The sequence below is a fragment of the Balaenoptera musculus genome, chromosome 5, assembly GCF_009873245.2.
Source record: "Balaenoptera musculus isolate JJ_BM4_2016_0621 chromosome 5, mBalMus1.pri.v3, whole genome shotgun sequence".
Lineage (NCBI taxonomy): Eukaryota > Metazoa > Chordata > Mammalia > Artiodactyla > Balaenopteridae > Balaenoptera > Balaenoptera musculus.
The window spans coordinates 4,024,531-4,096,619 of record NC_045789.1 but is presented as its reverse complement, the minus strand read 5'-3'; the positions used below and the strand labels follow the sequence as shown (position 1 = coordinate 4,096,619).

The 72,089-nt window shown below is 35.3% G+C and overlaps 1 long non-coding RNA gene across 1 annotated transcript; it reads left to right on the top strand.

Annotated features, from left to right (window-relative positions):
* The first annotated feature begins 16,721 nt into the window (after positions 1 to 16,721).
* LOC118895957 lies at positions 16,722 to 49,476 on the top strand. The gene is made up of 3 exons (XR_005020054.1): positions 16,722 to 16,805; positions 30,205 to 30,284; positions 48,693 to 49,476. It is a non-coding gene; the product is annotated as an uncharacterized LOC118895957 (long non-coding RNA).
* The last annotated feature ends 22,613 nt before the right edge of the window (positions 49,477 to 72,089 follow it).

The window sequence follows — 72,089 nt, the reverse complement described above, 5'->3', positions numbered from 1 at the left end:
CTCCTACAGTACACCCTCAACATAGACGCGAGGGTATGGCATTCCTCTGCTCAAATTCTTCTAACGTTTTCTGGCTCATACAGAGCAAATTCTAACATACTTTTAATTTCCACAAATACCTCATGACCCGGCCTCACTTTATCTCCTAATTATCTCCCCCTTACTCTGAGTTCCTGGTTTCCCTTGAACACACCACCTCAGGGTCTTTGCACATGCTTTCTCTCTACTTACAGAGCTTCCTCCGTACCTACATGGATTTCTCCCTCATTTCCTCAGGCCTTTCTTCAATGCCACCTTATTATTAAGTCTTCTCTGATTACCCTATTAGAAATTGCATCAAAACTAACCAGGGAATTTTACCCTCCTGCTTTGCTATATTTTTCCCCATAATATTGCCACTATCTGCTATTTGTCTGATGAATATTTGTTGAGTTATTCCTATGTATAATTAAAAATCAGTGGAATACCAACACAACATTGTAAATCAACTATAGTTCAATTTTAAAAAAGAAATTAGCTTAAATAAAATAAATAGGAAGGTTAACATGCTGATGTGGGGGAAAGGGGGTGCGCAGGAGTGGAATGGGGTTGGCAGGGAGAGGAGGAAAGATTATTAGCAAAAACCAACCTTTTGGGTTAGGCATTCTCCGTTTCTATTACTGAGATCATTGGAAAGTCTTGAAAAACTAGACATGAATTTCTCCTGGAAAAAAAAAAAAATCAGTGGAATACCAAGGCCCTCTGGAGTGCAACTCAACCTCTAAGCCTCTAAAATATAAGTAGAACTGTTGGAATAGACAGGTGCACATAAGGAAACAATAACCTAAATATGAGTAAACCTACCGGATTATTCTCACCACTGCATCCAAATTCTCCCACAGTGATTCTTTTTTCCAGTGCTAATCCCATCTCAAATGACTCCCTCTAGCTCCATCTTTCACTTTTTTATATGTAACTTTAACAATGAAATGGGAACCTTAACTATTTCCTTTTGTTCTAGTGTGTTACAGGATACAGCCGTACCCACTTTCGTATTATTAGGCAATTACCCCAAACATTAAGAACCAGAAGCACAATCCCTTTACAGGCATGAGAACTTATAAAGAATAGTCATTTCAAACATTTTTTTTTCCTAAAAACATGTAATTAAGATGAAATTCGGTAATATGTAAAAATATTTTACACAAGTGTTTTAAGGATATTCTGAAGCCCATTTTAAGGTAGTGGACTAGAATTAAGCAATAGTCACTAAATTATATAGATATTTATATAAAATAGAGAACCAACAAGGACCTACTGTATAGCACAGGGAACTCTACTCAATATTCTGTAATAACCTACATGGGGAAAAAAATCTGAAAAAGAATGAATATATGTATATGTGTAACTGAATCACCTTGCTATACACCTGAAACTAACACAACATTTTAAGTCAATTATACTCCAATAAAATTTTTAGAAAGGAAAAGAAAAAGAAGTTAGGTATTGTCATTCCAATGTTCAATCTCTTGTCAACTGAGAATCAGAAGAGGGAGGTGACTCAACCTCCACGTTGGCTAGTAAGGCTGCTCTGATGATTCAGAGGGAACACACATAAATCAACCATGTGGCAGAGGTTTCCACACCCACCTTCATCATGTAACTTCCATTTTGACACATCAAACATCATTCAATCAAATGCTGAAGACAACCCTCCCCTAAATCATGACACAGGAGAATTCATGATAATATTGAAGATAATAAAAAAAACTTTTTAGAAACACTACAGGAAGAATCTATTCACTATAGTAATATGAGTAACAATATTAACAACTACCAATTATGGAGAGTCTACTGCCTTAGCTTAGGACCTTTATGTATACCATTTTTAATACTCAAAACAGGTTTCCAAAAAGTCATTCTTACCCTATATTACAGAAGACAAAACTGAGATTCAGAGGTGTTACATACATGCCTTTAATCTAACAACTAATAAATAGTAGAGCTGAAATTATATCCCAGGTCTATCTCATCTCAAAGCCCTTATTGCTTAAATTATGTCAAACTTCTTCTTGCAGCTGTACTTAGTAAAGCCATTAATAATAGTCAGTAAATAAATTTTAAATCTAAAGCAAAGAACTTTTAGTCACAATTATTAATCAAACTGACATATGTACAACTCAAAGAAAAATTGTAAAGGGAACAGATACAGAATTGTTCATATCACAGACTCTATGGGAACCATAAAGTTATTTTTATTTGTATAAATATGGTTCGAAAACTCCAACAAATTAAACCTTATGTCTTTAGTTATTATTAACAAATGGCCAATTACAAACATTCAGAGATACATATAAAGTTAGATAAATGTTTATATGACTTTAATTCTAATTCTTTGTGTCCTGTTACCATTATAATAATATTTCCAAATTTGCTAAACTTAATAAGCATAATAGAAGGAAATAAAATCCAAAGGAAAACATATATATTTCATACATTTTTATGTGCAATATATAGAAAACATTTTTGTTCCTTACTTCATATTGACCTTTTTGTATTCATATTCAGGATTAAAAGAGAAAACTGATTACAGCCAGTTTTTTAAGTGTCAAGGGAGAATACAGCCATGCCTCAAAGCACAAAAAAAATAAAATATATTGTAATAATTTCTACAGTCAGGATGAGTACAAAGAGATTTGGAGCCCTAAAGAAGTAGGAATGGATTCTGTCGAAGGTGGAGGAGTTGGAGTTGGAAGAAGAAAGGCCTTAGAGAGAAGATATAATTTGAGCTATGCCTTGAAGGATAAATTAATTCCACTGGGTTGAAAGGAAGGAAATAATATTTCAGACAGAGAACCGCATGAGCAAAGGCCCAGAGGAACAAAGAGTGTGACCAATTCATTACAGTGTTAGAAATCTTTGGGGTCTAGAATATAGGGTTCTTGGAAGTGGAGTCGGGGAGAAAGCTACAAGAAGCAAGTCTAAAAGAGAGGCTGGAGCTATGAATATTTCCATTAAAATGTTGGAGTTTATTATGTACATAAGGGGAGCAGGGAAGGTTTTAAATAAAAGATAAATTCAAATCTATATTTCCACAGAAATAACTCTACCAGCATCACTGAGGCTGAATTTGAAGATAAAACTATTACCATAGTGTAGTTAAGAAAGGAACAATGATGGTTTGGATTAGGGATAAGAAGTCATGTCAAGGATATTTCTGCAGCAGAACTGAAAGGATTCAAGGACCACTGCCTGCAGAGGGGGAGAAAGCTCAATAAAGACACTTGTGAGGTTTCTAGCTTCGACAGCTGAATGGTTGAGGCATCATTAAATGAGCAGGAAACATAGAGAAACTGTAAGAAATGTTCACATTCAAGAGCAGGAAACATAGAGCAACTGTAAGAAATGTCCACGTTCAAGAGTAGAACTTGATTTCTATGTAAAGCATTTCAAATAGATATACTTAATAGACGGTTGGGATATGGGTCAGGAGAAATCTGAGCACTGGAAAGATACAGTCTAAAATAATTAGAGAGTCATGTAATACAGGGTAATAGACGCTCAGAATCTGGCCTGCAACCTGTATTTGTAACCTGACTCTGACACAATTAACTGCATCACCGTAAGCATGTGATGTAATCTCTCATTTTCCTTATCTGTGATATGGGAACAATATGAGAATCTATGTCATTTGATCTGGTGAAAGAATGCAAATTAAGTTTCTAGAACCTGGAAAGCATGTGATAAAAGTTACTCATTATTATTCTTGTCAGGGAATAGCTAATAATTTAAGTAATGGAAGCAAGTAAGATTGGCCAGGAAAAAACATAGAGAAAGAAAACAAAGCAAGGCAGAAATTAAAAAATTGAGAGTACCCAAACCTAAGATATTTCTGGAGAAACATGAACAAAATTGCCTAGAAAATGATATGGTCAAATCCAGGGGGCAAAAAGTACAAGATTACAGTGTTGTTTAAATTGTCAAATACTGCAGAGAAGTAAAAAGATCACTGAAGAGAACTGAAAAGCAGGCAGTGGAATTAGGCATTAGGAGTGTTATGAGGGATGCAAAAACAGTATTAAACCTGTACCCATCTTTACAAGGTTTATAATCTATTCAGAAGCTGGTACATTCTGAAATATTTCAATTAATTCCATCAATACCTATTTGAAAGCTCACTATGTGCTGGAAAATGTAAAAATATAAGGCCAAGGTTAATAAGGCAGACAAAAATTGTTGCAGTCCTGCAGAGCAAACCTAATGTTTGTCGCAGTAGCCAGAGATAACCCAACGTGAAAGATGTGAGAACCAGGATTAGGGAGAGAGGAGTGGAAAAGACACTCCATGAGGGAGGAATATCAGGTACAAATGCATAAAGTGGAAAGAATAATTGACCTTTTGCCTGTATTTTAATGAAACAATTAATTTAATTGCATTTCTTCCTTTTGATACAAATATCTAGAAAAGCAAAAAGTGGGGAGAAGCCGTATATAAAGAAATAAAATTGAATAAGCTTTACTGATATATTCAGAAACAATCCTCTTAGCTTATCCAATGTGATAATATCAAGGAATCATTCAAAGAACAGCATGGCCACTAATGCAGTTGGAATAGAGTATAGCTTACTTTTAATATTTCAATTTTTTAAATATATTATGGTTTATTGGAAAAAAGCATTTTGTGTCATTTTCAAATTTATTATACAAATATAAATGATTCTATTAGTACAAATAAGGTCCCCAAACACTCATTTTCCAAAAAGAACTTGTTTAGCAGCCCTGTGGATGTGAAGATCACCTTAGTGGTGAATTGTTTGATTTCATTGCCTTGTTAAATGTAATCTGTACCATCATGTAATAAATCATAGTGAATATATCTTATAAGTAATACAGATAATCCTCGAAACTATGAAGTAAAAATGTTCCTGTAATTACATGATACATTTTTCCATATTATCACTGAAGCCATACCATACTTTTCTTTGGATACTAAATTCTAAATAAAATGTTTTCTTCCAAATATTCAATTAATTTTAGGTGGCTGGCTGTCAAATTCTATATTTTATCTTTCCGTACAAGACTTGCAATATATACAACCAGAGAAATATTTGGTGCAAGACAGTCATGTGTCATTCATCCCTTAATGACTTTAAGTTGACAAGGTATCTCACAAATATCCATAATAATTAATATTAAGAATAGATAACTGGAATGTTAATAAGATTTAATGCTGTTTAAAATAAATCAGGGACTAAGTAGCATCTTTAATGTGATTTATATGACTGATGTTTAAATGTCTGAACAATTTATATTTAACGGCACTTCGTGGGAATTAAAATTTTAAAAGTCTATACTAATTAGAGATTTTAATTCATCATTGTGCTAACTAAAACTGAAATAATTGATTGCAATAAGTAGAAAAATTCTCTTGGTATTAAGCACAGAATTTCTTATATCCTTAAGAAAGAATTAAAAGCAATTTCCTTAGCCAGAAATTTAGTGCATGTTTTATAGATTATAGAGATGATTGCATGTGAAATGAAGGCAAATAGTATAGACTAAATGTACTTACAGTTTATGGTTATTCCAACAAGACATTTTTAAGGAAAAAATTTATTGTTTAAAAAATCAAGTCAAACTTCCAGCCCAACAATTACAAAATCTGGACATCACCACTTTGTCCCAACACCAAGTGAAAAACTGAACCGAAAAAGCACCAGTTCTTCTTGGGTCCACAGCAGAAGTAAGGTCCCAGGGCAGAGTGCTTACCTCAGTCCGTTCCGACAGCTATAACAAATGCCATAGACTGAATGGCTCACAAATGACAGAAGCTTATTCCTCACCGTTCTGGAGCCTGGAAGTCCAAGATCAGGGTGCCAGTGTGGTTGGGTTCTGGTGAAGGACCCAGTTACAACTGCTGACTTCTCTCTGTGTCCTAAAAGGTGGAAGGGGACAGAGATCTCTCTTGGGCCTTTTATAAGGGCATCGATCCCATTCTTGAGGGTCCTCATAACCTAATCACCTCCCAAAGTCCTACTTTCTACGTCATTACCCTGGGCATTAGACTTTCAACATATGAATTTGGGGGCACAAACATTCAGACTCTAACACCACACCATGCAAAATTGGAGAGCCCAAGAGGCAAATAATGAGAATTGCAACTTAGCTGAGTAGAAACCCACAAATGGAAACTGCTGAGGGACCCATTGTCAGTGTAAGGAAACCTGAACTGTAATTAACAAATGGCTGAAGGCTCAGTGTGGACAAAACTGAGTCAAAACTCCAGGGAGACCTAGTCATAGGGGGCCCCACACATTTTTTCTTCCAGGAGCTTGACCTTGTTCTCACAGCGAATATAAAAAAAAAGTTCCCTCATGCCTCCTGCAGGAGGGCAGTAAAAACGCATTTTGAAACGTGCTAGAGCATTCTGTTCTTAACAAGCTCTGCCTTCAGAGAAACTAATTGGAGCTTAACCTGTTGGGGTTTTATCAGAGCTTAATTGACCCGGGGAAGGGATATATTCAACTCTAGCCAGTTGTAGCCTTCCACGTGGGAGAAGGAAATACCAGCCCACTTTAGGCATCCTGCCCAATTGAAATGCATAATCCGGGCTGAGACCTATCATAGGACCTAATCATAGACTAATCATAGGATGTTTCCCAGGTCCCCATACCTCACCAACATACTACTAAATGTCTATTTATAGCAGTTTCTTTCACCCAGTACATCATCTCCAGCTATCGAAAAAAATTACAAGGCATAATAAAAGGCAGGAATTTATGCAAATAAATAGATAAATAAATAATTCTAGACACCAATCTTACCTAGTTCACTGAAAATTAACTCAAAATAAATTATAGGCCTAAATGTAAAACATAAAACTGTAAAACTTCAAGACACCATAAGAGAAAATCTAGACGACTGGGCTTGTTGATAACGTTTTAGATACAAACCCAAAGTCAGAATCCATGAAAGACAGAACGGATAAACTGGACTCCAGTAGCATTAAAATTTCTGTCCTGTGAAAGAGACGAATAAGAGAATGAAAAGATAAGTCACAAACTGGGAGAAAATATTTGAAAAAAGATATCTCATAAAGGACTGTTATCCAAAATATATAAAGAACTATTAAAACTCAATAATAAAATAAACAACCACATTTAAAAATGGGAAAAAGACCTTCACAGACTCCTCATCAAAAAAGTTGTACAGATGGCAAGCAAGCATATGAAAATATGTTCCACGTCATATTAACACATATGATGTTAATGTCAGGAAAATAAAAATTAAAACAATGCGATACGACTACACACCTATTAGAATGGCCATCAGCCAGAACACTGACAACACTAAATGCTGACGAGGATGTGGAGCAGCAGGAACTCTCATTCACTGTTGGTGCGAATGCAAAATCGTACAGACATTTTGGAAGACTGTTAAACAAACTCTTACCATACAATCCAACCATAGCACTGGTTGGTACTCACCCCAAGGAGCTGAAAATATGTTCACACAAAATCCTGACCAGGGATGTTTACAGCAGCTTTATCCTTAATTTCAAAAACTTGAAAGTAATCGAGATGTCCTTCAGCAGGTGAATGGATAAAAGAAACTGTTGTACATCCAGACAATGGAATATTATTTGGTGATAAAAAGAAATGAGCATCAACCAAAAAAACAAGAGTCTAGTTCAAGTGTTTATTTGGGATCAACAAACTAAAATTTGGGGTACACAGACTTAGGTAGAAACCTAAACAGTGTCCTGATTACAGGATAGGGGTTCAATGTTTTTATGGGAAAAAGAGAGGAAGAAAAAATCATGGGTGCATGATGAGATAATCGATCAGGTGAGGTGTTCATTGGTAAAAGATGAGGTCAAACTAGATTTGTACTTCATTGATTGATTAGGTGAAGTGGTCCCTAGTTAACAGCTCACTTTTATCAGACCTTTCAGCAAATTATTCTTGTTTCTTTGCTGACTTCTTGGAATGTACCAGTTCACAGGCGCAGAAAACAGAAGGCAGGTCCTCTGGAACAGCTGTTCTGGCTCTATTTTAAATAGTTCCACCCATGTCATCTTTCACAGTTCAGCCATGAGAAAGACATGGAGGATACTTCAATACATACTGCTAAGTGAAAGGAGCCAACTGAAAAACTACATACTGTATGATTCCAACTATATAATGTTCTAGAAAATGTAGAACTATGGAGACAGTTAAAAAAAAAATCAGTTGTTAGGATCCAGTTGACAGTAGATGGGGTGAGGGACAAATGAACTGGAGAAGCACAGAGGATTTTTAGTTTGGTGAAACTACTCTATGACATTGTAATGATGGATACATGCCTTTAAAAATTTGTCCAAACTCATAGAATGTACAACACTTAGAGTGAACCCTAACGTAAACCATGGTCTCTGGATGATAATGATGTGTAAATCTAGGTACATCAGTTATAACAAATGCACCACTCTGGGGGGGCAGGTTGACAATCTAGAATGATATATTTGATACATGTGTGGGGTTAGGGAAATCTCTGTACTTCCTGTTCAATTTTCCTATGAACTTAAACTTCTCTAAAATATAAAGTCTATTTAAAGGACACTCAAGCTATGAAAATTGTTTTATTGAAAATGACAACATAGTAGTCATCAAGTTTTGAATGTGTTTATTTCATAAAACATTATTTTAAATCAGTTGTCAAAAATGTAAAACAATTGTAATTACCTTCTAATAAACAGAGGGCATTAGGGTTTCTTCCCAGCAATTCTTGATGCTGCCCAGAGTTTGACTTGATTCCTGTAAAACGAAACACAAAGTCTGATAAAATACACCCTTATATTTAATGTGCTTTTATCAAGACTCCCAAAATAATTTCCATTATCATGTGAAGAACTTTGTTCTTTATCCCATGTATTCTGCAAAAGTTTTCCACTGTAAAACACAGTACATTGCAACAGGGGAGGACACAAAATACAAGAGATTTTAAATTTATTTTCTTTTTATACCCAAGCATCAAGTACAAAACTATACAACTATACAAATATTACAAGTACCATTTTTTAATGGACTAAGAATAAGTCTAATAAAGTTTTGTTAGTTGCAACCTGTACAGACTTGGAAAATACTGAAAAGAGTATGCATATAAAAAGCCTAATAACAAATGGTGAAGAAAAGTTAATCATAAAAAGAGAAATAATTTATAATTAAGAAAAAGTAACTTGAATTGTTGATGTTAAGGTGCATCAACAGTTTTTAAAAATAAATATGTTTAATCTTTAAATACTTTACTACTTTAATTTGATTCAGGTGATCATATTTTATTTATGCTTATGAACACAATTTTACCTATTAATGAAATACAAAGCAAAAAAAAAAAACACTGAAAGTTGTGCATTTGTAAAAGTAATAATTTTTATTGTAAAGTGAAGTACAAAATTGGCACAAAGTTATGCATATTGGAATTCCTCCACTTTCTCTAATCTCTCTCTCTCCCTATGTATATATAAATATATATATACATAATGTTTATATATATGCAATGTTTATATATATATATAATGTTTATACATATAATATTTGAAGGAGAAAAATGATATACCTTAAAATTTCTCTACACTAACTCAACTTTAACATATGTAACATAAAAATTAATACACAACTTATAATATTTGAATGGGAAACCTATCATTTCTCTCTATACTTTGCAAATTTTAGTAAATAATTTTATTAAGTCCACAAAATTTAGTGACAGTGTACAATATTATCTGAAGTCCGGTTTTATTTATCAGGAATATTCCCCCTGTCACTCATTCATACCTCACTTCTGAACAGTCTTCTTTACCATTGTCTTCTATTATTTTTACCTTCACCCTCCAGAACATGGCGGGCAACCTGCAGCTGCTGCCTGTTTTTGTAAATGTCATTTTATTGGCACAAAATCACACCCCTTTGTTTATGTATTGTCTATGTCTGCTTTCCTGGGGTAAGAGCGGAGCTGGTAGTTACAAGAGAGACTGTCTGGCCCAAAAGGCAGAAAATATTTACTATCTGGCCCTTTGCAGAAAGAGCTTGTCAACCTTTGCTCTATAAGATGTAAAAATTCTAGTGAACAATTTAGATGACTAAAGGATGTCACCAAGAGATAAATAGCCTTTTATCATAAAACCATATAATTCCTTTTTAACAACTCAAGACATTATACTGGAAAGGATGAGGGAGGTCATCCATTAATATAATAGATAATATGTATAAATAATTTATGTTAAGGGTCAAATTAATTGAGGCTCATAGAAAAGTTACACTCTCCCCAATCCCACCACCAAGTGGCAGAGCCAAGATTGGAAATAAAATCTGCACCTCCTAGCACATGTGCCTTTCCTGTTGCCAGCCAAAAAAAAAAAAAAACAGAATATGCAGTTTTCAAGATATGTAACAATTCAAAATGAATGATACAGAGGAAAGTACTTTATAAGTTGTAAAAGACTAAGAATGCTCCTTGTTATTATTATCTTTGCTAATAAGTATCTTAGGCATTTTCTTGACCTCAATTATTATCTTATATAGTAGTTATGCTTAAACACTTAGTGGGTAACTGTTCATTGGATAAATTTGTTGAAGAAGTGTAATTTTTCTTCACTTTTTTTCTTTCTGGTACTGCACTGTCCTTAAAAGTGCAACATTAGCATATTAGCAACATTCAAATTGATAAACTGAAGAGTGGAACAGAGACAAAGATGAAGGAGAGAGATAAAGGAAGGTATACTGAACATCACCCCCATCACTGTGATGTACGGTTGAAGTTCTTGTCACAGGCACTGAGGGTGGGTCAAGTGTCTTTACTTCTTGTAAGATATACCACTCAAAACAAACTGTTAGGTCCACCCCTTTGGCAATATGAGCTAGTGATTAAGGAGGTGGGATATTGAACAGTTCTTTTCAGGGAATGATAAAGTAGCTTTGGAAGTTGCTCTTTCTTTGTTTGCTAGTGTTAACATTTTATTATGTTATATACGACAGCTTTTATCAGTGTTAATCCTACTTTGGAAACTATTTTTTATATACATTGATGATATAAAATAACCATTTAAGTGCAAGTCTATTTTCCACAGTCACAGTATATTCTCATGAAGCAGGTCATTAGTTAATGCATCATTAGGTTAGCTGGAAATTTATGACTTTTTTTCTTTATTTAACAGCGTTTTTATAAACATTTGTACTGTAAATTGTCTTAACTTTGGTTTGCTGCTGATCTTTGTTAGAAATCATTATTGTGTCTCTGCTCTGGGGCTTTATTGCCCATTATCAACTTGACACCCACTTTAGGAATCTCTCACTCCCTGTTCATATTATGCTATCTAATCTGTCCTTCTCGGTGAATAAAGTAAGCCCATGTATTGACTTATTAATTCTATGTAAAATAGAATCTTAGGAAGAAGCATTAAGTAATTCTGGTCACTAGCAAACCAATAGGGCTCTGAATTTACAATGTAAGAGATGTGAGATGATTCATCAGAAAAAAAAAAAGTTTATGTAACTTCTGAAACTCAAACTTTTGGATTATACCCGGCATGTTGCCTGTGATAATGATAAATACGCCCAATGTTCCTTAGGGCTATAGTGGTCCAGGACATATATTCTATGGTTGTCAAGTGCTCTAATTTATTCCAACCAGACCTCTAATGATCTTATCAGATCATGCAGAGAAGATGTTAGATAATTTAAAGGTGAGTTATTACCTAATAACTGAAACTCAGACTTTAAATGAGTACAAAAACTCTTATATTTTTAAAATCAGTTGTTCTCAAATATGAATATGTGTTAGAATAACCTGCGGAACACAGAAAAAGAAAATGGATGAAGCCCACCACAAGAATCATTAATGGTGGAGATTCAAAAAAGTATATTATTTAAAAACCTAACAGGTGATTCTGATGTGCAATTTAAAGTGCAACTTACTGCTTTTCATACAAAGAGTGCTGACAGAAAATATAACATTTTATTTTAATACAGAAAATATAATATTTTATTTTAATATAACATTTTATTTTACTTGATATGTATTTTTGATTTATGTTCTTGCTATAAGAGAGAAAGAAAGAATTATCCCTAATGTCAATTGGAGATTGTGAATAAGTGCAAAAAAACCAGAAAATTTGTAACATATTTCCAGAACTTTTTAAATGTATAAATTAAAATACTACACTAAATATCCAGAATTCCCTATCATAAAATATGAAATATATAAATATATAGAGAGATGTAAAAGTTCATAGGCAAAATATTTTTAATTTCTACTTATATTATAAAATTAGATCTTGACAATCAAAAAGGACATATTAATCTTAGATCTAATCTTTTTTCTTGGAACTTCACCTAGAATTATACTAGTATATTTAAAATGATTTATGTAAAGGGCTATTCGTTGAAGCATTTTTTATAATGAAAAAGAATCTCCATATTTCATCAATAAAAAACTAGTTATATAATTTAAATTACAGAACATATATACAATAAAATATTGTGTAACTAATTAAAAAATGAGGAAGCTACATACTATGGAAAAACCCCCAAATATATTAAATTCAAAAAAAGCAAGGGAAAAATTAGGGTGTATAATATGATATCTTTTATGTAAGAAAAGGGAAAAATATATATTATACAATATGTTATATACAAAATGAAATATGTGTCTAATATAGATAATGCTCAGTGTACCTGTCCTTCATAGTTAGGAAGGCAAACCCCTGTCTTGACTTTTTAATTTTGTGTAAAATACAATCTTAGAAAGTTCTTTAGTTCTGGCATATTAGTTTTTGCTTGCATGGTATGAAAAACTTCAGATGGATACACAGAAAAATGATTAGTTCTCTCTCCAACTGTATTAGTTTCCTACTAGAATTAGTTATATATACATAACTAATTTAAAAGTGCAGGAACACTGATGAAAAGCTGTAGAGATGCTAGAGCCTCCTTGGTCCATTCATTCATCCATTCCTTTGTTTATTCAATAAATATTTGTTAAGTTACACTACTAACAAGGCAACAGACTACACATTGGGCATTCGGCAGTGAGCTTGATGGATGAAATATCTTCCGTCAAGAAACATAAACTGTAGTGATGACAAGAGAGAATAAACATGTAAAGTAACAGATACAGAAGATACAAACTGTGCTAATTACAAGAAAGAAGATAAACAACACGGGAATGGAGTTGGGGAGTTGACCTCATTAAGGAGTAATAATTTGAGCTGTGCCAAAACCGACTCGCAACATTTCCATTCAGAAAAAAACAGAAAGAGGAAAGTTCCTAAAGTAAGAAAGAGCTGTGCACCTTCAAAAATGGAAAGGAAAGTGGTGTAACTGAGCGTAGAAGGATGGTATTGGAAGGAGTGGCCGAGTTAGCCTCTGACCACAGAAGGCCTTGCAGACCAAGGTAAGGGGGTTGATTTTATCTCACCTGCAATAGTGTTTTAATCAGAGGAAGGATGTGATATGATTTATGCTTTTAAAATATAGTTTCTCTGGTTGTGGAGAATGGCTTAGAGAAAGACAGAAATAGAATTTAGAAACCTATTGCAAATAATAATAAATAAAGTTTATTAGCTTAAACTAAGATGGTAGGACATGGAAAGAAGTAAACGAACTGGAAATGTTTAGAGTTAAAATCAACATGTCTCCCTGATTGTGTGCGTGTAGTAGTGGGGAGGCATGAATGAAAGAGAAAAATCAAGTAAGTTGCATAGTGTTTTGGGGGAAGCAGGAGGGATTTTTAGGGGGGTGGGATTTGAGCAACTGGTTCTAGCACTTAATGACATATAGAAGACTAAGGAAGAAACAAGGTTGTAGAGAGGGGGAAGTAAGAGCTATAGACATATTGAGTCAAAATGCCTGTTGATGTACAAGTGGATTGGCTGTAAAGATCTGGATTTCAGAGAAAGAGTCAGGTTTCCAAGTACCATTCAATTAGAAACCAGCGACTAGTCACAATTTTCAGTCATTGAAACCAACGAGATCAGCCTGAGAGAGAGAGAGGAGAAAATGGAGAGAAGAGGGCCCAGGTCTGAGACATTTGATGAAACACAGATGAGGAGAAGCCAGCCAAAGACACTGAGAAAGTGGAACCAGAATAACTGGAGGAAAACAAGGAGAGTCTGTCATCACGAAAACCAAGACAAGAGAGTTTCACAAAGGAATCAGTGAGCTTCTAGATTAGTTGCTTCTGAGAGAGCAAATTAGAACCTAGACGTAGCCTTGAAAATATGTCTTCCAAGTCAGAAGTTCCCATTGTTGACTGGGAGCACATGACCCGTTCTGTTGTGATGAGGAATGAATGAGAGGTGAGGAAAGAAGATAATTCTGAAGAACCTTGGTTTCTAAGTCGATCAGTCAGAAAGGACAACAGACTGAAGCGTTGCAAAATGAAGGGACTTTGTTTCTATCTTACGATGTGAGCGGCATACTGCATTGTCTTCCTCTCCAACGTAGGCATAACCCAAGAGACAGGGAGGCACTTCTAATGCAGGCGAGAGAGAATATGCAGAACTAAAGTCGTTAAGAAATAATGAGAGCAGAAAGGATCCACAGTACATGTTTATATTGCCTGTCCAATAGTTGTAATGGCACTGGTAAGGGTGTAAAAACAAATTTTTAAATATATTTTAGGCAGTTTCATAGAAGAGGATTGACCATGATGTTTTATATAAAGTAGCAAAAATATTTCAGATTTGCACTGTATGAGGAAAAGACTACTATGACTCACAAACTGGTTCTAATTTTGCCTGCTTAAGAAAGAGAGGGAAATTGGTAAGTTTGTCAGAGACTCAACTATCTGATGGTTCCTCACTTCCTTGACGTCCCCCTTTTTTCAGTAATTCCCCCTGACATGAGAGCTCCAGTAAAGAACACAGATGCCAACCCAGCAGCAAAACTGACAGTGATTCCAGTCAAGTCTGAGGGAAGGTAGAGTCATGAAAGAGTGACTCTTCACCCGAAGTCAGCTTCAAAGTCTCCCAGGAGCTTATAAAAACAAAATTGCTGGCTCCAATCCAGAGCTATTGACCCTAGAATGCTGGAGACAGATGTGCAGGAAATGGACTTGGACAACTCTTCTCTTGGTCCTGGTCTGCAAATCAGTGTCCAACAAACACTCTTGAGAGAACCTTAGTTCCTTAGTCCATTCAGGCTGCTATAACAAAATACCATAATCTGGGTGGCTTAATAGCAACAAAACTTCATGTCTCACTGTTGTAGAGGCTGGGAGGTCGAAGATCAAGATGCTAACAGATTCGATGTCTGGTGAGAGCCTACTTTCTGGTTCATAGATGGTTCCTTCAAGCTGGAACTTCACACGGCAGAAGAAGTGAGGGATCTCTTCGGGATCTCTTTTATAAGGGCACTAATCCCATTCAGGTGGGCACTACCCTCATGACCTAATCACCTCCCAAAGGCCCCACCTCCTAATCCCATGACAATGGGGGGTTAAGATTTCAACATATGAATTTTGAGGGGATGTAAACATTTGGTCCATAGCACTTAGGTAGATATAAAGAGGGAGGATAATCTAGATTAACACATTTTAGTAATAAACAACCATGTGGAAGACACGCTGGGGAGCCCTGAACACACGAAGTGAGCACACAGTGAAATCCACCTGTATCCAGCCACTGACAGCCTGGCGACCCCCTCAGAGAAAACTTGCCCCATCAAGCGTAAATGAGAAATAGATGTTTTACTGAAGCTTATGGACAGCAAGTGAAGGCAAGGGCACTTACCACAAAATACGTAGCATATTAAATTAGCACCATGTATCCCTTAATTTCTCTTCTCAATTACTATCCGGGCTGCGAATTCATTCTTTTTTTTTTTAATAATTAATTAGTTTATTTATTTTTGGCTGTGTTGGGTCTTCGTTTCTGTGCAAGGGCTTTCTCTAGTTGCAGCGAGTGGAGACCACTCTTCATCGCGGTGCGTGGGCCTCTCTCTATCGTGGCTTCTCTTGCGGAGCACAGGCTCCAGATGCGCAGGCTCAGTAGTTGTGGCTCACGGGCCTAGTTGCTCCGCAGCATGTGGAATCTTCCCAGACCAGGGCTTGAACCCGTGTCCCCTGCACTGGCAAGCAGATTCTCAACCACTGCACCACCAGGGAAGCCCTGCGAATTTGTTCTTGAATATGGCCTCTCAACTCTGAGGTTCCCGTCTGTTTCATTTTGGCCTTTATTTGTGTCTCTTTTGTATGCAGAGAAATGTAACTCCCTCTGAGTTACACCATGGCGGCATTCTCATAGGTGTCTTTTATTATGGTGTTTACATTTTGGAAGGCTAGGGAAAATGGAATTTATAAACATCCCCTGTACTTTCATGGAGAGCGGCAGATAATTATAAACATTCTTTCTGTCATTTTTTTTTATATGACAAGGATATAGTCATTGATATCTTAAATGTACTGCGTAATAGAAAAAGTTAACTGTAGCTTTTAAAATGAGAAGTTGAGCCAAGAGCACTGCAAAGGGCAAGCTGGCCTCATGGATGCTGGCGCAAAGTCAGAGCAATCAGCCGTTGTTTACCCTCTGCCAAGCAGCCTTGTAACTTCAAGGCCGATTTCCAGGACAGCCCTTTCTGGCTCCCATGTGACACACAGCTGGTGCGCAATGCGTTACTAAGGCACCAGAATCGTAGTAATTGGACCCCAAGGTCATATAGGGCAAAGATGAGTAATGCTGTTTTCTAGCACAGGAGTGCCAATTAAGGAGCAAAAGGCAGGACTTTGGTGAGACCAAAGTGAAGCTCAGAGGTTGATGAGACGAAGATGTCTTTAGAAATGGGTCTTAAGGTACGTTTATCAATTTAAATTAGGAACTGGGCTTTGAGAAGACCATCACTGGCATTTTGACTAATTGAAGGTAGATGCTCAATTAGAGAAAGAGCCATTTTAGAATTAACTTTTGAAGTAGGAAGAAGTTAAATCTTTCTCCATTCGCCACGTGATATTGTTAATGTGTGAATACTTCTGGCAGTATTTCCACATAATTTATGACAATAAAAATAAGTATTATGAAAATCAAGCATATACTTGAGCACAGGGTACTAATTTTAAACATTCTTCGGAAGTAACGTCCTTCAAATCCTTATTTATAGATGGAGGATAGACCCTATACCTGGTATAGGGGCTCTTAGAATTTTCAGGGACTTTTGGATAAAAAGAAAACTTGTTATAGTTTTTTAGCCTTCAGTTCAAGAAAGTATTTCGACCAAGATGTACTAGCCTGAAAATAAGAGAAAGAGAAATGAGGATTGTGTTTATGACTGAGTTTATTGTGCTCTTTCTAGGGTTGTGTTATGTGTTATACAGCCTTGAGGTTATTGATGAAGTAAATGGCTCAGATATAATGTTGCTAGCATCCAGACAAGCCTATGTGTAGGATTACTCCAGCCTTGGAGTTTGGAGGGAGAGATTCATATTCCAGAAGGTCTAAATCTCAGCAGGGATATTGATGACAATCTCAGATTGATAATAATTTTCTTAGCAAGAGTATCCAAAACATTCAACATTATTTTACCAAGTTTTCAGTTTGCTAATAAAAATAACAATGAACAAAAGACAGGGAAGCAATCACCAAAGAGAATAATATGGAGTGTTAGCTCGGTGGAAACTTTTAGAAATCATATTGTCAACTCTTGACATTTTGGTTAAATAATAGAGAAAATATATTCCATTATAATTATCCTGTGAAGCATCCAAACATAAATTTTATTCTTTCCAAAGTTAGAAAGGCAAGAACACAATTTGTAATATTTTCTATATCTGGTCTATCCCCTCATAATATGTCTATATTTAGGGGTAAAAATGTTTTCCAGTCTAACTGAATCCATGGTAGATGTTAGCATATATTTTTTTTACAAACTTTATTAGATATAGTCTGAAATAGGTCTTTTTAAAAAGCTTGTTTATTTCAAAGTGTATATAGGAGATAGTTAACCTACCAATCTTTTCTATTTCTTAGAAGAACACTGAATTTAAAGAGTGTGTCCATAGAATTGTTTGCTATTCACTCAGTTTACTACATTATCTAAAATGCAAGTTTTAACATCATGTCTTAAATTATGTAATAATAATATATTGTGAACCCACATCCTGACATTCTAATGAGGAGAGAGAGATATTAAATAACTACAGAAATAAAAATGAAATGTCAAAGTGTGATAAAAGCCAGAAAGGAAGAGTATAATGTAATTTGTACATATAAAACAGGAACCTGTCCTGACCCTGGTGTACAGGGAAGGTGCATTGGACTTAACTAGGGAAGAGTGTAGAAAATACTCCTGGCAAAGAGAACAACATATAAAGGCTCTGAGGCCAATCAGAAGTCCCCTGGTGATTGCAGTGTAGAAAGCACAAGGCAGAGAGTGGTATGAAGTGAGAATGGAAAGGCAAAGACCAGACCATCCAAGGCCTGTGGTTGAGGACAAGTACTCTGAAATTTATCTCGTCAATGTTGGGAAGTGCTTAAGGATTTCAAGGACATCGAACGGAGGCCGGGAAATTCAGCAGAAAATTAAATACAAGGATTTTTATTTATAAATGATTTTTCTCACTGCAGTGAATGGAAGAATGCAGAGTGGAAACAAGGTCAATCAGTAGGGCTATCACAGGGGTCAAAGGAGTGCCATGTATTACCCTATTGTTGAGAATTACCTCCCACTCATATAACAAAGAATGGAAAAAGTAGACTTTATGCCTCAAACTTCCCCTTTTCATTAAAATCTGTTTCAACCTTTTGTTTTGTTACTCTAAATTCAAGCTGTCATCAAGTTTCTATCTCAAAATGATTAGCTAATGCACATATTTCATCTTGATATTGTACCAGTGTTTACATGATACTCCTGATACTCAATATCTCTGGTTTCGTAAACTAAGTTGAATTGAAATTCTGGATTCTAATTCAATACTGAACTTCCCCAGTTTGAATCAAACATAAACTTTACACTTCACATATTCTTTTCCCCAAAATATTAACTAATTATAATGTCATTAAAATCACTTTTCTCTAAACTCCCCTACTCTTAATTGTAAAGTTATTTAAATTATATAGTTGTTCAATTAAAATCTTTATTCCCCTTAGGGCAGTAAGATTTTAAAAAAGCCCACTCTTCTAAAGCAAACTATTTTTTCAAAATTGACCTTAAAGCTTATCAGTGCTAAGCAACACACATATAGTTAATTAGCTTAATTTATTGGAATCATCATGCCTTATATCTTTACACCAGATGTCAGGAATCTTTCATGTCTCTCTTCCATGTGGAATTCTTGAGTAACTAGAGTTTGAGATCTACAGTATTTATTCAAACTTTTTATAGTTGTTCTTGCTATGTTCTTTCCCAGAGAGAAGGAATCATTGTTACTTGTACATGAATATCTCATTCTGGCTTTTACTCTTCCTCATCCTTAACCATGAAAGAGCTTATCAAAAACTGCCTCGTACTCCTTATGTTAAAATACAAAGAAGCAGCTGGATAGCAAAAGCTAAAAATGTATACTCTGTTTCTTTGGTTTTCTCCTTTGTACCCTAGTCTATCTGCTGCTACAGTGACAATGTCTCATCACTTTAAAAAAAGTATTAAGATTCCTCTACCCACCTGATAAACGGATTGCCTCAGAGGTGGCATGGTGACTCAGTATTCACTACAGAGATTTGCATGATAAGCTTTGACACAGGCTGGAGTTAAAAACAAGTATTCCTTCAGGTAAAAATCTACTTAAAATGTAGCAGAATTCAATTTTGCAATTATCCCAATATGACAAGTAGAGTGACTGCAAACATAAGAAAAGACTGGCTATCCAAGGAAATCCCCACTGAGAGAATGTGAAAACTCAAGAGTGTGGAGACAAGATTCTAATTAAAATTAATTAAGCAATTCTTGTTTCTCCAAACTTTAACATTTCTCCAAATTTTAAGCAAGTGATTAAAATATTCATACAAGTTTTTTAAAAGTCTACCTTTAGAATGCCCTGCTAAGTAATTTTTAGTCACACATGTTTCTCCTTGGATAGTCTTAGGATAAATTTCACACAGCCTTCCCCAAATGAAACTGATCCAGCTTTTCCTGTTACCACGTAATATTCCAGGATTCCCTGCCGCTCTCCTGACCAGTGAGCCTTAAACCCATGAAATAACCATCTTATCTGCAAGGACATATTTTTCTAGGTGCATGTGCAATACGATCAGCTAGCAGCTTCCCTTCCTATAACCCCAGACTACACACTGCAAGAGTACCACCTCCATGGAGAGTCCAGCTCACCTACCTATTTTCCTTAAGCCCAAACCTCAGCAATTCTCAAGGATGCCCTATTATCATTAAGGTACTGTTACGTGAATGGAGGTGGAGGGGAAGTAATAAAACTGCTCTACTCTCTGCTTGCCCCCCTACACTCCAGTCCAGAATCTCTCCATGCCTTCTCTTGATTTCACACTGATTGCCCTGAGTTCCTGCCAAGCTTTCCCCTACTTCATCTCTTGGTAAACTCAACTCCACTTTGCTACCAGCAAGTCATATGATCAAACACCACACTGCAGAATATCCTAACCAATTCCATGAGTGATATCCCTGGTACCTAGATTTTTCTCCTCCAAAATGACATAATAATTTCTATTTAAGAATAAATATTTTTAAAAATGCATGTGGCTATTTAAAGTGCCAGAGTCCTTGTAAAAATCAAGCCTTCAATAAATGAATGTTGTCTTTTTCACTATTATAACAAATCTAAAGGAAAATTGATGAGAAACTCAATCAAAAGGCAGCTTAAATCATCCTTTTTATAACCAGAGAGCTTTGATTACAGTAGTATTAAAATTTACAATCACAATAAAACCGTTTGCTTTTATATCTCCTTTAAAATATTTTTCTTACCTGTAATTGTAATTCTAACTCATTTTTTAAAATTCAGAGCACATGTATTTGGTGGCTGTTCTATGACGATATCTGTAGATATACAAATATATCTAAGAAATTATGCCTGCCTTTAGGATTTTACCTTATTATTTCCATTAATAATTATTATAATTATTATGATGATGAAGTTGCAATATATACAACTATATGTAAGTATATATAATTAGTTCTAATACATAAAATACCTATAAGGAAACAAGAACCGCTTTGTTGCTTTGTTTTCTAAATCTTCTCATGGTCTGATTTAAGAGATTCCATCGAGGTACCCTTAGGAATTCTGAGTAAACAAATAAAATAATAGAGGAAAGGGATGCTAATATCTTAAATCTGGGGAATAGTAGTAGTATAATGTCAATAAATATTTCAGTAAATTGTTTCTGAGAGTTTTCTAAAGAAGGGAATTGATGATCTCTCTATTCTATGATTCTTTTGAGGTCCAGAGAGACTGCAGCCTAATGAATACATTTTTAGTTTAAATGTTAAAAAATAAATGACATATAGTGGGAGGATACTTACAGTACCATCTTTCCTTATTTATCTGAATATTGAAAGGTCAAGAGAGAATTTTCTTATGTCTCTATATAGTTGCAAATAATGTGAAATTGTTTATTTCTGGTGCTGAATCTATTTTTTTCAGTAATATGTGATTTTAGTTAATCTCTTGCTTGTCAATATGTTCTAAATTGTCAATTCAGCTGTAAATACATCATATTTATGGTTCCCAAATAACTATTTTTGGCATATAATTAAAGTTGAAAGACATAACTGTTATAATTGGGTCCTTTTTCAACCTATAGAAACTTGTGCAATGAGACCGGGATTTTTGTTATTTAGGACTCTCCTTAACTTACAACAATTTCCCATATGTACATTACAGAAATAGTAAAAATATTATCAAATTTCACTTTAATAAGAAAATTATGAGTGTAAGTAAACATCAACATGCATTCTTACCTTGCCACTAAAGATCTTTTTTTTTTTTTTTAAACATCTTTATTGAAGTATAATTGCCTTACAATGGTGTGTTAGCTTCTGCTTTATAACAAAGTGAATCAGTTATACATATACAATATGTTCGCATTTCTCTTCCCTCTTGCATCTTCCTCCCTCACACCCTCCCCATCCCACCCCTCTAGGTGGTCACAAAGCACCGAGCTGATCTCCCTGTGCTATGCTGCTGCTTCCCACTAGCTATCTATTTTACATTTGGTAGTGTATATATGTCCATGACACTCTCTTACCCTGTCACATCTCACCCCACCCCCTCCCCATATCCTCAAGTCCATTCGCTAGTAGGTCTGTGTCTTTATTCCCGTCTTGCCACTAGGTTCTTCATGGCCTTTTTTTTTTTCCCTTAGATTCCGTATATATGTGTTAGCATACTGTATTTGTTTTTCTCTTTCTGACTTACTTCACTCTGTATGACAGACTCTAACTCCATCCACCTCATTACAAATACCTCCATTTCATTTCTTTTTATGGCTGAGTAATATTCCATTGTATATATGTGCCACATCTTCTTTATCCATTCATCTGTCAATGGACATTTAGGTTGCTTCCATGTCTTGGCTATTGTAAATAGAGCTGCAATGAACATTTTGGTACATGACTCTTTTTGACCTATGGTTTTCTCAGGGTATATGCCCAGTAGTGGGATTGCTGGGTCGTATGGTAGTTCTATTTGTAGCTTTTTAAGGAACCTCCATACTGTTCTCCATATTGGCTGTATCAATTTACATTCCCACCAACAGTGCAAGAGTGTTCCCTTTCCTCCACACCCTCTCCAGCATTTATTGTTTCTAGATTTTTTGATGATGGCCATTCTGACCGGTGTGAGATGACATCTCATTGTAGTTTTGATTTGCATTTCTCTAATGATTAATGATGTTGAGCATTCTTTCATGTGTCTGTAGGCCATCTGTATATCTTCTTTGGAGAAATGTCTATTTAGGTCTTCTGCCCATTTTTGGATTGGGTTGTTCGTTTTTTGTTATTGAGCTGCATGAGCTGCTTGTAAATCTTGGAGATTAATCCTTTGTCAGTTGCTTCATTTGCAAATATTTTCTCCCATTCTGATGGTTGTCTTTTGGTCTTGTTTATGGTTTCCTTTGCTGTGCAAAAGCTTTTAAGTTTCATTAGGTCCCATTTGTTTATTTGTGTTCTTATTTCCATTTCTCTGGGAGCTGGGTCAAAAAGAATCTTGCTGTGATGTATGTCATAGAGTGTTCTGCCTATGTTTTCCTCTAAGAGTTTGATAGTGTCTGGCCTTACACTTAGGTCTTTAATCCATTTTGAGTTTATTTTTGTGCATGGTGTCAGGGAGTGTTCTAATTTCATACTTTTACATGTACCTGTCCAATTTTCCCAGCACCACTTATTGAAGAGGCTGTCTTTACTCCACTGTATAAGCTTGCCTCCTTTATCAAAGATAAGGTGACCATATGTGTGTGGGTTTATCTCTGGGCTTTCTATCCTGTTCCATTGATCTATATTTCTGTTTTTGTGCCAGTACCAAACTGTCTTGATTACTGAAGCTTTGTAATATAGTCTGAAGTCAGGGAGCCTGATTCCCCCAGCTCCATTTTTCGTTCTTAAGATTGCTTTGGCTATTCGGGGTCTTTTGTGTTTCCATACAAATTGTGAAATTTTTTGTTCTAGTTCTGTGAAAAATGCCAGTGGTAGTTTGATAGGGATTGCATTGAATCTGTAGATTGCTTTGGGTAGTAGAGTCATTTTCACAATGTTGATTCTTCCAATCCAGGAACATGGTATATCTCTCCATCTATTTGTATCATCTTTAATTTCTTTCATCAGTGTCTTATAATTTTCTGCATACAGGTCTTTTGTCTCCTTAGGTAGGTTTATTCCTAGGTATCTTATTCTTTTTGTTGCAATGGTAAACGGGAGTGTTTTCTTAATTTCACTTTCAGATTTTTCGTCATTAGTGTATAGAAATGCAAGTGATTTCTGTGCATTAATTTTGTATCCTGCTACTTTACCAAATTCATTGATTAGCTCTAGGAGTTTTCTGGTAGCATGTTTAGGATTCTCTATGTATAGTATCATGTCATCTGCAAATAGTGACAGCTTTACTTCTTCTTTTCCGATTTGGATTCCTTTTATTTCTTTGTCTTCTCTGATTGCTGTGGCTAACACTTCCAAAACTATGTTGAATAATAGTGGTGAGAGTGGGCAACCTTGTCTTGTTTCTGATCTTAGTGGAAATGGTTTCAGTTTTTCACCATTGAGGACAATGTTGGCTGTGGGTTTGTCATATATGGCCTTTATTATGTTGAGGAAAGTTCCCTCTATGCCTACTTTTTGCAGGGCTTTTATCATAAATGGGTGTTGAATTTTGTCGAAAGCTTTCTCTGCATCTATTGAGATGATCATATGGTTTTTCTCCTTCAATTTGTTAATATGGTGTATCACATTGATTGATTTGCGTATATTGAAGAATCCTTGCATTCCTGGGATAAACCCCACTTGATCATGGTGTATGATCCTTTTAATGTGCTGTTGGATTCTGTTTGCTAGTATTTTGTTGAGGATTTTTGCATCTATGTTCATCAGTGATATTGGCCTGTAGTTTTCTTTCTTTGTGACATCTTTGTCTGGTTTTGGTATCAGGGTGATGGTGGCCTCGTAGAATGAGTTTGGGAGTGTTCCTCCCTCTGCAATATTTTGGAAGAGTTTGAGAAGGATAGGTGTTAGCTCTTCTCTAAATGTTTGATAGAATTCACCTGTGAAGCCATCTGGTCCTGGGCTTTTGTTTAAGATCATCTTTTATGGACCTCTGTTCTGCCTTTTAATCTTGTTTTTTGCTGCCCAAGTATCCAAAATTTCCACTTCATTTTTTTACGTAAGAACTCATTTAACTTCCACATTTTGACATTTTTCTTAGATTCTCTTCTCTCACACAATACATTAAGTTGATACACAGAAAGCATAAGATGAATTTTCTTGATTTGCTTTCTAAAACAATTATTATATTTAAAGACATAAGGAAATAATATTGTGAGTTGAACAATGATTTGCTCTTGTTTCACTACCACCAACAAGCTCCCCATTGTGTCCCATCTTCTTCTCAGGCTTCCTGGAAGTTATTTAGAGACCAATAGATTTGAGTAATAAGAAATTTTTTAATACGGAAAATGCTCTTCAACCACCGTGTACAACTGTTCTGAATATGGTGCTAAGTCAAGAGTTTCTTTGGAACCATGACATGGAAGACAAGGGGAAGCAAGAAAACACAAGTTCAGCACTGCTAGGAAAAGACACTTTGTTATCTAAGAGAATATCGCATTTGTGCCCTGTAAGATGAACTGTGGATGAGTGAATTGGTCATTTCTCTTCCGTAAGCTCCTCAGCTGCTCCAGTCCTCCAACACATGGAAGCATTATCACCTGCCATAGAGACTGGGTCATAATCTGCATCCATCTACACATTCAGACACAGCAATCTTTTTCTTCTAAGGTATAAACTGAGTGTGGAGAAGCATTTCCCTGGGGCTTGAATGGACATTAGTCATGAAAATATATAGGGCTCTCAAATACAGGGCCCAGAGTAAGGACTCTCTTGTCTGGATCTAAGGATGTAGGTACTGTCCTGAGCACCAAAGTATAGAGAGAGCAGGTAGTCCAGAAGAGATCAAAGCACAAAGTATGATGGAGCAAAAACTGTGGCAGAAAGCACACAACAGAAAGAGACATTCTTTTTCAGAATTGCAGGCCAGAGAGGACCCATTTCACATCAGTGGAGTCTGCAAAGGTCACAATCCATTGCCAAACACAAATCTCCAAGGTGCTGTGAACTTTTAAAAATGCCTGAGATCAGGCTCAACCATTCCCTTGCCCACAGAGCCTGATTCAACTTCTCTTGCAGGATATGAGAAGTACTGGTCTAACTAGATACTGTCTCTAGTGACCAAATGATCCTTGAGAGAACATGGGAGTTTTGTTAACCCTTGAGATTAAAGGAAGGAAAGAGGGACAATCCAGGATTTACTGATTCAAACTCATTAAAAATGGGAAGAGCAGAGAGTTTTCTTTTCTTTTTCATTATTATTTTTTTTATTTTCCAAATATTTGTCACCTAGTCGACAACAGGATGATAATGAATGTCCTAAGTTTAATTCACTTTTAAAAAAAATATTACTTCTGCACATTTCTTAAGACCATGTATATTTTAAACAGGCCATATATGTAATTCAACACAAGTTAGGACCATTCTCTGTACAGTATTTTTCCACTTGTTTTTTCACTTAAAGGTGGCTATAGAATTTTATTGTTTGAATTGCTTATGAAAAACATGGAAATTTATCTAATCAGGAAAACACAGACAGTACAGTTAAGATAGAATAGAAAATAAAAACCTTTTAAAAAACACAATTTAAAAGCCATTTTAAAAAACCATTTAAAAACCAGTTTGAGTAATCTTTATAAAAAGGTAATTGGGAAATAAATATTTAAGATTCTGAATAAAAAGTCTGCTCCCTATAGTAAAGATATTTAACTATACTCCACACTAATGAAAACAGAGAATTACATACATATCATATCTATTATCTATTACCTATCTATTGATATCTATCTACGTATGACATTATGTTAGATTGCCCTTGGGAAAATTAAAAACAAAATACTTCAGTAAATTCAGTCTGTTGTGTGTACAAACTAATGTAAATTTTAATTGTGATTAATTAGCATTGAAGTATCCTCATCTAAATGAATACCATAATGTTATAAACAAAATTATCATAAGAAATTTTAGAAGATATATAAATATATAACATATATTTTTAAAGTATGCCATATATACAGTAAAAAGGTATGTAAAGTACAGCAATCTTCAATAAAGTGCCCATGGAATTTTGCACACGAGTATGTGCCCCTATGTAGCACCCACTATAGAAAAATCCTCCATGCTTCTCATCAATCAACACTAATACACACACACACACACACACACACACACACACACACACACACACACAGAAGTAACCACTATTCTAACTTTTATGGCCACCAATTGGATTGCCTATTCTTTACCTTTTTTGAAATAAAATAACACAAAACTTAGCTATTTTTCTCTAACTTCTTTCAATAAAATATATGTGAAATATAAACATATTGTGGTGTCAGTACTTTTTTCTTTTTTATTGCTATATAGTATTCCATTGTATGAGTATACCACAGTTGATGCATCTGTTCTATCACTGATGGTCATTTGAGCTGTTTCCAGTTTGGGGTATTACAATATAGAATATTCTTGTCTTCTGTGAAATTATGCATTTATTTCTATATGAGTTGGATCATTAGGACATAAGATAGGCATACTGTAGCATTAGTAGATACTGCTAGTTTTCCAAACTGGCTTAACCAACTTGTACTCCAGCAAGCATTTTATGAGGGTTCCAATTTCTCCATAGTTACATCAAGCTCTGGTATTGCCAGTCTTTATAATGTTTGCCATTATGGTGGGTCTGTATGATATATTATCATAGATTTAATTTACATTTTCCTTAAGGGTATATTGATATTAACAGCCTTTTCATATTTGGATTGGCTATCCCCTTTTGTGAATGACTAAGTATTTAAGCCAGGATTTGTTATTGAATTATTTTTCTTGCTTTTATTGAAGTGTTGGAGTTCTGTATATATTCAGGATATGAGTCCTTTCTCAACTAAGTGTATGAAAAACACCCTTTCCTTATCTGTCACTTATCTTTTTCTCAAAGATGTATTTTGTTAAGCAAAATGTGTGAAGTGTAATGTATCAAATTTTGAATCTTATGATTAATGTATCCTTAAGAACTCCTCACTTACCCCAGGAATATGAAGCTATTCTTACAAGCTTTCTTCTAGCAGATTTTCTTTTTTAATTTCAACATTTAGGACTACAATCCATCCTTATTATTTTGTGAATGATTTGATGTAAGAGTAATAATTCATTTTTCATATAAATATCCAACTGCTCCAGTATAATTTATTGAAAAGACTGAATTTCTATGACACCTTTGTCTTAAATCAAGTGACCATATTTGTTCAGGTTATGCCTAGGCTCTCTTATTGATTTCATTAATCACTTTGTCAACTTTCACATCAACAAGAATCTCCCTTGATTACCATAAATTTATAGTAAATCTTAAAATATGGTAGGTTAAATCCTTCAATTTTGTCCTTCTCCAAGGTTTCCTTGGCTGTCCTTTGTCTCTGGGGGGATATATGTATATGTATAGCTGATTCACTTTGTTATAAAGCAGAAACTAACACACCATTGTAAAGAAATTATACTCCAATAAAAATGTTAAATAAATAAATAAATAAAAATAAAAATCAGAATAAGCTTGTCAATTTTCAAAACGCAAAAATAAATGCAAAGGTTTTGCTCAGATTACTTCAAATTTATAGATTACATGAGAACTGACATCTAAACAAAGTTTAACCTGCCAATTATTTATGGTTTTAAAAACTTTTCTTAGAAGAGTTTTATATTTCTATTAAGTGTAAGGGTCCTTCATATACTTTATTAGATTTACTTCTAATTTTTAAATAATTTTTATACTATTATAAATTATACATTTTAAAATTTCCATTGATATTTGCCAATATAGAGAAATAAAATTGGTTTATGTATATTTACCATAAATCTTTCAAAATTGCTATATTTGCTTTTAAAATCTATAGCCCTAATCATAGCACTATAAAATGATTCTTATCCCCCCACACACATTACCACCACATTGCTGAAGGTCAATTTACAGTTAATCCATTGCGTAATGTCCAGCTAACAAGAAAAAAATATAAGGTATACTATAAGGAAAAATAAAACAGCTTGAAAAGACATAGGAAGTATCAAAAACCAGACTCAGATATGGCAAGGATGTTGGAATTAACAGGAATTTAAAATATCTATGATAGGTAGGCTAAGCACCGTAATACATAAAGTTACAAGAAGGGATCAGAATTATAAAAAGAGAGATGGAAAATTGAAAAACAAAGAGGAAAAAGACAAAAATAAATAACCCCACAGTATCCAAGAACCATGGGAAAACTGTGAAAGGTATAATATGTACATAATGGGAATACAAGAATGAAAGGAGAGAGCAAAAGAAACAGAAGCAATATTTACAACTATAATGACCAAGAATTTCCCCTAAATAATGTCAGATACCAAGGCACATATCCAGGGAACTCAGAGAACAGCAAGCAAGATAAATGACAAAACACTACACCTACACTGGTAATTTTCAAATTTCAAAAAACAAAGATAAAGAAAAAAATCCTGAGAGAAGCTAGAGGAACAAAAAAAACAAAACAAACAAACAAACAAAAATAACCTGTACCTACAGAGAGGCAAAGATGAGAATTACGTCTGACTTCTCCTTAGAAACCATGCAAGCAAGAGAGAGTGGAGTGAAATATTCAAAGTGTTGAGAGAAAGAAACAAAACAAACAACAAAACTAACGTAGAATTCAGTACCAGAAATATAATCCTTTAACAAGTGAAGTAAAAATGCTTTCTTATACTAATAAATAGAGAAGGGATTTGTTGTCAATAGACCTGCCTTTCAAGAAATGTTAAAAGAAGTTCTTCAAGAGAAGGACAATAATGTAGATCAGAAACTCAGATTTACACAAAGAAAGGAAGAACACTGGAGAAGAAATAAATAAGGTAAAATAAAAACTTGCACTTTTCCTTATTTTAATTGATTTAAAATAATGGCTTGACCAAAATTATTATAATAGTAACAATGTATTTGAAAATATATGCACATAAATATACATATACATACATATATAGGCTTCTGTATAAGTAAAATAAATGACAGCAGGTAGATTAAAAATAAGACAAACTTTGAGTATAAAGACCCTTATAGATTAAAAGTAAAGAGATAGAGAAAGATATGCCATGTTAACACTAATCAAAGGAAGGTGATTTCACTTATATCACCTATTTAGAGAAGTCAAAATCATAGAAACAGCAAGGTGTTTGCCAAGGGCTGGAGGGCAGAGGAATGGGGAGTTTAACAAATTCAGAGCTTCAGTTTTACAAGATGAAAAGAGTTATGGAGTTGATGGTTGTGATGGTTACACATGACTCTGAATCTATTTATTACCATAAATTTTAAAATGATTGAGATGATACATTTTGTTACATGTATTTTACCACAACAAAATATTGGGAAAGAAGTAAATAAACACTAGATAAATTTCTTTTTGCCATCGTTGCTTATGTTAGAATAAGTTCTAAGTGGATACATTTTCTTCTTCATTTAGATCCATGGAGGACTAAAATTGATTAATTAATCTGAGTTATAGTAGGAGTTTTGTCATCAGCAGTTCTCCGAAGACTACAGGTAATGCTCAAAATACCTCATTGAAAATACAGAATATTATTAGAGACTGAAACAATATTAGTAGATATTTCTTAATGTAACTAATCATACTAGAGTTAGAATACATGCATACACAAGCTATAAAATTTGATCTAAGAATATTGATTTCTCTTTATTTTCTCTTTCTTTTCAAAGTCAGTTCTTTCATTTTCTTTGTATTGAGATAAAGAATTCCCAAATTTAGTGTAGTCCCAAATCTAGTATGGCATTTAATGAAAGCATATATAGAAGGAAATTCTCACTTTATTTCAATTCAACTTTTTCGCTAGAAAAGTAAAATCATTTCTTTGTCCAAATGTGTGGAGGGAAGAAGTTAAATCTGAAAAGGGTGACCAAATATTTGCCTTCAAATATTTCTCCAACTTCTCTGCATTTAAATATCTGATTTAAATATCTCAAAAGTGGTATAGAATAGGGGTACATGGTACTAGTTCACAATTAAGAGAGTATTTAAGAGTGTTGTGCATAGTATTTTATATGCCAAGCAATGGGCCACTTGAATATTTAAATGCAATACACTTTCCATTCATACTCAATAGAGCAATCATATCCCCTTTATTCAATTCAACTGCATCAGCAAAAGTTTAATATTATTAGTAGTATTAGAAAAATAATGCTTAATTGCTTCAATAGTGAATGCATGAAAAAGTATAACAAAATCACAAAGATATGATATAGCCACATCTTCAGTGAACATATAATATTCCGGGAGAGGAGAGTTTAATACATAAAAACAGTTGTGGAAAGATTAATATTAAATTCCAAATTATGTGGTCTAAGAATTCTGTTTGATGGGAGGTAAGATTTCATAGTTAAAGGACTTTAGATTTTCTTGGAAAAGAATGATTATAATAGTCTCTTTTTATAAGAACATATGAGAATTGAATGAAGAAGTACTGGGAATAAGGTTTTCAAAGCAGAATGGCACAGCTAATGAGAACTTCAAGACTCTATACCACTACAATGCTGGAGTTGTTGCCAATGAGTCTGATACCCATTATTCTTCCATCAGCTAACAATAAATCATGAATCTTGGCTTTTTCCTTCATTCCCCAGAGCAGAATGATCTATTTTAAAAGGATCTTATTAAAACCAAGAGCTAGCAAAATAGGAGATAAAACATAGTATTAAAAATGTCATTTACAAAGTAGAGTTTTTGGTTTGACTTGACTAGAAAACATAATGAGAAATATAATATTTCTTTTAGATTTTTTCAATAAATAAAGGCAAAAAACCTAATTCATTTGCATCTTTTTTTTTTTAAACATCTTTATTGAAGTATAATTGCCTCACAATGGTGTGCTAGTCTCTGCCTTATAACAAAGTGAATCAGCTACACATACACACACGCTCCCACATCTCCTCCCTCCCGCATCTCCCTCCCTCCCACCCTCCCCATCCCACCCCCCCAGGCGGCCACAAAGCACCGAGCTGATCCCCCCGCGCCACGCATTTTCATCTTAATATCTTTAAGTAACACATCATTTAAAAAGTGTGTAACTTTTTAGTAAAGACCAACTAAGATAATGTGAATCTTTTAGAAGCAGTGTAATTTTTAAAATTATGATACAGTTTATAGAAAATTATTATTCATTAGTGTGTAGCCTACACTTCTCAAGAACTTGTAAAAGATTAGCCCATATTTTATCATTTAACACTGTCTAGGAAACTGTAGGAATTTCTAAAAAGTTTATACTTATATATTCACTAAATCTAATCTATTAAATAAATCTATGCTAAGAAAATAATTAAAACAAATTATATATGTGTTAAATATTTATTTAAGTTTTATGAATATTAATGAACAATAAAGTCCATTATTTATATAATTATCTCTCTAATCAGGGACCTAAGGAGTCTTTCAGCTGTCTATGTGCCAGGCACATAATTGGTTTTGAGGACGAAAAAAATTTAGAAGGGATGGTAAATGCCTTTAGTAATTTTGAATACAGAGGATCACATTGTCAATATGGTTTAATAGTAAGCTGCTTCTCTGAACCAAAGGCAAACACCTGTTGAAAAATCTAATAGCTTTCTTGTTCAAAATCTATCACAGGATTTTTCCTTCCAGCCAAAATGGTGTTAACAGGTATCTTCCGACCTAAATTAATTTTAAAATCTGAACAAAATATATAAAACCATGGTTTTTGTGGCATTGACCACAAGCAACAGGAGACAGGGATGCCAAAGATACAGGAAACAGATGAAGGAGCCCTATGATTGCCTAGCTTACTCTCTGGAGACAGTTTCCAGGCAATGACAGGGGGAACTCAATTGGAGCCCAGTATTCTCCCTGCATTGAGTTACATCTGGCAAAAGGTATGCAAAACCACTACATGGCAAACTACAAAACACTGCTGACAGAAATAAATTTAGAAATATACCTTTGCTATTAGTGAGAAGACTGAATATCAATAGGATAACAATTGATACTATGGGCAAAGAACTTAAATCAGTGAAAAATAAAAAAGAGAAAAACATTTAGAAAGGAAAAGCAAAGATGAAGAGATTATACTGCTTGATGTCTAGACTTCTTATAAAGCCACAATAATCAAGACAGTGTGGGCGTAAAGAAAGACAAAAGAATACTGGCACAGAATAAAGACTCCAGATATAGACCTACATATATCTGTTCAGTTGATTATCAAATAAGATATACAGATAATTCAGTGGAGAATAGATTGCCTTTTAAACAACTGATGCTGGGAAAATTGAATATTTATATGCAAAAAAATAAATTTCAATGCATACTTTACAGCATCTACAAAAATTAATTCAAAGTGTGTTGTAGACTAAATAGAAAATCTAAATCTAGAAAATATGTGGAAGAACATATAGAGAAAATCTTTAAGTTGGCAAATATAAATTAGTAAATTGGTAAGTGGATACATTTTACGTAAAAATTAAAAGCTTCTAGGCTTTGAAAGATAAAAAGTCAAATCACTGAGTGGAGAAAAATAAAGGAAAACCATTTATCTGATAAAAGACTTTTACACTGGTTGTAGGAAGGTAAAATTAAACGACCACTTTGGAAAAAATTGAGCAATTTCTTACCAAATGACAAAGCATTTTCACTCTTAGGTATTTAAGCAAGAATAAAAGTGTATGTCCCACACAGAGATTTGTATACAAATTTTCACATAGCAGATCTACATGTAACACCCCAAAACTCTGAACAGCTCAATGTTTCCTGACTGGTGAATGGATAAACCAGCTGTGTTATAGCCACAGAATGGAATAGTACTCAGCAGTAAGAAACCATAGACTGTTGACACATGCCACAATGTGGATGAAATAAAAAATGATTATGCTAAGTGAAAGAAGTCAGACAAAAAAGTGTTCATACTGTATTATTTAATTTTCATAAAGTTCCACAAAATGCCAACAAGTATATAGTGACAGAAAGCAGATCAGTAGTTCCCAAAAATGGGGTAAGATAGAAGAAAAAGGGAAGATTAGGAAAGAAGTAAAACAAAGAAGCAGAATGAAGTTTTTGTGGGAGATAATTAAGTTCATTTTCTTGGTTGAGGTGGTGGTTTCATGAATGTATATATACGTCAAAACAGAAAATTGTCTGTGGGACTTTTCCTGGCAGAAATATATAGCAAACTAAATATAATTCCTTCAGCTTTTCTGTATATTTGAAATTTTTCATAATACATGTTGAGAAAAACTAATGAACAATTCTAGGAAAAAGCACATCTTTTTCAATATCACTATTAATAGAGTTTGGTGAAATTTTCCACTAACTTTTAAACATAATTTTCCAATTTGTACTTTTACCTGTAAAGTTTGAAACAGAAACATAATCTCAGTCTGTATTTTTTTTCCACAGAAAAAGAAAGGAATAGGAATGTTTGAACATTTAGTATTCTTCAATATTGTACATATTTTCATAATTAGCAAGATAAAAATATTGGCCTAGATGATATTTAAAGTAATACATCTTCATCTTTATAACAGTTAATTATCTTGTTACAAAGTCTCAAAACAGATGGATATCTAGGAATGTATCCAAAAAGAAATTCAGAATATTTCCATGCAGGAGATAGCAAGGTCCATGAGAGACTAGCAGTGGAATCTGTCATCTTTGCTAATAAGACTTCCAGCTGGGAATCTGTATCACATTTCTTTAATTAATAGACTTTTTAGAACAGTTTTATGTTTTAAAAAATTGAACTGAAAGTATGGAGAGTGCCCATGTACCCTCTGCTCCACATCTCCTCTCTTCCCCAGCAGACAGTTTCCCTTAATATTAACATCCAGCATTAATATGGTACATTTCAAGGTGGATGAGACAATATTGATACACTATTATGAACTGAAGTCAGTAGTTTATGTTAGGGCCCAAGATTTGTGTTGTACATTTTACAGATTTTGACAAATGTGATGACATATATCCACCATCACAGTGTCATACAGAAGTTTCACTGTCATAAAAATCCCGTTCCCCACATATTCATCCCTCTTCCCTATCCTTAAAACCTTGGCAATCATTGATCTCTTTTCACTGTCTCCATAGTTGTGCTTTTTCAGAATGTCTTATAGCTGTAATCCTACCTATGTAGCCTTTTCAGATTGGCTTATTTCACTTAGAAATTTGCATTTGGATTTATCCATGTTTTCTTGGGACTTAATAGCTCATTTCCTTTTATCACTGAATACTATTTTATTGCATAGATGTCACACATATTATTTATCCATTTATCTATTGAAGGACCTCTGGATTCCTTCCAAGTTAAACAATTGTGAATACAGTTGCTATGAAGATATGTGTGAAGGTTTTGTGTGGACATAAATTTTCAACTCATTTGGGTAATTACCAAGAAACATGTTCTCTGGATAATATGGTAAGCATATGCTTGCTTTTGTACGAAAGGCCAAACTGTCTTCCAAAGTGTCTGTACCATTTTGCAATCCCATCAGCAGTGAGTAAGAGTTCCTGTTTCTCCACAACCTCACCAGCATTTGATATTCTTAATGTTTTGGATTTCAGCCTCTCTATGAGATGTGTCGTGGTATCTAATTTTTTGTTTTACCTTGCAATTCTCTTGTGACATATAATGTTGAGCATTTTTTATACATTTACTTACCATCCACATATCTTCTTTGGTGAGATATCTGTTTATTTTGTTTTCCATTTTAATTAGGTTATGTGTTTTCTTATTGTTGAACTTAAGAGTTCTTTGCATATTTTTGATACCAGTTCTTTATCAGATATGTGTTTTGCAAAGATTCACTCCTAGTCTGTGGGTTGTCTCTTCATTCTCCTAACAGTGTCTTTCACAGAGCACAACGCTTTTTTTCATTTTAATGATATCCAACTCATTAATTTTTTCTCTCATGGACTGTGTTCTTGGTCTTGTAACTAAAAATTCATTTCTAAAGCCAATGTCACATATATTTTCTCCTGTTATCTTCTAGAAGTTTTATAGTTTTGCATTCATTTTATATTTAGGGCTATGGTACATTTTGAGTTAATTCTTGTGAGATGTTTATGATCTGTGTCTATGCGTAAGAGCTGTGTCTAAGTTGTTTGTTTGTTTGTTTTATAAGGATCTCAAGTTGTTCCAGAACCATTTGTTGAAAAGACTATTCTGCATTTAATTGCCTTTGCTCCCTTGTCAAAGATTAGTTTACTCTTATTATGTGGATCTACATCTGGGCTTTCTATTCTTTTCCTTTGACCCATCATCTGTTCTTATGTAAACACCACACTGTCTTTACTATAGCTTTATACTAAGTATGACATCCGGTAGAATTACTCCTCCAATTTTGTACTTCTTCAGTATTGAGGTGGCTATGTGGGATATTTTGTCTTTCCATATAAACTTGAGAATTAGTCTGTGGATATCCAGAAAGTTACCTGCTGATATTTTGTTTGGCATTGTATTAAATATTCAGATCAAGCTGGTAAGAACTGATATCTTAAAAATATTCAGTCTTCCCATCCATGAACATGAAATGTATATTGCCTTTACCTTTTATTGGGCTCCTCTTTGATTTCTTTCTTCTGAGTTTTGTACTTTTACTCATATAGATTTTATTCATATTTTGTTAAATTTATTCCTAACTATTTCATTTTTTAGGTGTTAATGTAAAGATATTGTGTTTTTAAATTAAAATTCCATTTGTTTGTTGTTGGTATATAGGAAGGCAACTGATTCGTATCTATTAACCTGCTACTTTACTTATTAATTTGGGAGTTTTTTGGGTTGATTCTTTGGAATTTTCTATACAGACAATTATGTCATCTGTGAACAAAGACAATTTTATTCCTTCCTTCTTAATCTGCACACATCTTAATTCAGTTTCTTGTGTTACTGCATTAGCTAGGACTTCCAGGACAACACTGAATAGGAGTGATGAGAGAAGACATCCTTGACTTGCTGCTAATTTAGTGTGAAGCATCTAGTTTTTCACTATTAAGTATGATGGTAACTGCAGGTATTTTATAGACGCTCTTTATCCAGTTGAGGGTGTCTTCCTCCATTCCTAGTTTGCTGAGAGATTTTTATCATGAATGGATATTGGATTTTGTCAAATGCTTATTGTGCAGCAATTGACATTATCATGATTTTCCTTATTTTGCCTGTTGATATGATGAATTATATTACTTGATTTTCAAATGTTGAACTAGGATTATATGACTAGAATAAATCTCACTTGATCATGATGTATATTTTTTATATATTGTAACATTTAATTTGCTAATATTTTGTTGCAGATTTTTTCATTTATGTTCATGAAATATATAGGTCTGAAGATAATGGTGAGTTTTATTTTTCCCTATTGTATAAAATAAGGAGAAGCTAAAATATTCATGTCTATAAGTTGTTATTCAAACTAAAAAGAATTTACACATCCTTCAAAAATTAACAAGTGATTTTTTAGTTAGTATTCTGAGATATATTTTTAAATAATATTTTGAAAACCCCAGATTCATTCAAATGTTCTTAAATCAGAAACAGACATAAACCAAAATATTTCTTAGAAAGATTAATATGGAAGTAATATACCATGGGGAAAAGAAGGAGAACAGATGGTCAGAAGTTCATTTAGAAAGATGTTCAAAGTTAAGGGTGAGATAATTGAAAACAAACCAAGAGATATGGAAAACAGACTTGAACTTAATATCTGACTTGATATTAGAAAAAGGCAGAAGGCAAGTGGATGGATTCATCAAAGAGATTCGAGCTTAGATTACTGAAAGAAAAATTACTATAGATGAAGCAAATTCAGAAGAGAAAGATTTTATTGATGGGAAAATAGCCAATTAAATTTTAAGATTTTACACTGAAGTCAGGGTAATGGAATCTGAGCAGAGTTCTGGTAGTAATTAGTGATATAAAACCAGAGATCTAAAGAAGATAGTTCAATATTTAACTTCCATTGTATTGCACTTCCTACCATAACCACTCCCAATTTCTCCTTCAGTGTGTAAGCTTAACTACTTCTTCTAGATCTCCTTAGTGGATTCTATGATGACCCAAATGTATGTCACTAGTTCAGACTTTTCCTCAAACTTTCAGAAACTAAGTGAATACCAAACATATTAAAATAATTTCCCTCAGTTAATTCAAGGTGTCAGAGTTAGAAATCTTTCCCCAAAATTTTACCCCAAATTTGTTTATGCCAGGAATTCTCAGTCTCAGTTTATGGGACCATTAAATTTTCAGTCATTCAAGTGAAAAACTAAGAGAGCACAATTTCTCTCGCTTTCCTCCTTTCTCCCCACTTCCTCCCCCTGCCACCACACACACACACACACACACACACACATCCAACTTGCTGAATTTACATCCTAAGTCACTTTCAATGCAAACCTTCCTCTCATGGTTTCCAATTACTCCCTTCTTTCTGGTTTCTGTAATTCCTTACCCTTGTTTTGGAGACTCCTAACTGACACTAATATTTTTATTCCACAACTGAACCTTCAGCAGAGTTCAGAATAGCTCTTTTCATATACAAATTTAACTCCAGCCATTTGAAATTTTCTTATGGCTCATTTTCTCAAGACATAAAAACCTCTAGGCTGCCCAACCAAATTTTTTTTATAATTGACCTACCGAAAATAAATAGAGCTTCCTGAATTTATCTCTTTCATCTGTATATACCTCGTAATGGAGTATATGTAAAGTGTTGTGGTACAAATAATAGTCATTTACATTTAGCAATTTTCCTTTTCCATTGCCCATTATTTTAAAAATTAAGTATCTTTTTTGAAAGAGACTCTTGGATGACCAAAGAAGAAGCATCAGATTTAAACACACACACACACACACACACACACACACACACACGTACATATATAAACAGATTATCAATTATTTTTAGCTATTCTTAATACCCACTCTTAGGACAAATCTGAAGAGCAAAACATCTTCAATTAAAAGAGTATTTTGACACTATTTGATATAGATTATTAATACTAATTCTTTTTTTTAACTTTTTAAACATTTTTATTGGAGTATAATTGCTTTGCAATTGTGTGTTAGTTTCTGCTTTATAACAAAGTGAATCAGCTGTACATATACATATATCCCCATATCTCTTCCCTCTTGCATCTCCCTCCCCCCCTCCTTATCCCAACCCTCTAGGTGGTCACAAAGCACTGAACTGATCTCCCTGTGTTATGCAGCTGCTTCCCACTAGCTATCTATTTTACACTTGGTACTGTATATATTTCCATGCCACGCTCTCGCTTCATCCCAGTTTACCGTTTCCCCTCCCTGTGTCCTCAAGTCCGTTCTCAACGTCTGCGTCTTTATTCCTGTCCTGCCACTAGGTTCTTCAGAACCACTTTTTTGTTTAGATACCATATATATGTAATAGCATACGGAATTTGTTTTTCTCTTTCTGACTTACTTCACTCTGTATGACAGTATCTAGTTCCAACCACCTCACTACAAATAACTCAACTTCCTTTCTGTTTATGGCTGAGTAATATTCCATTGTATATATGTGCCACATCTTCTTTATCCTTTCATCTGTTGATGGACACTTAGATTGCTTCCATGTCCTGGCTACTGTAAATAGAGCTGCAGTGAACATTGTGGTATATGACTCTTTTTGAATTATGGTTTTCTCAGGGTATATGCCCAGTAGTGGGATTGCTGGGTCATATGGTAGTTCTACTTTTAGTTTTTTACGGAACCTCCATATTGTTCTCCATAGTGGCTGTATCAATTTACATTCCCACCAACAGGGCAAGAGGGTTCCCTTTTCTCCACACCCTCTCCAGCATTTACTTTTTTAGATTTTTTGATGATGGCCATTCTGACGAGTGTGAGGTGATACCTCATTGTAGTTTTGATTTGCATTTCTCTAATGATTCGTGATGTTGAGCATCCTTTCATGTGTTTGTTGGCAATCTGTATATGTTCTTTGGAGAAATGTCTATTTAGGTCTTCTGCCCATTTTTGGATTGGGTTGTTTGTTTTATTGATACTGAGCTGCATGAGCTGCTTGTGTATTTCGGAGATTAAGCTTTTATCAGTTGCTTCATCTGCAAGTATTTTCTCCCATTCTGAGAGAAATGTTTCCAGGCAAATTGTGAAATTTTTTGTTCTAGTTCTGTGAAAAATGCCATTGGTAGTTTGACAGCGATTGCATTGAATCTGTAGATTGCTTTGGGTAGTAGAGTCATTTCCACAATGTTGATTCTTCCAATCCAAGAACATGATATATCTCTCCATCTGTTTGTATCATCTTTAATTTCTTTCTTCAGTGTCTTATGGTTTTCTACATACGGGTCTTTTGTCTCCTTAGGTAGGTTTATTCCTAGGTATTTTTTTCTTTTTGTTGCACTGGTAAATGGGAGTGTTACCTTAATTTCTCTTTCAGATTATTCATCGTTAGTGTATAGGAATGTGAGAGATTTCTGTGCAATAATTTTGTATCCTGCTACTTTACCAAATTCATTGATTAGCTCTAGTAGTTTTCTGGTAACCTCTTTAGGATTCTCTATGTATAGTATCATGTCATCTGCAGACAGTGACGGCTTTACTTCTTTTCTGATTTAGATTCCTTTTATTTCTTTTTCTTCTCTGATTGCTGTGGCTAAAACTTCCAATACTATGTTGAATAATAGTGGTCAGAGTGGCCAACCTTGTCTTGTTCCTGATATTAGTGGAAATGGTTTCAGTTTTTCACCATTGAGAACGAGGTTGGCTGTGGGTTTGTCATATATGGCCTTTATTATGATGAGGTAAGTTCCCTCTATGCCTACTTTCCAGAGGGTTTTTATCACAAATGGGTGTCAAAAGCTTTTTCTGCATCTATTGAGATGATCATATGGTTTTTCTCCTTCAGTTTGTTAATATGGTTTATCACATTGATTGATTTCTATATATTGAAGAATGCTTGCATTCCTGGGATAAACCCCACTTGATCATGGTGTATGAGCCTTTTAATGTGCTGTTGGATTCTGTTTGCTAGTATTTTGTTAAGGATTTTTGCATCTATGTTCATCAGTGATTATGGCCTGTAGTTTTCTTTCTTTGTGACATCTTTGTCTGGTTTTGGTATCAGGGTGATTGTGGCCTCATTGAGTGAGTTTGGGAGTGTTCCTCCCTCTGTTATATTTTGGAAGAGTTTGAGAAGGACAGGTGTTAGCTCTTCTCTAAATGTGTGATAGAATTCGCCTGTGAAGCCATCTGGTCCTGAGCTTTTGTTTGTTGGAAGATTTTTAATCACAGTCTCAATTTCAGTGCTGTGATGGGTCTGTTTATATTTTCTATTTCTTCCTGGTTCAGTTGTCAGAAGATTCTGCTTTTCTAAGAATTTGTCCATTTCTTCCAGGTTGTCCATTTTATTGGCATATTGTTGCTTGTAGTAACCTCTCATGATCCTTTGTTTTTCTGCAGTGTCAGTTGTTACTTCTCGTTTTTCATTTCTAATTCTGTTGATTTTAGTTTTCTCCCTTTTTTTCTTGATGAGTCTGGCTAATGATTTATCAAGTTTGTTTATTTTCTCAAAGAACCAGCTTTTAGTTTTATTGATCTTTGCTATTGTTTCCTTCATTTCTTTTTCATTTATTTCTGATCTGATCTTTATGATTTCTTTCCTTCTGCTAACTTTGTGGGGTTTTTGCCTCTCTCTCTAATTAGTGTAAGTTTAGGTTGATTATTTGAGATGTTTCTTGTTCCTTGAGGTAGGATTGTATTGCTATAAACTTCCCTCTTAGAACAGCTTTTGCTGCATCTCATAGGCTTTGTGTTGTCATGTTTTCATTGTTATTTGTTTCTAGGTATTTGTTTGCTTTCTTCAGTGATCTCTTGGTTATTTAGTAGTGTATTGTTTAGCCTCCATGTATTTGTATTTTATACAGATTTTTTTCCTATAACTGATATCTAGTCTCTTAGCGCTATGATTGGAAAAGATACTTGATACGATTTCAATTTTCTTAAATTTACCAGGGCTTAATGTGTGACCTAAGATATTATCTATCCTGCAGAATGTTCCATGAGCACTTGAGAAGAAAGTGTATTCTGTTGTTTTTGGACAGACTGTCCTATAAATATCAATTAAGTCCATCTTGTTTAATGTATCATTTAAAGCTTGTGTTTCCTTATTTATTTTCATTTTGGATTACCTGTCCATTGGTGAAAGTGGGGTGTTAAAGTCCCCTACTATGATTGTGTTACTGTCGATTTCCCCTTTTATGGCTGTTAGCCTTTGCCTTATGTACTGAGGTGCTCCTATGTTGCCTGCATAATTGTTATATCTTCTCCTTGGATTGATCCCTTGATCATTATGTAGTGTCCTTTGTCTCTTGTAATAGTCTTTATTTTAAAGTCTCTTTTGTCTGATATGACAATTACTACTCCAGCTTTCTTTTGATTTCCATTTGCATGGGATATCTTTTTCCATCCTCTCACTTTCAGTCTGTATGTGTCCCTAGGACTGAAATGGGTCTCTTGTAGACAGCATATATACGGGTCTTGTTGTTGTATCCATTCAGCCAGTCTGTATCTTTTGGTTGGAGCATTTAATCCATTTACATATAAGGTACTTATTGATATGTATTTTCCTATTACCATTTTCTAAATTGTTTTGGGTTTGTTATTGTAAGTCTTTTCCTTCTCTTGTTTTTCCTGCCTAGAGAAGTTCCTTTAGCATTTTTTGTAAAGCTGGTTTGTTGGTGCTGAATTCTCTTAGCTTTTGCTTGTCTGTAAAGGTTTTAATTTCTCTGTCGATTCTGAATGAGATCCTTGCTGGGTAGAAAAATCTTGGTGGTAGATTTTCCCCTTTCATCACTTTAAATATGTCCTGCTACTCGCTTCTGCCTTGCAGAGTTTCTGCTGAAAGATCAGCTGTTAACCTATAGGGATTCCCTTGTATGTTATTTGTTATTTTCCCCTTGCTGCTTTTAATATTTTTTCTTTGTATTTAATTTTTGACAGTTTGATTAATATGTGTCTTGGCATGTTTCTCCTTGGATTTGACCTGTATGGCATTCTCTGCATTTCCTGGACTTGATTGACTATTTCCTTTCCCATATTAGGGAAGTTTTCAACTATAATCTCTTCAAATATTTTCTGAGTCCCTTTCTTTTTCTCTTCTTCTTCTGGGACCCCTATAATTCGAACGTTAGTGCATTTAATGTTGTCACAGAGGTCTCTGAGACTGTCCTCGATTCTTTTCATTCTTTTTTCTTTATTCTGCTCTGTGGTAGTTATTTCCATTATTTTTTTCTTCCAGGTCACTTATCTGTTCTTCTGCCTCAGTTATTCTGCTATTGACTCCTTCTAGACAATGTTTAATTTCCCTTATTGTGCTGTTCATCATTGTTTGTTTGCTCCTTTGTTCTTCTAGGTCCTTGTTAAACGTTTCTTGTATTTTCTCCATTCTATTTCCAAGATTTTGGATCATCTTTACTATCGTTACTCTGAATTCTTTTTCAGGTAGACTGCCTTTTTCCTCTTCATTTGTTTGGTCTGGTTTTTACCTTACTCCTTCATGTGCTGTGTGTTTCTCTGTCTTCTTATTTTGTTTAACTTACTGTGTTTGGGGTCTCCTTTTCACAGGCTCCACGTTCGTAGTTCTCATTGTTTTTGGTGTCTGCTCCCAGTGGCTAAGGTTGGTTCAGTGGGTTGTGTAGGCTTCCTGGTGGAGGGGACTGGTGCCTGTGTTCTGGTGGATAAGGCTGGATCTTGTCTTTCTGGTGGGCAGGACCATGTCTGGTGGTGTGTTTGGGGGTGTCTGTGACCTTATTATGATTTTAGGCAGCCTCTCTGCTAATGGGTGGGCTTGTGTTCCTGTCTTACTAGTTGTTTGGCATAGGGTGTCCAACACTGTAGCTTGCTGGTCGATGAGTGGAGTTGGGTCTTAGCATTGAGATGGAGATCTCTGGGAGAGCTTTTGCTGTTTGATATGTGGAGCCAGGACGTCTCTGGTGGACCAATGTGCTAAACTCGGCTCTCCCACGTCAGAGGCACAGGCCTGACACCTGGACAGAGCACAAAGACTCTGTCAGCCACACGTCTTTTGGGAGGTCTGAGGTCTTCTGCCAGCATTCAGTAGGTGTTCTGTATGAGTTGTTCCACATGTAGATGTATTTCTGATGTATTTGTTGGGAGGAAGGTGATCTCCACGTCTTACTCCTCTGCCATCTTGAAGGTCTCCTGTTACTAATTCTTTTAAATGTAACTGAAATGTTTTATTAGAAAATAAAAATTCTTAGGATAGAATAAATAAACCCCAAGGATAAAACATTTATGTAATTTTTTAAAACTTAGATGTTATTCAAGAAAACAGTGAAAATTTATTTTAACAATTAGTACTATGAAGTAGTCTAATTAGTGTCACTCCTAATATTATTTCATCTTTTAAAATATTTAATAATTTACAATTTCTGTCAACAGAAAGTAAAATAGTAGAGCTGTCAGGATGCATTTCATTAAGAAATTCATTTCCAATAAAATTTTACTTTTTATCTTTATTTTTATTATTATTTTTTAATATTTTATTTTATTTTTTTTATACAGCAGGTTCGTATTAGTTATCCACTTTATACATATTAGTGTGTATATGTCAATTCCAATCTCCCAATTCATCCCACCACCACCACTCCTGCCCCGCTCTCCTGCCTTGGTGTCCATACGTTTGTTCTCTACCTCTGCATCTCTATTTCTGCCTTGCAAACCAGTTCATCTGTACCATTTTTCTAGATTTAATAATTATTTATCAAACATTTTAAATCATTTATTTTGATTAATTTTGTAATCATTATAATATAATATTATCTAAATCTGGAAAAGAAATGTAGTGCCTCATAGGTTCTTTTCACAGGAAACAAACTTACTTTAAAATTGCAATATAAATACACATTAATATATGTACATTAATTTATATACATGTAAGTTCTATATAAGAATTTATGTAAGATCAGTTAAAGACATTAGATAGTTAGGATTAAGATCATACTAACATTTAAAACTTATTATGTTTTATTATATGAGGAGATCCCAAGCAGATAAATTGATTGAAAATTACTTAAGTTATTAGCATATAAATCTTTACAGGGAGAAGAACATAAATAAATTTAGCGTAAAAGAAAAATCTAAACTTCAGAATGTTAATAATAAGCTGTCATGTTTAAACCTGAGTAGTGGTAGATGTCAAATTAAACTGATATTTAGATTCCATTGGTTATATTTTTAAAAGTGATGTAACAGTTTTATTTTTTAATGCCAACATTTACAATATTCCAAAAATTACATCCCTAGGAACTATTTAAATTGGTAATGGAAAATTTTAGATGAAGACTTCTGTAAGTTTGTAAACTTACAAATATATAAGAGAGAGCATAGACTGCAAAATTATTTCAAATGAAATACGAGCCAAAATGATTGAAGACCTTAAATGATCTCTGAACATATACATTTCTTTCCATTCCGGATTTTATCTATGTAATTGCATAGAAAATACTAACTTCCAAGGGAAGCTGTTTCATAACTTTCCCAATGTATTTAATATTTGTCAACAAATTATTTCCTGTATATAGTGACATGTTAGAATTTAAATCAAATTTTTCTATCTCTTATAAACATGTATAGCTACTATCAAAGTTTTTCTATTACATAACCCAACATACACACACAAAATTCATTCCTGCACTTCCTTTTTCAACTCTTTAATTCATTTATCTAGTTAAATCAAACTCTTCAAGCATCACTAGGCAATCTATTTAGCAAAATTGAAATTCCATTACTTTCTACTTGAAAGCAGTGTATAGGATTTTGAACTTTTGTAATGCCAGATAAAGCTTAAATGAGGTTTTAAAACCAGATTACTTTTTGTAGGTGAAATCCTGAGCCTCTTTGAACTGGAGCTTACTATCCTCTCTACCCACATGAAAGTGTATTTAATTCACAAAGGAAAACAGTGTATTTATTAATTTAAATGTTTTATAAACTCCATGTTAATGATCAATTTACAGAAGAAAGCATTTTCAGAGAATACAGAATAAGCTATTGGACCATGAAGCATTGGTGACCTTCTAACACACTAGCAAAATGAAGTTAGGTATCCTAATTGGGTGAGATCAAACAATAACTGAAAAACCAAAGAACTAACATATCAGAAACAGGAGATAAGTAAAACAACTTCTGAAAATAATTTCTTAGTGAACCTAAGGGTTAAAATAATACTAAGTAACACTTTAAAATTCATTTAAAATGATGATATAAAGAGATTCAAAGATTTAATATATGAGGAGGTTCAAAGTACAAAAAGAGATTTAAAGATTCTGGAATAGTTTAGCTTAGAAACATAATAGCACCCCAAATAACACCCACCCCTTACTATAAGACTTTATTCTCCAAAGTACTCACTTAGGAAGAAAGATGCATTCAATATGTGAACTGATATTTTAACATGTAAGATGACAAATTAGTTCCACCTGACCTGGATCCCCAAATATGATCAACAACCATGCCAAAACCATTTTTATTAACTTCTATAATTACCTGATATTCTACCATCAAAGGCCCCTGATACAAAGAAGAATGATACTTTATTAGAAGATAAAATGAATTGTTGGTATAATTGAACTGTTGGCAAAGAATAATAGCATGTTTTGCTATTAAAACATATCTAAATTTGAGCTCAAGTCATATATCTAGATTTCTAGTTCCTACTACTGCATAACAACTTGAAATCTTAGTGGCTTAAAACAATAATTGTTATTTCATTGCTATTTCTCATGGTTCTGTTGGTTGACTGGACTTGGCTAGGTGGTTCTTGACTTAGAGTCTATGCAGCTATAGTAGGTGGTGGCACTGGTGCCACTACAGAGGCTTCTTCCCACATGTCTGGTGGTTGATACTGTCAGCTTGGATCTTTTCTGTGGTCATCAGCTACAACACCCACATGCAACCAGCAACCACTTCACAGGTTGCTTGGCTTCCTTAGAACATAATCAATATGTGTGCACCAAAATAACCAGAAAGAAATGGCACAATGTTCCTCCTGCCATAGTCAAAATCCACCCAGATTCAAGGGTAAAAAACAAAGATCCCCACCTCTTGCTGGGATCAGTATTAAAGAACTCAGGGGCTACATTATAGATCAGTCATGATTTACACACCGGCAACAAGTTATTCACATTTTTCCTAACTAAAACATTGAGAAATCCAGATGATATAAAACTTAATTGTCACCTTATATGATGCAAAATCAATTAATATATTTGATGATCCTTCTTTCCACAGCAAGCATTTTGGCCCTCAGAAAAGGGAGGTGCTTAGTCAATTAAATTCCTATAATACTACCAGGCTGAATTATCCCATAAGACTCAAAATAAAGTTCAATTTTTAACCCCTTTCTAAGACTTGTCAAATGTCTCATCAGACGCGGCTGTAGGTTCAAAATCGTGCCATCTAGGTCAAATCAAGTTGAGATGAGGCTCTTGGTTTGTTTTGGAGGGGAAACAGCTTCTCTGATAAGATTTTTGTCAACTTGAAAGTCTCCACTAAAAAAAACAAGTTAGCTGCCCTACATAAATCCAATAAGCAAGTGTTAAGGCATTATAGCAATAAACACTCTGTTCAAAAAGAGGAAACCAGACTGCATGGGATAGTCCCATGGACTGGCTGGGCACACGTTGCCAGGTCTTGGGTACAGCCTGGTTCTTCTTCCTGGGAGTGATTCTCCACGGATCGTGGCTCCATTTTCTGAGTTCCTGATGCAACACTCTGAGCCATCCATCCTTTCTCCATGAGAAAACAGGTTGAACTGAATAGTCTCAGCCTACTCTCTTTCTGAAACATTGAGGGTCCAAAGACATTTTAATTTTATATTCTCTTTCTGTGCTTCCAAGAGAAACAATATCCTAACAACTTTGTGGGTTTTCTATAAATTTTACAGAAGTTCATTCCTTTAAACAAAATGTACAATGATAACTAACTACCAGACATGTCCTTCTGGACCTTTAGCTCCCAATGAAACTGCTATTGGACAACAGCCTTGAGATTCTTAGAAGCCCTATTGTTTACTAAGAGGATTTGCACCACGTGCCTTTAAGATTCATAAAAGGTCTTTTATCTTTCCAAAAGTTTCATTGAGGCACCATTCTATATTTCTTTGAAGTCTTCACAAAGTACTTTATGGTCTTGCTCTAGATATGACCTTGGCATGGAAGCTTTTTATTCCTTTTGTTCTTGGAGAATTTTTGCCATATGGAAAGGAATTAGAAAAAGAATTGTATTTTTAATTTAGGAGGTTCTATCTCTTTTTTAGATTTTTTTTCTAACTTTATTATATAGTTCCTTTTATTCTCACCTCTCTATTCTCACATTTAATGTATTCAGCTAGAAAAAGTCATGTGGTATGTTTAATATTCTGCCTGGATAATATTTTCATTAGACTTTCAAGGTCCTTAGGTACATTTCCTATTTTCCATGTTATCATACTTGACAGTGTCCACCAAACTTTCTTCCAAATGAAGTCCTCTTTCTTCTGGCTTCTCAGAACATTTCATCACTTTCCTTTGAGCCGCCATGCCCTCCTGATCCCTTTAAACTTCTGCTTATCCTCTCCTCACGGCCCTTTAAGCTTTCACTAAAACACTCTTTAACACCCTTCCAGCTGTTCTCTTGTTCCAAAGCCAGTTACACACGTTGCAAGTTTTTGTTACAGCACTTTCAAGTACAAAAATTGGTTCAGTTACTATTGCTGTGTAACAAGTTACCCCAAGAAGTAATGATATAAAAGACATTTACCATTTTATTATAACTATTTGTTTCTAAGTATTGACTGTGCTCAGCTAGGTGACCCTCACCCAGGGTCTCAAATGCTTTTATGGTGAGATGGAGGCTGAGGTTGGCATTATCACAAAGGCTTCTTCCTTTACTTATCCTGCAGGTGGTGATGGCTGTCATCTGGAACTGCATCCGGTGCTGTTGACTGGAACATCTCCACGTGGCTTCTTCATGTGGCTACTTGGCTTTCTCAGAGGCTGGTGACTGTATGTTAGTGTAAACCCCCCAAGACAATTAAATAGAAGCTCTATTCTATATAGCCTCAGAGGTACTTAGTGTCTCCTCCTCCATAGTCAAAAGTTATTCAGATTCAAAAGGAGAAAACACAGATTCTGCCTTTTGATGGGAGGAGTGCAGAAGAATTTGGGGCATTTTAAAAAGTAACACCACAATGGGAAAATAATAAGGTAAAATCTACCAGCAAACCCTAATATAGTCCCTCAGTCCCTTTCCATAAAATAAAGAGATTCTTTGTTTGCTGGAAAAGTAAACTTCAGAAAATTTGATTTTTGAAATGATTTAAAAAAAAAAAAAAAAAAAAGTACTTCTGGGGAATTCCCTGGCAGTCCAGTGGTTAGGACTTGGCGCTCTCACTGCTGGGGTCCTGGGTTCTATACCTGGTAGGGAATTAAAATCCCACAAGCCACCCAGAGAGGCAAAAAAAAAAAAAAAGTACCTCTGTTAATAGTGGTTACTCTCAGTGAAGATGTAGTTAGAGTTACTGGAAAGGTATATGCAAGGAGTTTCTGAGATGCTAGTAATGTTTTGTTTCTTGATCTAGATGCTGATTAAAGAGGTACATTCACTTTATGAGAGGACATTCAGTTTATGTATATATCTGTACCCATTTATATACAGATACAATATTTCAGCATAATATTGCATTTGAAGAGTATGTAAACAGGGTTCCATATGTAAAGAGCTTGGAAGTTGCCACTCCATCATAATAACAAGTAAAAGCTAAACAGACTGAAAAATCAACAACTGTTCTTGGATCTGTTAGAAAGGGGAGGGTGAAGGGAAAACCAATGCCTGTAAGATTGAAGAGACAGGCCAAGACAGGGAATCCCAGCTTACTAGAGCAGAGAAGCACAAGCAGAAACTGTCATGGGAACCAGTGCCGGGGTAGGAAAACCTGTATTGCAATTAACCAATTGCTAGAAGCAAAGTGCAGACACTTCTGAGAGTTAAAATCTCCAAGGGGGAGTTGTGGGACTTCCACAATATTGTGAGATTTACCTCAAGGATCTTGACCAGATTTCCACAGTAAATATAGGAGAAAAGTGTCCTCATACTTCCAATGAAGGAGGGAAAAAGAAGCTATTTAGAAATATATGAGAGCATTCTGGTTTTTTTTTTTTTAATTTTATTGAAGTACAGTTGATTTACAATGGTGTATTAATTTCTGCTGTACAGCAAAGTGACTCAGTTATACATATATATATTCTTTTTCATATTCTGTTCCAGTATGGTGTATCACAAGAGCATGCTGTTTTTTTGTTTGTTTTTTTTTTTATTATTTATTTATTCATTTTTGCTGTGTTGGGTCTTAGTTTCTGTGCGAGGGCTTTCTCTAGTTGTGGCAAGCGGGGGCCACTCTTCATCGCGGTGCGCAGGCCTCTCACTATCGCGGCCTCTTTTGTTGTGGAGCACAGGCTCCAGATGCGCAGGCTCAGTAGTTGTGGCCATGGGCTTACTTGCACCGCGGCATGTGGGATCTTCCCAGACCAGGGCTTGAACCCGTGTCCCCTGCATCAGCAGGTGGATTCTCAACCACTGTGCCACCAGGGAAGCCCCCCGAGCATGCTGTTCTTAATACCTCCTTTCAGGACAAGCTATCTAACCAAACCCTAACCGGTTGGGGTATTATCGGAACATAACAGACCTGGAAAAAGGGAAATACCCAACTCCAGCTTGTTCTAGCCATCCTGTCCTGCCTAAGGAGGAGAAAGACTGAGGAGCATTTGTGAAGTTCACAGTCAAGAAGCACAGGCCCACTAAAAGGAGATCTAATTACAGAACTATAGAACAAACACATCCCTCCTCCCCCGGACCTTGCTGCCACATTACTAAAGGCCTATTTACAGCAGTTCCTTTTACCCAGTATACCATGCTTGACAATCCAAATAGAATTACAAGGCAAACAAAAGGCCAAAAGCATAATGTGAAGAGAAAGAGCAAGCATCAGAACCAGACATGATAGGGATTTTGGAATCACCAGTTAAAGAATTTAAAACAACTTTGAGTACTATGCTAAGGGTTCTAATGGATAAAAAAGGCAGTGTGCAAGAACAGATGTGTGATGTAGGTAGGAAGATGGAAATCCTAAAAATAAATAAATAAATAAACACTGGAGACCAAAAACACTGCAACAAAATAAGGAATGCCTTTGATGGGCTTATGAGTGGACTGGGCACAGCCAAGAAAAGATTCTCTGAGTTTGAGGAGCCTCCACAATTGAAAAGAGAAGAAATGACTAAAAAAAGAAAAAAAAGAAAAAAATATATATACACATATTTCCAAGGACTGTGAGACAACTAAAAATGGTGTAAAATACCCATAATGGGGATACCAGAAGGAGAAGAGAGAGAAAGGAAAAGAAGAATATTTGAAACTATAATGACTGAAAATTTCTCTCTTTCAACATCATAGTGGAACTACTGGCTAATGCAACAAGACAAAGAAATATAATAAACGGTATACAGACTGGGAAGTACGGAGTAAATCTGTCTTTGTTCACAAACGATATGGTCGTCTACGTGGAAAATCCAAAAGAATCCACACAAAAACTCCTGGAACTAATAAGCAATTAAAGTAAGTTTACAGGATACAAGGTTAAGTTACAGAAGTTAATTACTTTCCTATATACCAACAATGAAAAAGTGGAGTTTGAAATTAAAAGTATAATTCCATTTACATTAATACCCACCCAAAAAATACTTAGGTGGAAATTTTTTTAAATATGTACAAGATCTATATGAGGAAAAGTATAAAACTCTTGATGAAAGAAGATCTAGATAAATAGCAATATATTTCATGTTCATAGATAAGATGACACATTATTACTAAGCTTTCCGTTCTTACCAACTTGATCTATATAGCCAATACAATCCCAAACAAAGCCTCAGCAAGTTATTTTGTGGATATTAAGGAACTGATTATCAAGGTAATATGGAGAAGCAAAAAACACCTAGAGTAGCTGATACAATATTGAAGAGGAAGAACAAAGTTGAAGGACTGACCCTATCTGACTTCAAGACTTACTATAGTAATCAAGACAGTGTGGTAATAGCAAAATGATAGACAAATAGATCAACAGAAGAGAATATAGACCTCAGAAGTACATCCACATAAATATATTCAAATGATCTTTAACAAAGGAATAAAGGCAATGCAATGGAGAAAAGATAATCTTTTCAAAATATGGTACTTGAAAACCTGGACATCCACATGCAGAAAAAAAAAAAATCTATACAAACATCTCACAACCTTCACAAAATTAACTCAAAATAGATCACAAACCTAAATGTAAAGCTCAAAACTATAAAACTCCTAGCAGATAACTTAGGAGAAAACCTAGGCGACTTTGGGTATGGAGATGCCTTTTTAGATGCAATACCAAAGACACGATCTATGAAAGAAATAATTGATACGCTGGAATTAATTAAAATTTAAAACTTCTGCTCTGTGATAAACAATGTCAAGAGAATGACAAGTCAAGCCACAGACTGGGAGATATTTGCAAAAGACACATCTGATAAAGAACTGTTGTTCAAAATATACAAAGAACTTTTACACTTAACAAGAAGAAAACAAATCACACAACTAAAGTAGGACAAAGATGTCAACAGACATTTCATCAAAAAAGATACATACGTGGCTAATAAGCATATGGAGATGTGCCCCACATGATATGTCATTAGGGAAATGAAAATTAAAAAGGTGAGATATCACTACACACCTATTAGATTGGCCAAAATCTGGAACACTGACAACACCAAATGCTAGCAAGGATGTCGAGAAACAGGAACTCTCATTCATTGCTGGTGGGAATGCAGAATGGTACAGCCACTTTGGAAAACAATTTGGCAATTTTCTACAAAACTAAAAAATCTCTTGCCATATAATCCTGCCATTATGCTCCTTGATACTTATCCAAAAGAGCTGAAAACGTATGTCCACACAAAAACCTGCATACAGATGTTGATAGAAGTTGTATTCACACAAAAACTTGGAGTTAACTAAGATGCCCTTCAATAGGTGAATGAATCAATAAACCACGGTACATCCAGACAATGGAATATTGTTCATCACAAAAAAATGAACAAGTTTTGAAAAGATATGGATCGGCCCGAATGCATATTAGTAAATGAAAGAAGCCAATCTGAAAAGACTACATACTTTATGATTCCAACTATATGACATTCTGGAAAAGGCAAAATTGAGACAGTAAAAAGATCAGTGGTTGCTAGGGTTTAGGTGCAGGAAGAAAGATGACTAGGGGAGTACAGAGCATTTTAGGGCAGTGGAAACACTGTATGATGTTGGAATCATAGCTACATGTCATCATACATTTGTGCAAACTCCTATGATGTACCACCCCAAGAACGAACTTGAAGGTAAACTTTGACCTTGGGATAATAATGATGTGTCAGTGTAGGTTCATCAGTTGTAACAAATGTAGCATATAGTAGGGATGTCAATAATGGGGGAGGCTGTGTATGTGTGAGGGTAGGGGGTACATATATGGGAAATCTCTGTTCCTTCCACTTTATTTTTCGGTGATCCTACCACTGCTCTAAAAAAATTGTCTTTAAAAAAACATGTAGGAAAACAATTTTTTTTGAATTTTATTTTATTTTATTTTTTATACAGCACGTTCTTATTAGTTGTCCATTTTATACATATTAGTGTATATATGTCAATCGCAATCTCCCAATTCATCCCACCACCACCCCCCGAGGAAAACAATTATTAAAAAGACTGTAAATATCTTACTTTTCTATAAACATTCATTAAATATTAACCATTAATTCTTAGAGAAACAAAAGATCCCAAACAAAATCATAATTGTGTTTAGTTAGAGCTTAAAGTAATGACTGGTTCTATAACACGCATGGCCCTAAGGTGATCTATATTTCTCTGCATTCTCAAAGTAACTGCACATGTTCAATTTACTGTTTTTAAATATACTATATAATGATTTTAGAAACTGCCTCTGATGATTAAAAATGTGCAAACACACAAAGTTTATATACTGGAATTATTGAAATATACCTATATTTGATTGAAATTATTTAAAGTCGTACCGCAAAGTAAAGTTGTATAGTTATATATCATGTTTTGTTACAGAAAATCTTTGTGTAAAGTGAAATAAATTTATAGTGTTTTTGGATTCTTGCTGCCAGGATTTCCCCTGACAAGAATCAAAAATCTGTAGACAAGCCAGCTTTCACGAAAGCACTATAGCTCACATGTGTCTGGATGGCCTTCTACTTTTCCATTTGCTCACGTTATACATCTTGCAATGACTCTCACGATAAAATCCCACATAAACCCACGAGTTAGTCATAAGGTGTGCCGTAGTAAATCTGGAAGGCAGGTGGCAAGCATTGCTCTTCTGACTTTGATCACTTTAGTCCCTTTTTTCTCTTCTTGGATCCACTTTATCTACACTTCTTCTAATGTTAAAATTATTAGGTTATTTTCACAGTTTTATTTTTTAATCATCCTAGAGCCACCTTTATGACTTATAAACATTTGAACTATATAACATCTTAGATTGTATACTAAGACCTAGACCAGAAATGCCTTAGAAGCAACAGATTATCTGCTGCAGTATGTATGATGAGATCTGGATGAAATGAAAAGAAATATAGATGTTTAAAAATCACCAGGTGATATGGCCAGGTATCCACCTGATAATTTGAAGGGTTTCAATTTTAAGGAATGTAAGAAATTATAGTACTAGTACTAGACCTATATGGTGCCTTTATGTCATAGCAGGGCAATGGGTAGATTCAAGTTTAGCTAGTATCTAGTAATATAAGACTGAAGGAATGAGATGGATATCTTAAGTCAAAGGACAGGTAATGAAATCCAGATATTTCAAAAGTTTATGGGAGTTTTTTAAAGTCCTATTAGGCACTTTAAAAAGTTGGAGAAGATTTGCAGGTCTCAAGTATCAAGGCAGAAAAGAATCCATGTCTAAAATAACAGGAAGTAGATGTTGGCACTTATGAGCAAAAATAATAAAAAGAACATGACCTTTTAAAATAATGCCCTCTAGGTTCATACATGAAAATACAGTACTAAGAAATGATAGTAAATTCTCTGACATCTTAGGAATTTCCAACTTATCCCAGATAAGTGGTCCAGTGCTAATTTCTTAAAAACTGTGGCATCCCTGAATTTATCAAGCATTGATCATTGCAATAACGCTGCATAACAAAACGACCCTACCAGTCCGTGGCTTAAAACAATGCAACACTTATTCTCCTGGGTAGACTGGCTGGCTCTGTGCAGCCGTCACAGCTGCGCACTGAGCACTGCAGATCTGAGAGTTTGCGTCTGTTCTGCATGCCTCTCTCCCTCCTCAGACCGGCGGCCCAGGAACGGCATGGTTTTTCTCCAAGTGATTGAAGAGGCACAAAAGGAAGTACCCTCTCATGATGACACATTTAAAATCCCTGCTTGTGTCCCATACACTAGTTTGCCATTGACCAAAGCAGGTTATGTGGAAGAATCCTAATTCAAAGTATAGAGAAATAGAATCTACTGTTTGTGGAGTCAACTGCAAATTTACATAGCAAAGGACATGGATACAGGGAGGAGTAAAGAATTGAGACCAATAATTCATTCTACAACAGTGCTTCCATCTTAGAAGTGAGCACTTTTTTAGTGGAGAGGAATGTAAGGCTAGCTCTAAATCCTTTTCGTATTTCATCAACCCAAGACGGTTCCAAGATGAAGATGGAATCTCTAGAACATTATTAAAAGGCAGAAGATTAATATTCGTAAGGTCTGTGTCCAGATCTTGTTTTGGGAAGAAAGATGTTCACAGAGTTCTGTAAAATGTTATTTTCTTAGTCCATTCGGACTGCTGTAATGAAATAGCATAGACTGGGTAGCTCATAAACAACAGAAGTTTATTTCTCACAGCTCTGGTGGCGAGAAGTCTGAGGTCAAGGCATCAGCACGGTCATGTTCTGGTGAAGATCTTCCTCCCGGCTCACAGCTGGCACCTGCTCACTGTGTCTTCAGTGGTGGAAGGGATTCGGGAGTTCTGCGGGGTCTCCTTTAGATGAACACTGATCCATTCATGAGGGTTCCACCCGCAAGACCTAAGCATCTCCTAAAGTTTCCACCTCTTAACACCATCCTCTTTGGGGTTTAGGATTTTAACATATGGATTTGGGGGAATACAAACATTCAGACCATAGCAATTATTTTTACAAATGTGTCTCAATTTAGAGAATACGTATCCACTTTTTAAGTACATTCAGAGTGTTCCAAGTGTCCTTTCATTCATTTATCTACATAACACACATGTATAGTAACACTGCAGAAATATATAAAAATATATTCACTAATTAAAATACTCACAAGTCATCTTCTCTATTTTTTCAAACACGGGTAGCACCACATTTTAATTATATTCTGTTTCCCCAGAGAAAAAGTCAGTTAAAAGTAAAGTTTCTTGAGATGATTGGCATGCAAATCCATTCAAGAGGCATGAACATTTTGTGAATATACCACAAATAGGTTTCAGTTATATTGAGCTAGCAATCTTATAAAACTTTGAAATACTTTTTAAAATGCAAATCTCAGTTATTTAGTTTGTCTAACTTTGTAGTCAATAGTCATCTTCTGCCAGAGCCACAATTCCAAGGAAAACAGCTCTTTAATAATCTATGTTCCCACAGCCGAGGCAAATTAAAGCCAATATATTTCGACCTAGGTCACAACATGACAATAGTATTCTGTGTTATCAAACTATTCTTAAGTTATTAATTATGTTTATTTGTACGTATGTATAGTTCAGTTTGCTATACATATAAGCACTTTCAAACTAAAAATCTATACCTCTGTACATTTAAATTATTTTACGGAGAGCCATAAAATTCTCCAAGAGCCAATGATTGATTCTTTAATCACTCAGCTAGTCCACAGGCATCATCTGATTATCCCGCATTACCGTGTTACACTGTTGCTGATCTGTGACTATCATGACTAATAGCATTTCCCCAGAATAAAGCAGATCCTCTCCTCTCATTGACAGTGTTCCGCAGACAGAAAAATCTTGTCAAATGTACTTTGCTAAAATTGAAAAGGAGAGACTCCGCATAGAGCAGGTGTATCTACTCAAGGAGAGATTTCTATTTTTTGCCACTAATATGCATTTCTCCTTTCCTAAATGTGACATTGGAGTTGCAGGAGAAGATGAAGTAAATCTAAAAGAGAATAAAAAGTATTTCATGTCAAATCAGAGGTACCAGGCCCCATGGAGCATGCCTTCAATTTATAATAATTTTTCCCCAGTTTGCAAGACTGTCTATTTGCATCTGACTTTAAGTCAGTGCTTTGATTTTTATAAATCCCCATGACTCCAGCAGTCACAAAGATATGGCTTTCCCTTTGCATCTTTAAGTACCTGAATTAGTTGGGATAGAATAGGCTTTTGCTTGGGTAGCAAACAACCCCAAATCTCAGTGGCTTAGTACAACCAAAGTTTTTTTCTCACTCACCAAAGCATAAAAAAGCTTCACTCAAGCAGCAGGAATGCAGATTGCTTCAATCTTGTGGCTCTGTCAGCTCAAAAAGTGGATTCTTTCAAGACACTGCTGCAAAGGAGTGTCTGAATAATCGCACAGCAAGTTCCCATTGCTTCAGACCGGGAGTGGCAAACGTCCTGTATGCTCATGACTCATTTGTCAAAAATAGTCATATGATCTGCTTAACAAACTAGGAAGTGTGGTTTTCCATGTGCCCAAGCAAAGCCATATGAAATAGAATCAGATGAACACACTTTTTTGTCTGTCACACTACTCAAAGTATGTAGTAAATCAACCATAAAAAAAAATGAAATAATGCCATTTGCAGCAACATGGATGGACCTAGCAATTATCACACTAAGTGAAGTAAGTCAGACAAAGACAAATACTATATGATATCACTCATATGTGGAATCTAACTTTAAAAAAGATACAAATGAACTTATTTACAAAACAGAAGCAGACTTACAGATATCAAAAACAAACTTATGGCTACCAAAGGGGAAACGCGGTGTGGGAGGATAGATTGGGAGCTTGGATGAACACACGCACACTACTCTATATAAGATAAATAACCAACAAGGACCTGCTGTAGAGCACAGGGAACTCTACCCAATATTCTGTGATAACCTATGTGAGAAAAGAATCTAAAAAAGAATGAATATGTATATACATATAACTGAGTTACTTTGCTGTACACCTGAAACTAACACAACAGTGTAAATCAACTATACTCCCATAAAATTAAAATATTTTTTTAAAAGTATGTAGTAAAAACAAGAGTCAGAATGCCTGGGTTTAGTGAGTAGCTTGACTCTATTTAAATTTCCTCACATGCCAAATTAAGATATTGGACTCAGTGATCTTTGGCTTTTCTGCAATTAAATGTTCATCATTCCCTACTTCTAGGAAAGAAGCTCTTTCACTTTATCTTGTACTATAATCGCTAGCCTTTAGAGAGTGCTGTATATTGACTAGTAGATTGACGCAAGACAGTGGCGATGGTAAGAAAATTGCTCAGCTGAGTATTTTCCCATACGAGTTGCATAAGAAATGGAGCATAGACTCATAATCATAGGATCAGGAAAAATCATCTTTGAGCACTTATGCTTTCACAAGAGTAGCCATGTAAGCCGATGAATTTTGACTGAAATCACCACCACTTGGGCGTATTGAGCGGATTTGTTTGTCTCTCTCCTAACTGCCTCCTGGCCCAGCTGTGGGTAGGTAAGAGGCATGCTGGAGTCATCCCGTGGCAGCAGGAAGGACGTGGACTTTGATATAAGGCAAGTCTTGGATTATGGTGTTGCATTCACCAGTTTGATATTCTGGTGTTTCCTCTGTGATATCAACATTGATGCGTTTGAAAACTCTAAACTCACTGAACTTACAAACAGGGAGTAAATTTAACTTTGCCATGTAGGAAATATGTTAGCAAATTTCTGCCCATGAAGGAAATTACAACTTAGCTCACATTCCAATCAGAAATGTACTTTTTAGCCAAAGAAGGTCAAAATTCCTCCCTGGCACTGACCAGCAGAATGTAGAAACAGATACGAAAGAAATAACAAGAAACAAGGTTATACGGTTGTGTTACAATAGGAAGAAACCAAGGTATTACCAGTTGCAATCTAGACGAGGCAACCAGTATCTAGTAGAGCCCATTGGAAGGAGAAAAATCTCTATATCAATTAAGGGATACAAATTTTTCGATGCAGATTAATGAATTCATTAAGTGAGAGGAAGAGGCCCTTAAAAAGAAAAAAATCAACCTCATTACAGAAAAATGTAGAATAGTTTTCACTAGTTACTAGTAAAAAGGCACTGAATATCGATACAAAGCCTCATGGTATAGTGACAGTTACTGAGGTCATCTAAGTATAATGTATACAGTTATCATAAATACTATAGATTCAGTCTTTCTCAACAAATGCCTGTCTGTTCTTATTCATATTCATCAAATCCAAATTTGAAGAACTCAATCAGTTATTGTTATGAATAGATGTGTCACCTTAAGATTGAGTATATAATCTTAGGCAACAAGAGTAGGAAAATGAGATGTACAGAAATTTTTACAGAATATCATTTTAGCTAGGCTATTTTCTCATAGGCTTATTATATGTTACTTTCTCCTGGACTTTCTGTAACCTTTCACATGTGGTTACTGTTTCTCATCTCCTTTTGGATTTCTCTTATTACTTAACTCTAAACCTTTGCGTAACCCTCAAGCTCAGTTGTTGAATCTCTTCTTTTTTTTTCCATTTGACCATTCTCAACCTATAATCTCTCCTGTTTCATGACTTTAAAAGCAATCTGTATGATAACTCTCAAATTTATGTCTCCTTCCTACGTCTCTTCTTTTAGTTTTGGTCTCAAATATCTAATGGCTTACCAAATAACGATTTCAATAACTATTTAATGTTTTCAAAATTGCAATAGAGATTTCCACTCCATCCCCAAATTGTTCTTCTCCCTGTCTTGTCTACTCTTGGGCAAATGGCAACCCAATCCTTCCAGTTTATAATGCAAAACAAAACTTGCAGTCATACTAGAGTCACCTCTTTTTTCTGACAAACCACATCCAATTCAAGTTCACTTTTCAAAATAGATTCAGATTCTGACTCTTTTTCAGGACCATCAGGGCTACTATCCTAGTCTAAGCCATCCATATTCTTATTCTAATCTAAATGACTGCAATTGCCTTTTAATGTGTACACCCAACACCATGTCTGGTATATAGTTAGTGCCTTTTTCCTACCTATTATCCAGATCTTCTTTTTTGTTTTTCTATTTTCTCCATTGATTTCATCTTTGAGCCCTTAGTTTTTTGGACTATTAACTACAACTACAAATATTAATACTGTAGACCACTGGTCCTTTTAATTAGAACTAAGGCATTATGGTAGTTTTATATATCACTGATTTCACATGAACAAAAAAAAGTATGTCAATAAAGCTAAAATTATGTCTTCAGCATCTGTCTCACTATAGATTATATCATATTTGTTTCCCAACAAAAGGTAATGTTACAAAACATCCAACTGTATTTTTCATAGCTTATAAACAAACCTGCCGCTAAATCTTTGACAATTTGTGCTCTTTGTGCATTAATAGTACCATCTGTAAAATGAAAATCATTTTAAAAATATACATGAAAAAAAATCAATGAAATCAACAGTAAAAATTGTCGCTTTTCACTTTACTTGGAAAACTTAGCAACTTGACATTTCTGATCTGCCCAAATACAAATTGCAAACCCGTCACTGTCAGGAAAAAAAAAAATGGCCTTTTTCCCAAATTATCAAGAATTTTGAAGTTTACCTAAGGGGGAAATTATTTTAAGACAAGTTTTATCTTTAATATAAAAACTAACATTTTAGATGGTTTAGTGTGAGCCTTTTATGACTCAACAGTGTTACTATTGTGGTTAAGAAGGAAATCCTCAGTTAATCTAAGTGGGTAGATGATCTTTTAGTGGCAGAATTGAGGCAGCTGAATTTTCATTTGAAAAAGGATATAGGAAACAACAATTCTACACATGAAGGTACAGAACCTAGAATAATTGTCAAAAAATATAATAATGTTAATTCACCATTTATTGAACAGCAACTCTGTACCTGGCTTTAATGCTTGACAAGTTATCATCAAGATGTCATTCAATTCTTACAACAGAATTTGGAAACACATCTATTTAACTCCATAGCCAGTATTCTCAACAACTGAGCTATATTCACTCTTAAAATAATGGTCATAAGTTAATTTATGAACATCTATTTTACAAAAAGCTTTTATCACGTACTATTTTATTTAGTCTCTCAATAACTCTGCAAAGTAACTGTTTTAAACACAAGAAAACTGAAACCTACAGGGAGTAAATGAATATTTCAATTTCACAATATAAGTGAAAGATCTAACTCCAAACACCATGCTTGCATTCTATTTTACCAAAATTTTAAAAACAGGAGGTATCTGGAGGGTGAAAAAATCAGCAAGACAGCAGAACAGGAGTTTCCTACCATTTTGCCCTCAAAGAACACCAATTTTGACAATTGTCTATGGGTCAGAGTACCTTTGTGGAAGTCTAAGAGTCCAGTGGAGAAGCTCCAGCACACCACTGGAACAAAAATATTCCAGACTGTATGCACTGAAGAGGGAAAGAGGGACAGTTTCACTGTACTTGCATCACCCTGGTCCCAGGCTTGTGCCTCATCTCTGCCCCCAGAAGATCATCTACCCACTTAAACTAATTAAGGATTTTATTCTTAACTCTAAATTAACACTGTTGGGTTCTAAAAGTTCACATTAAACAATGAGAAATGTGAATTTTATATAAAAGATTAAACGTATTGACTTAACTTGTGCAAAGAAAGAACCTCTCAGCCCGCCATTTCGCCCGCGTGGTAAAGTCAGGGCATGTGCTTGAGTGCCCGGCTTCCACAGCCATGCAGGAGGCTGCCAAAGGGGCCCGCTTCTTTTCTGCTCCATCTGGAGCACAGAGATGGGCTGCAGAGACGGGGGTGAGAAAAGGCTAAGGTAGCAGCCGCCAGAGCGCTCAGAAAGCATGGGAGAGATGCGTATGCGGCTAAGTACTTCTTGGAGTTCACCCAGAAGCCTCTGGGGTGGCATCACCTTGAGATTCCCCCAACACTGGCCCAAGGGCACCCCCAACATCCCAAGTGATCATCCATGCACCTCCTGGCTAGCTTCCTGTGCACAGCCTTGGGAGCTGTGACTCTGAGCCTTTGCAGACAGGTAGTTAGTATGCACATAAAGCCAGCCCCACGCTGCAGGGTTGGGAGAGAGCACACAAACTAGAGAATTTAGCACCACTCTGGAGGAAGCAAATGGGAGGCTTTCAGTAATTGGCCTGACTTTACAGGATCTCAGGAAGGCATGCAAGTTTAACAATACCCTATGAAAAGGGAACAGAGTATGGCGCAGGTATACCCATAGGAAAGATACAGAAAGCCTCAGAATTCCTAGCAAGGCTGACAGAAGTTTTTTCTCCTCCAAAGCCTATCAGTAAAGACTTGAGGAGGTGACGATTTCTTCAAAGGCAAAGACAGCAACACAAGACTTCCAAAAACATGATAACTCAAAGAAATATGACACCACCAAAGGAACACAATAATCGTCCAGTAATCAACTCCAAAGGAATGGATATCTGTGAGTTGTTTGGTAAAAATTAAAAATAATCGTTTAAAGGAAGGTCTGTGACCTATGAGGAAAACACAGAAAGACAATTTGACCAAATCAGGAAAACAATACATGAACAAAACAAAAAGTTTAATGGAGAGATAGAAATCATATAAAGAACCAAACAGAAAATCTGAAGGTGAAGAATACGATGAATGAAATGAAAAATGTAATAGAATCAACAGACTTGATCAAACAAAAGAACAATCTATGAACTCAAAAACAGGTCATTTGAAATTATCCAGTCAGAGGAGAATAATAAAAAGTAATTAAAAAATAGTTAAGAAAGCTTATGTGAAGTATGGGATACAATTAAACAAAATAATTTACGCATTATTGAAGTCCCAAAAGGAGAGGGAAGGTAGAAAGGAGAAAAATCTTATTTAAAAAAAATAATGTGTGAGAACTTCCCAAATCTGAGGAAGGGTTGGGACTTCCAAGTTCTTGAAGCTCACAGGTCCCAAGATAGATTCAGACCAAGGAAATTTTCTTCAAGACATAATATAATAATACTCAAAAATCAAAAACAGAGATAATTTTTAAAGCAGCAAGAATGAAACACTCCTCATGTAAAAGGAAATCCCCATAAGACTGTTAGCAGAAAACTTGCAGGCCAGGACAGAATGAAATGATATATTCAAATTGCAGGAAAAAAATGCCACCTAAGAATGCTTTACTTGGTAAAACTTTACTTCAGAAATTTAAGAGATGTAAAGATTTTCCCAGACAAACAGAAGCTGAAGAAGTTCATCACCACTAGACCTGATTTACAAGAAATACTGAAAGGAGTTATTCACGTTGAAAAGAAAGGACACTAACTAATAACATGAAAACATCTGAAAAAATAAAACACACTGTTAAAAGTAAGCACATAGTCAAATTCAGAATATTCTAACAGTGTAATATGGTGGTGTATTAATCACTTATTTGTAGTATGAAGATTAAAGGACTAAAGCATTAAAATAACTACAGCTACAATAATTTGTTGATGAATACACAATATAAAAAAATGTAAGTTGAGACAACAAAATATAAAATGTTTGTGTGTGGAAGGGACGTAAAATGGTAGAATTTTGTATTCTATCAAAGTTAAGTTGTTGTCAGCTTAAAATAGACTATTATAACTGTAAGATGTTATATGTAAGCCTCACAGTAACCACAAAACCAAAACCTACAGTAGACACACAAAAGATAAGGAGAAGGGAATCAACACATAAAATTCTAGAAAATTGTTAATTCACAAAGAAAGACAACAGAGAGAAAGAAAGAAGCAAAGGACTACAAAACAGCCACAAAGCAATTATAAAGTTGGCATTAGTAAGTCCTTACTTTCAATATAAATAGATTAAATTTTCCAAACAAAAGACCTAGAGTGGATGAAAGAATAAAAAAAAAAGACCTAACTGTATGTTGCCTACAAAAAACTCAATTCAGATTTAAGGACACCGAAAGTGAAGGGATGGGAAAATCCACACACCAAAGAATGAAAATGGACCCTTATCTTACACCACACACAAAAATCAACTCAAAATTGATCAAAGACCTGAATAGAAGGATGGAAACCATAAAACTCCTGGAAGAAAACATAAGAGGTAAGGTTTTAAATTGGCAAGGGCAACAAAAGTAAAAATAAACAAGTGGGACTACATCAAACTAAAAGGCTTCTGCATAGATGTATGGTCAGGCCATTCAAGGTGGCTGTTCTCTTGTTCTCTGTCCATCCCCTGCTCGACCAGTGCCTGCTTCACCTACACCTACTCACATGACTGACCTTCCTATGTGCCTGCCCCAGGCCCCAGTTAATGATTGTTCTTCTCAAAGGAGCAATGAGGGGCATGCCCATCTGCTGGTTTCCATGGTAACCGATGAGGCAACCTGACATCAATTCCCCTGTAACTGGCAATCTCCCCATTCCCCCGGAGCAAAGACTGACACCATGTCCTGCCCACCATGCACTGCACACGGTGGGGTGTCACTCCAGGACCTTGCTTCAGACGTGTAAGATCCCCCATCCATTAAACCATTGATGTCTCAGTTGCTGACTCCAGGCTCTTTCTTTGTTCTTGAAGCTGGGCATGCACAGGGCTTGTAGGTCTGCAGGGTGCAGCCCAACAACAGCAAATGAAACCATCACCACAATAAAAAGACGTATACCCCAAGAAAACAAAATCAGTATCTCAAAGAGATATCTGCACTCCCATGTAATACTACTCAGAATATCAAAGATATGGAAACAACCTAAGTACCTACTGATGGATGAATGGATAAAGAAGATGTGATTCCACACAAAATGGAATATTATTATATTTAGCCATGAGAAAGAAGGAATTCCTGCCTTTTGCAACAACATGGTTGAACCTGGAGGGCATTGTGTTAAGTGAAATAAGCCAGACAGAGAAAGAAAACACTGTATAACCTCACTCACGTGTGAAATCTTAAAAAAGCAAACTCATAGAAACAAAGAGTAGAAAGTGGCTATCAGAGGCTGGGGTGGGGGAAATGAGGAGATGCTGGTCATACAGTACAAGCCTTCAGTTATAAAGTGAATAAGTGCTTGGGGTCTAACATACAGCATGGTGACTATAATTAATAATACTGTACTGTACACTTGAAATTTGCTAAGAGGGAGCATCTTAAGTGTCCATACCACACACACGCAGAAAAAGATAACTATGTAAGGTGATGGATGTGTTAATTAACCTGATTGTGGCAATCATTTCACAGAGTATACTTATATCAAATCATCATGTGTATACTTTAAATATATACAATTATACCTCAAGAAGGTTGGAGAAAAATTAAAAGAGGAGGTATTTGAAATAACAATTCTGAAATTTGGATTGAAGAGCTGGGTTCTGTTATATCAGTTTAGGAGATAATGTAAACTTCTCTCTTAGAAGATGGAATAAGAAAATATTAAAAGTGATTTTTCTTTGAGACATAAATGGCCCATGCCCCAGACAGTGAGAAAGAGAGAAAAAATTATTTCTGGGGAAGGAGGCACAGACTCATAGAGATTATCACCTGTAAGTCATTCACTACATCTATAAGGAATTATGCACTGAAGATGCTAATTTGCCATTTATCAGTCAATGTCCAATAAGGAAAATAAAAAGCATTCAAAGTATTTCAAACAGAGGGTATATTTAATTCAAAGTTTTGTCACACAGATGTTATCAAGGCTGACAGAGCAAACAAGAAGTTGAGGGGTGTCAGGTGTCCCCAAGACCACGCTCAGGCCTGATGACTCAGCAGAACAATGCACAGAATTCAGGAAAGCCATTATTCTCATGGTTACAGTTTATAACAGTAGAAGAATACAGGTTAAAATTAACAAGGGGAAAAGACGAAGTGAAGTCCAGGAGAAACCAGGCACACGTTTCCATGTGTCCTCTCCCAGTGAGATCACACAAACACACTTCATGCTCCCAGTAATGAAGTGACAACATGGGCAAGGAAGCTCACCAAGCCCTGTGAAATCCCGCAGGACCCTGTGGGGCTCCTGGGCGCAGAAGCCTTTCTGTGTCCCCAGTTTCTTGCTTGTAGGAAATAGACTCCAGCCTCCAGGACCTTCCCTGAGTTCCAAAGGGCAGATTCGAACAGTTGCTAATCAGGGAAGGGAGGGGATGCAGAGACAAGGGAGGAACAACCAAGAAACAATAGTGCAGCCTTGGGGCAGGGTCCTGGTTCCTTTTTAAGGGATACACAGAACAATACCTTTGAACTCTTTACAGAACTATAATAAAACCCCCAACAAATGGAAGATGTTAATTACTTAATGAAGCATTCTTAATTCCAGAGAAGGTCAGTTTGATAACCTCAAGAAGCTCATCAGGAGACCACCTGAGAACAGATTAAAGGAGTGCAGGCCCTGTACACACCCTGATCTTTATCAGCAACCCCACCCTTGAACCATTGCTATAAAACTCCTCACCAAATCCTCCCGGGTTGGGACACACAGTTTTTCAGGGCACAGGCCCACTGTGTCCCCCTTTGCCTGGCAAAGCAATAAAGCTATTCTTTTCTACTTCAGCCAAAACTCTGTCTCCAAGATTTGATTCAGCACCAGTGCACGGAGGCTGAGTTTTCGGCATCACCTGGTGTACAAGGATTTTTAGGGGGTCAGGTGGGCAAGCAGGCAGGCAGTGACTCACCCCAGCTGCTCAGGCTTTAGCATTCCAGAGCAAAAACAGGCGATTTTGTTATAAATCACATTGTTAGCATAGACTATCTAATCCAACTGGTACCTCAAGCCCCATAGCCTCAGACATACAAAGACAAGTGTTTACCCCAAATCACAATGTTAGCATAGACTATCTGATCAAACAGTTATCTCATGCTGTAAAACCTCAGACATACGAAAATAATCTTATCAGGCAGAATATTCCAAGTGCTCAGAACCCATCTCTGGAGGTAGCCAAGGGCCAGTCCCAAAGACGGGACATTCCTGTGAATGTGCAGGGTTTGAGCACCCCAGGCCTCCTGAGTTAATCCTTTTCTGCACGTGAGATACCCCAGATAGAGTGATTACAGGAGGTGGCAACTTCTACCTGCATGACTGGAGACTCCCCCTCTACAGAGCTGGGGCTTAGACAGATTGGTAGGAGGGCTGGGGGTTGGAACGTGAAATGAGAGCTTGGAACCACTGAAGGTGATGGAAGGGTTTGGTCCTCGTCTCTGTGAGGGGCTGCAGCACAGCTGGAAGTGCTGGAAGTGCCCAAAGAAAGTGGAGCGTGAAGCAGCAGTGCCCATGCTCTGGAACAACACTATTAAAAACTGAAAATAGGTAGTCTCTTCTTTCCTCTTCCCACCTTCTCATTCCCCTCTAGTGAGTCCCTTAGGCTTTTCTCTCTATTGCCTTCCTGCCAAAAGTCTGAAATTTAGTGTGCAGACTCCTGCTGGAGCAGGGAGTTGACAGTAAATAGCCATCACACTAACCTTTAGAACACTATGAGTTAGCACAGGATCCCCACAACTTAAACATTTTTCTACACCAATGGTCTTTCTAGCATATCTTGACAACAAAGCTGGTGAGAAGAGTGTGGTTAGGCAGACAGTGTGGTTTGGACCACCAAAAAAGGATGACCTTCAATTTTTATAGGAAAGGACCTTTGAAAATAGATTTCCTCATAAAATTAAAAATTAAGACAAAATACTAGAAATCTTGGATTCTTATCAACTTTCTCTATGAGCTTTATCCCTGGTCTCAGTATCCTTATCTGTAAAACAAAAGATGAGAAAGATGAGTTCATTTTCAAATTAATATCCGAAATAACCCAATCAGGACTAGGAAACTCAATGTGGTAAATTGGCGATGCGTTGAATTTACATTCTTTTTAACTGTTCGGTTTTAGTTGACCAGTTTTCATTTTGCCTTCATAAGAGCATTCTAAGGAAAATTTAATTAGTTTTTGCTCTGCAGGTGGCAACTAGGGGGCAGAGATATCAGGAAAGTGCCACCTGCTCAGTATAACTGATGAATGCTTTCTTTTCCTTAAGATTAATGTCTTTAGGTGAAAAGACCATCTGTTGTCATAACCTACCCACAGGTCTGTCTATTTGGAGGCAATACATAATTGCTTGCACCACGTGTTAAACACATGTGTTTCCAAATTCCACCTGCAAAATATCTTCACGACATATTTACATCCATGTCAGTCCTTTGCTTGTGGAAAATAACTTCAGTTCTTGAGTTTAGGTGAAATATAACAGTATCCAAAGAGACATAAGACTTGTTAAGATTCCATAGTTTTTATGCATTTGTCACAATATGGAGTCAGAATCTCTGAGTCTGGGCCTGGAGCATCAGGTTTCCTGAGCACTCAGGTTACCACTGAAGTGATATCTAATACAAATCCCCAGTTTCCTCTCACCAAGAAATGAATGACAACACCTTACCCAAATGGTTCAGTGTTCTTTCATCTCTAAATTTTTTGTTGTGCATGTGTTTTAGAGGCTGGAGTTCTTTGCTGTGTTAAATTATTCCTGGCAGAAAGAATTACTCCACGAGTGACTTGAAAGGTAAATGGATTGCACATCACATAGAAATTTAACACTGCTTCTTGTACAGTATCAAGTGTTCAACCCCCTCTTTCCACTCCAGTAGTAACTTTGAGCCTCTTTGTTTAAACATCACCTCATGTTTAACAGGTTACACATGCAGAATTGATTTCTGAATCAGTGATGATAAAGGAAATTTTGTTTTGAAAAATATTGTTTATGTCTCCAAAGGAAGTTTACAATCAACCATAAGCTTCTTCTTTTTTTTTAAGTGGTATAAAATACTATCCTTCCAAAGGGCTGGTTTAAATTCTTGTCACTATAGCATTTTCAAGATTTATTTCATAGTTTAAAAATGATTTGCATAAATTATTTTGAAGAAGGTTTATGACACATCTTTTTTTAAACTAAAGGGATCATTTCTAGGACACTTTGGTATTCGCAACCATGAGACATGTTACTTTATCTTTACTTATCAGATTTTGGACTTTATATAGAAACATGTTAAAACATTGTTATGTTCAGTAGTCAATTCTTTCTTAACTTCAACAAAAGTAAATCAGATTGACACGTGATAGTCTTGGTCTCTTTTCTCTTAGTTACTGGATAGAACGAATGTGCTTGACAGATATGGGACCTGGATGGAATCTGGCTTCTCTCTTGGTTTTGTAGTTTGGCGTCTTCCTTGATGAAATAGAGTATAATGTTAGAAGAGATGTTGTATGCTTTTAAGAGAAGAATGATCGGCTTGTAGTTTTGAAGCTAATTTAATTCTTCATTCTCCATTGGAAATAGCCCTTGGATGCTTTTCCACTGTAGGCGTGCATCCTTTTATCATGTCAAGGTTGAACTTTATGTAGGTACTTGAAAAATATGTTTTTGTATCCCTAACCTGGCTGGACTGTCTCTTTGTCATCCAGGCCTTTCTTGTTTGCTATGAAGCACTGTGAATTTTTCTTTTTTCTAAAAAACTTTGAGATAAAATTTAAATTTGCTAGTAGATAAATATGACTTTTAGATATAAATAACATATGATACTTAAATTATGCTGTCTTTGCTCTTTACCTATTTGACTATTTTAACCATTTAACTTCTATTTTCTTTTTAGTTGATTGTACCTTTTGGATAATTTCCTTCTTCCTTGTATGTACACCTAATTCTTTCCAACTCTTCAAGCTTTAAAGAATCATAAGGCAATTCTTCATCACAAATAAAAAATGTTTTATGAGAAAATAACAAATATTATCTTTCTGCAATTTTTAATCATGTTTTGTTCACTCTTTATTTCTTTTTCAGTGTACTCAGAACTTCTTATCTTTATTTTCCTAATTGCCAAGTGATATTTTTTTGGTTATTAACTTTTCCCTTACTACTCATCAAAGTAATTTTTATATTAAAAAGACTTAAAAAGCATATCTTTATGTCCTTTCTTTCTTTCTTTCTTTCATTCTTCCTTCCTTTTCTGTCCTTTTTACTACATTTACAGTTTGAAGCTTACAGTGAGTTTTTAAATTGTGCTTTTAAGAATTAAGATAAAATGAGAAAGAGACAGGCAGACAGACAGAGAAAATTCCCTCAGCATTTCAGATTCTGTAGTTTGGAGAGAGAATTCAACTTGTTTCTCAAAATTCAGTGATGTCATTGAAGGGACACAGTTATTTTATTTCCATCAAAGAAAATAATCCATAAATACATTATTTTGTATATAAATTTAGGTGATGTCATCTGTGCTTCCTCCTCTCAGTGGATTAATAATATATTTTATACACAGTATTTGCAACAGTTTTACAAAAGTGAACAGATCCAATTCTCATTCACCGTGTGGCCCTCTTATGTACTTGGAAATGAATTGTTTCCAATTTTCTTCTTTGCTACAACTACATTAAAGCTCTCCTGCTCTATTATTTGTATGGACTTTCCAAAGCATGAATCTTTACCTTACATTGTGTCATTTAACTATGAATTTCTCATTTATGATACAGTGTATAAGTTTTTATAGAGATCCTTTGGTTTTATTTCTGATTCGCTCACCCCGACTGAAGATTTCTTACTTAAGATCAGTATTGACTTACATCAAGCAAATTGTTAGATGGAAAAAATCTAATAATCATAAACTCTAGAGTGAATCTGTCCTAAATATAAGTCAGAGGATAGCAATATTAAATAATAAAATCAAATTTTTGGAAGTAATAACTTCAAAATTAATGCAGTTGAACCCAACTTCTTATCTGATGCTTCAATGTCCACTACCACATGCCCATAAAGGATTTGGTAAGCTCCAAGCTTGAAGACATGTAGAAAAGGAGAGCCTCCAGGGAAGGAAACATGTTTTCTTTCAGGCTGACTCAAAGATTTGCCACCCTGCAATTTCTGCTTACTGTGTAGTTTCTAGCTCTTTGCCCTTAACAGAACAATAGTCCTTCCTTCATTTGACAGACACCCTTATAAATATTTGAGGAAAGGCATTGTATCCTCTTTTTGTTCACAAACCTTTTCAAATTTGAAAAACCGTATATCTTTTTCTTAGGTCCACTCATCATTCTAGTCCCAATCTTCTGTAAGAAGCTCTGTGATCAGCAGAGCTGAGCTGGATTATTTCTTCCATTAAAAACATTTGTTTTTCTGTCACTGAAAGCCTGATGTCATATTGACTTTACTTATACTCAATTACATAGTAGTTTTGTATTGTGCTTATCCCCCCAAAGCCGTTGTGGTAGGCGGAACAACACCCCTTCCCTAAAGATGCCACATCCTAATCCCCTGAACCTGTGAATGTGTTACTTTACATGGCAAAGAGACTCTGCATTGGGATGAGACTAAGACTTGAGATGAAGAGATGATCCTGGATTACCTGCTTGGGCCCAATGTAATCACAGGGTCCTTATTAGAGGGAGGCAGTAGCATCAGAGTCAGAGAAGGAGATGTGACCACAAGGGCAGAAGTCAGGGTGATGTTATTGCTGGAAGGGAACCAACAGCCAAGGGAGGTAGGCAGCCCCTGGAAGCTGGGAAGGGCAGGAAGGGATGCTCCCTCCGTGTCTCCAGAGAACCAGCTCTGCTGGTACCGTGATTTTATCCTCGGTAAGAGAAACTTGGGGGCTTCTAACCTTTGAGCTGTAAGATAAGAAATCTGTGTTTTTAAAGCTATCCAAGTTTATGATAATTTGTTATAGCAGTGACAGAAAACTAGTATAATTCCTAAATCATCTTCATACATAGCACTTCTAAGTCATGTGGTACTTATGCCATTTATTCTTCGGAGCCCCTTAAAGCAAATTATATTCATTCTTTTAAAATTTTAGATTGTTGGATTGGTCTCATTTCTCCATTTTAAATGTTGATTTGACTTCAATTACCAGCCTTATCAATTTTGTTCCTTCTGGAACTTGGTAAGCATACCTTATGTTATGTAACTGTGATACCGGAATGAATGTTCATTTTACATGATCGACCACCTGCATTGATTGGTCTTTACCTTTGAAGAAGGACATGGCTATAAACTACTGCTACACTCTCCTTCCTCTCTTTATA